Source organism: Lepidochelys kempii, chromosome 1 (genome assembly GCF_965140265.1).
Source record: "Lepidochelys kempii isolate rLepKem1 chromosome 1, rLepKem1.hap2, whole genome shotgun sequence".
NCBI classification, from domain to species: Eukaryota; Metazoa; Chordata; order Testudines; family Cheloniidae; genus Lepidochelys; species Lepidochelys kempii.
This window is the reverse complement of record NC_133256.1, coordinates 192,126,553-192,198,641: the sequence shown is the minus strand read 5'-3', so window position 1 is coordinate 192,198,641 and position 72,089 is coordinate 192,126,553. Positions and strand designations below refer to the sequence as shown.

At 41.8% G+C, this 72,089-nt stretch overlaps 1 protein-coding gene across 1 annotated transcript; it reads left to right on the top strand.

The window, feature by feature from the left end:
• The first annotated feature begins 41,246 nt into the window (after window positions 1-41,246).
• On the top strand, window positions 41,247-60,792 carry LOC140906473 (uncharacterized). The gene is made up of 4 exons (XM_073330528.1): window positions 41,247-41,298; window positions 45,571-45,945; window positions 48,057-48,175; window positions 60,685-60,792. Exons 1-4 carry the CDS (start codon window positions 41,247-41,249, stop codon window positions 60,790-60,792), a joined length of 654 nt encoding a protein of 217 aa, XP_073186629.1.
• The last annotated feature ends 11,297 nt before the right edge of the window (window positions 60,793-72,089 follow it).

Sequence of the window (72,089 nt, the reverse complement as noted above, 5' to 3'; positions counted from 1 at the left end):
ACCCACCATTGGCCTAACTATGCTTCCCTTGAAGCGAATGGAAGTGTTTAGGGGTTGGAGCAAGTGTGACAAATCTGCTGCAGTTCCCCGAATTGGGAGTTAATGTGTTATTCCTCTCACCCTCAGCAGTTCCAGATTTGCAGCTGCTGAGCTATGTATCAGCTTCCTGACATACCAGCTTAATCTGCTCCGCCAGCAAACTCTTTAGCACTCTGCTAGGCCAAACCTTGCCCAGCAGGTAACAATGAGTGAACTCCAATGCCCAAGTTCCTCAGAGACATTTCTCTGCTGTGTCCTGCCCTCTCACTGAACACACTCACACACGTTTTTAAAGGAGCAGCAAACTGAATGAGACAGTACCCAGCTGCTCACCTTAATTGGGTACAAACACACTATTTTAATCAAAGCACTGAATTGATTTAAAGTAAAGTAAGTTTATTAAACAAAAAGTCATAGGTTTTAAGTGATATCAAGTATAAGGAATAAAGATAGAAAGGGTTACAACAAACAAAAGTAAAAATACACAACCAAGACTGAAACCTGATTTAACAACCTAGAGTCTCATGTTTGAAGAAGTGTTTCTCCCCAAGTCTCTTTCCAGCATGGCTGACCAGACTCTCTGGCCAGGACCCTTCACAGAGATCAAAAGGGCTGGGTTTCTTTGTCTCCTTGGGTGAAAGATGCCAAATGGCACTTTTCCCCCTCTGCTTATATCTTCCCCAAGTTCATTGACCCTGATTCAAGAGGCAGGGAGCTTTCCTAGAGGTGCCGTTCCCATCCCCGATCGAGATTGTTAAGTGGTCATCTTTCCCGCTCTCTTTTGTTTACCTTGCTTTTTTCTGTCTTTGGTCACACCTTGCTTACTTTACTTTGGAGACACTCAAGCAGGTGGACCCACATTCCATTGTCTGGAGCAGGCATGGCTTAGGCACTGCTTGCCAAATACTTTTAAAGAACATATTCCCAGCACATAGCTGTAAAGTTCTTTGTGGGTTTACTGTACATACGACACACAAGAATATTAATGATCAGTGAGTTATTGGTTTTCCAGTGATATATTACGTGCCACCTTTTGAGTATATATCACTATAACTGTGTGCCAACTGGCAATGGGGGGCTCTTAGGATCACAACAAGATACTGGAATTAGGACCCCTACATTTTATTCCCACTCTGCCACTGCTTCACTGGGCCTGTTTTTGCTCTCAGTTACTCCCATGCTAATCAGAAGTAACTATCCAAGATAAAAACAGATATGAGAGTACTCCTTTTCTTAGTGCTACCTTAGATAACCAGTATAACCTCTCTAGTCTCTTGATCCAGCTGTAAAATAGATGCAAGTTGTCTGCCTTAGAGGCAGGACGGAGGCTCAGTATTTGTGATTTCATCAAAGAATTTCAAGCCCGGAACCTTAGAAAGTGCTTAACTTCCATTGAAATCGATGGGGATTAGGTTCCTAAATGTCTCCGAGGATCTGGGCCTCAGAGATTTACAAAGTATTTAGTGGAGTGCAGATGTAGCGAACTTTGTGCCAGACATTCTCCTGGTTCACATCAGTGTAAACATACAGGTAAGCTGTTTGACCTCTATTTTGTGGATAATAAGAGTGTTAGGAGAAATAATCATTACTCCAGCTGATATTCTGAGCTACACAGAGAGATTTATCTAATTTCTTTACCAAGCCCAAGAGGGAGCAAAGTATCCTTCTGCAACACAACTACCTTGTGTCAAAGTCTTAAATAAATACTGACTGCTCCTGAGTTTTGTGTTTCAGATCTTGGTGAGCGGCAGGAATAAACTAGAAGGCATAAATAGAAAGAGAAACCCAAGACAGCTTTAATTGCAGAGGTAAACTAAGCAATAATATTCTAACAAGCAAACCCCTGTACATTATTGACACATGATAAAGCTGCAGGAGTCTCGCTCTCTCTTACACACACAGCCAGTTGGCAGGATTTCTTTCTTCTCTCATTTTTAAAGGCAAACTGCACTTGTCTTAGCCATGCCACACTAATGTCTTAAGCAGCTGAATAGCCAATCAATCATTTCAACATGCACCTACAGTATGTTTAAGTTATCCAGGTCCTCAAGGGTATGTCTACACTGCAGCTGGGAGCAAGACTTGTGTCAGCAGGGCTTGAGTTAACATGCTGAAAACAGCAGTGTCTGCGTTGCAGCACAGGGAAGGGGCCTAGGCTAGCCATTCAGGCTCCGAACTATCCACTGGGTGCTGAAACATCCACACAGCTATTTTTAGCATGCTGGATTGAGACCTGCTAACGCAAGGCTGTCAACCTGGCCTAGAAGGCTCATTCTCAGTTACTGCGTAAACATACCCAAAGGGCTTGCTCCAAGATTACCTTTCTGCTTTCCAGAATCATCCCTTGTTTCCTAGAGGACATTGATCACCATTGCAATGCTACAGCAGGAGAACTTGGTTACAAGGAAGGATACCTCTGCATATTGTTTGGTTCACTGAAGTTCTTTTTTCACATTTTATATGCTTTTAAAAAAATCCTTAGCAAGCTTCCCTGCATTGAACAAAACAAATAGTCCTCAGAAGCAGACTCCTGGCTTGCTTCAGTCTTCTGCATGCTGGTATGCTTGAGCAGAGCAGGAAGTTGATGACCACCATGAAGCAACAAAAGTTTGTGTCCTTTCAGGACATTGTAAGACTTTACACATTAACTTTGTTTGGCCACCCAACTGCTCTGGCGGGTAGATAGCAACTGACTACCTATGGAAACATTTGTTTAGCCGACCTGCACCTGAACTTTGCTACCCAGATCTGAACCAACTCTTTGTTTTGGGAAAACAAACCCCAGTTGATAAGCCACCCCTTTTACCTATCCCTCATTCAGTCTGAGGCCCTGTCTACTTTAAGGAAATTCATAGTACAGGTACTCCCCTGTAGCTTCACTGGTCCAAGACCCAATTACAGATAAACGGTAAAAGTCCAAAGTGGGGCTAATGCCAGTTTACTTCACTGTGTCACTAGATTAAGCTGCACAGGCATAAACGCTGCTTTAAAGTGGCACAGCGTATCTAGTAACCGGGCTCATCCTGGATATAGTTCATGTGAATTTCCTTAAAGCAGACAGGGTCTGAGAGGGGCCAAAACTGGAACATGTCATATAATCTGCTCACGGTAAAGATCTGTATCCTTGTGCTGGATGAGATATACTGGTGGCTTCTGGCTGGTGTGAACTCTGGATCCAGAAGAGCCAATAGATGGCCAGATAGCTGAATTTGCTGGGCATTCTGAAGTTGCAGTGGAGTGGTAATTTAGATCGATTGATGTAACCTTGCACTACACCCTGCAGCTAGCATGATGGAGCTGACAATGGACCCGAACCCAAGTGTCAAGTCTGAACCTCTGTAATCTGTGTAATCTGCAACGTGACTACCACAGGACTGAAGGAGTTATATAATGTTTGGACAGAGGCAGATTTATAGTTAGGCTAAATGGAACAATCAGTTTATAAAAGTGAGTAGGCAAGGCTTTGCATGAATTCCCAAATGTAGGAAGTTCAGGAAAAATAGGGCAAGGACCTAATTCATGTTTTGCAAAGCAAGAACCACTCTGGGCGTATCAATTTATAGAAAGTGAAATGTTAGTTTACAGAATTGCAGATGCTGCTTTTTTTCTCCCCTCTACAACCCCCTTCAATCAAAAATAGGAAACAAGAAACGGATATTGCACGTGCATGCTAGAGACTGCATTTTATTTATTCCACTTTGTATTAGCCATCTTTTACATTCTGTGCTTCCAGCAAGACTACAGATACTTTAGCCTTCATCTGCAAAAATACACAAGGAACAAGGAATGCAGCTAGCAATAAGAAATGATTTGGCAGCAGAGTCTACTGATCTTGCACTTAGATGTATTTTATTTAGAGATGGATCTCAGGCATAACCCCAAGACTGAGAAAAATTCAAATACCAGCTTCACAGCTGCATCTCTCTAAATTAAACTGAATCCAAATCCAACCACTCAAAGATCACCACATTTTCACCTAGGATGAAGCAATTATGGCGAGAGAACTGTTCACATACCAAGCCCTGAAACCACCTCACTGTGAAGTAAACAAATTAAGAATACCAGGTATTGAAAGAAATCTATTGGAAGAAAGCTTCGTCTCCCATATATCCTAAACTGTGAAGTTCAGATTTTGATCTAAATTTACTCAAGTTTGGAGTATCTTGACATGGGTTTCAATTACATTTTTAATTTTTGATTGAAGAGTCAAAACAAAAATTTCAAATTGAAATATTTTGGAATTTTGTTCTGCAAAAGGTACTGCTATTTCAGGACAAAATTACAAGGTCAAAATATTGGAATTTCCTGCAGGATAAAAAAAAAAAAAATCAAGTCTTCTCAAACAGCTCTAGTTTTGAACTGGGCCCATCTCTAAATGCAGAGAAGTAAAGAACCAATTTGTTTGAGCTTATTTACAAGCAGTTACTTAAAATTTGCTCTCCTACTGTGAACTTAAATAAAGGGAAATATTCAATAAGGTACACTTCAATTAACTAGATGACAGTATGAAGGCTGCAGCATAGGTATTGATTATGATTATTAGATCTCCTGTACAGAAATAAATGTAAAAAAAAAAAACCAAAAAAACCCCAAACCACAACCCCCTAGTTGTAGAAGTTTGGGAGCACTTGATAGTCTAGTACTCTAGAGAGCCTTACGTTACACATAGCTGATCTTAGCTCAGCTCTTTCTTGATAGATTTATTAGGAAATAGACATTTTTAAACAAGAAATCTTGCTAAAAATGTAATTTTTTCAAGTTTTCCCCTTATGTCCCTTATATCATTTTCCATTACATTATCTTAAATGAGAGTATGAGAAAGATAAATCCACAGTGTAGGTAATGAACAAAGCTAGTTAGTGCTCCCTGATCCTGAGGGCCAGCCTGAACTAGCTCTGGTGAGAGAGAGCAGCTGAGGGGCTGCTCTAATTTATGTCACTGTTGTAAGGTTTCTAGTGTGTGTTGGCATCCTTTCATCTGCAAGAGATGGTGGGAATTGCAGCCTATGATGTAGATGGTTTGCAATGTCTCATGTGACTGAATAGACCAATCCGAGATTTGCATGTTCTTTGGCAGTTATTGCAAATGTATATATCTTGGTTGGGAGCTGCTTGCTGTCTATGGGCTCTTTTCTCCTCAAGCTGTAGGAGCCAGCTCCTGTCATGGACTTTGATACTCTGATGGAGACAATGGTGCCACTTGTTACAAACATTTGCTAAGATTTCCCATTGGTCAGGATCAATTCCAAATTCCTTCATATCTCGCTTGCATGTGTCTTTATAGCAAAGCTTGGGACATCCTGTTGTTCTTGTTCCCTCTGATATTTCCCCATATAGCATGTCCTTGGGTATGCATCTGTCTTCCAACCTACTCAGATGACCCCACCAGCGCAGTCGTCTTTGCTTGAGCAGGGCTGTCACAGTTGGTAAATTTGCCCTTTGAAGAACATCTGTGGTGGTGACTTGCCATTTGGTGTTGAGTAAGTGGCGTAAACAACATAGGTGGAAACTGTTCAACCTTTTCTCCTAATGAGCATAAAGTTGTCCAGGTTTCCCCACCAGACATGAGAGAGCTGAGGACGCAAGCTTGGTACACTAGCATTTTGGTCTTGATAGTAAGCTTTGAGTTGTTCCATGCTCTTTTAGTTAGTCTGCTAAAGGTGGTGGCAGCCTTTCCAATGTGAACATTTAGTTCTTGATCCAGTAAGAGGTTGGTGGTCACCGTAGAACCTAAATAGCTGAACTTTTGGACTACTTCTAGCTGATTTGCATTTAAGGTAATTGAAGGATCTTATGGAACCCCCTGACCTACAACCATTTTCTTGATGCTGATGGTGAGAGCAAATTCCTGACAGATACTTGAAAGGTGGTCCATGAGTTCTTGTAGTAGATCTTCATTGTGGGTTATGAGGGCAGCATCACCAGCAAATAGAAGTTCCCTGATTGGCACCTTTTTGACTTTGGTCTTTGACTTAAGTCAGGACAGGTTGAAGAGTTTCCCATCTGATCTTGTATGGAGATACACTCCATCTTTCATGTCCTTAAATGCACAGTTCAAGAGTACTGAGGAGAATATTCCAAAGAGTGTACAGGTAAGAACACATCCTTGCTTCACTCCACTTTTCATCTCAAAGCTGTCTGAAGTGGACCTGTCAAACTGGACAGTTCCTCTCATGTTGTTGTGGAATGAACATATAAGACTGAACAGGGTTGGTGGACATCCTATCTTTTCTAGTATTGCAAATAGACCTGCTCTGCTGACTGTGTTGAATGCTTTAGTTAGGTCCACAAAGGCGATGTACAATGGGGGTCACTTTTGCATTCTGCACTTTTCTTGGAGTGGGCGCAGAGAAAATATCATGTCTATAGTTGATCTTCCAGCCCTGAACCTGCACTGTGATTCAGGGTAGACACGATTCACCAGCTGTTGTAGGCGCACTAAGATGACTTTTGCAACAGCTTTTCCTGCTACGCTTAGTAGCAAGATACCCCTGTAGTTGTTGCAGTCGCCCTTTTTGCCTTTTTTTTTTTTTATACAGAGTGATGATGTTTGCATCACACATCTCTTGTGGTACCTCACCCTCTTTCCAGCCTTTAAGTAGCAGCTGATGAAGATATGGTAATACGCTGTCTTTCCCACACTTGAGGATTTCTGCTGGGATGCCGTCTTTTCCAGGAGCCTTGCCACTTGATAGCAAATCAATGGCCTTGCTTTGCTCTTCTACAGTGGGCACCACATCTAGCTCTGACATGTCTTGTAGAGTTGGCATTTGGTCCAGTGATTCACTGGTGCTGTTTCTTTTTTGTGCGTATAGCTCTGAATAGTGTTCAACCCAACGAGACAACGGCCTGCTTTTATCTGTAATGATTTCACCGCTGTGCGATTTGAGAGGGGCACCCTTGTTGACAGTGGGACCTAGAGCTTTCTTCAGACCATCAGATGTAACTTTGAGGTTTCCTGTGTCTGAAGCTGTCTGTATCCTGTTCACAGAGCTTGATCCAGTAATGATTTGCAAAGTGTTTGCTTGCTTTCTATATCTCGGTTTTTGCATGTCAAAGTCTCACTTTGGTGCTCTCTGCTGGCTTCTTGTTGTGTTCCAGATAGGTTGTGTTCTTAATATTGAAGAGAGATAATAATTCCGCTTCATTTTCTTCAAACCAGTCCTTTTTTGATGGTCTCTTTCCCACAAATATAGCTAAAGCGATTTCATGGATTGTGGTTCTTAAATCTTCCCAAAATTCCTCTGCCTTCTCTGGTAATGACTTCCCATGTATACTAAGTACAAAAGCCTGCACAAACTCCTGGCATTTCCTCTGGTTTTTGGTGTTAATAGCATTGATTTTGGGCTTGCTCCTAAGTTTTGCTCGATGTAGTTTCTTGGCTGCAATCTTCACTTTGCTAGTAATCAAGGAGTGGTCAGTGTCACAATCAGTGCTGTGGAACATGTGAGTGTTCTGCACTAAGGGTAGGTCTTTCCTCCTGATGATAACAAGGTCTAATTGGTGCCAGTGGCCTGATCGTGGATGTGACCATTACACTTTGTGGTGACCTTTTCCTGTAAAATATGAATTCGTAATGCACATTTGGTTTTGGGCACAGAATTCAAGAAGTCATTGGCCATTCTCATTCATCTTACCAATGCCAAAATGTCCTAGGCAATCTAACTATGAGTTGTTGTCTGCACCGACTCTTGCATTAAAGTCACCCAGGAGGAAAAGTTGCTCAGTTGATGGTATTCTTTTGACGACTTGATGCAAAGAGCTGTAAAATGTATCCTTCTCTTCAGGGCTAGATTTGAGTGTTGGTGCATAGGCACTTATGATGTTCACAGAGCCGATGGCTGTCTGAAGTTTAAGTGAGATGATACGCTCTGACTTCCCAATGGGTGTTTCTAGGAGCTTTACCCACTTGTTTCTCACAGCAAAACCGACACGTGCAGACGATTTTCTTCGCTGCTTTTACCTGGCCAAAAGAAGGTGTAATTGGCCTCTTGGACAGAACCAGCATCTTCAAGTCTTGTTTCCTGAAGTGCTGCAAAGTCAACATTGAGTTTGTACAGCTCACAGTCTATCAAAGCTGACTTCCATACGCTGCTTGTGTATTGTAGGTTGTCATCGTCTGTCAATCCCAGATACATAGTCCTGACATTCCAGCTGCCAAGCCGGAAAGTTCTTGGTTTCTTTTTTTTGCCAGGTGCAAAGTTTCTGTCTGCCATTCAACTTTTGGTCTACCCCCACAGACTCCTTGAGGTGGGCCCTCCTCCACGCCAACCCATAACTGCCACCTTCTGTGTTGTGTCCTTGTTGCCAGCAAGGATGGAGTGTTTTCTCCATGTGATTTGGCTGCAATAGCCTGGGCAGTTGATATGGAGGCTCTGCTTTGCCCATGTGCCCACTGCAGGAGTTGCCAGAGCAGAGGAGATCTTCCATCTGCCTGCCTTTCGGTGCTCCATTCCTACATTGGTTATCAGCCACATCTGAAGGGCCCAATCTGTCCTGTGTGGATGTCGTTGGCAAAAACACTGAGTGAATGTGCTCATCTGCCTTTTGATGGTATTTCCTCCCTCAAGGGTTCCACTACCCTCCTTAGGCACTCATCAGCCCAAAGCTGTTGGCGCTTCCTGAGGTTTCTGGGTTAATTAGCTACGGCCCAGCACTCGGCATTGACCAGTACAGGTTGTACCACTGATGGTCATAGCAGTAGCAGATTTTCAATTCTGACCTGATCAGAATAGGATAGGCCTCCCCTGCCATGTCCCCTCCACCAGAGCTGGGTGGGACAGCTGGTGAATACAGTGCCTTCACAGACTTTACACAAAAAGTTTTTCCTTGCACCAGTGGAATTCCCTTCATACAGATTCAGGCTTCTTTGTATGTGTCACTCCAGCAAGAAGGGTTGGATCTCAGTGTGACGGGCTGGGTCACAGAAACCCCTTTGGGACTACCTCTGAGCCCGTTTTCACTGCCATCTTGGGACTTCGGTGCCTTGCCTTGTTTGAGCCAGGCATGCTTGCCTGCTGCAAACACAGATCCAAGTTTGGACCACGTCCCCCACAAGCTGCAGGCTTAACTGAAAACAGTTTAAGAAGTGCTCCTGTCTCCAGCACTCAGACACCCAACTCCCAATGGGGTCCAAACCCCAAATAAATCTGTTTTACCCTGTATAAAGCTTATACAAGCTAAACTCATAAATTGTTCTCCCTCTATAACACACAGAGAGATATGCACAGCTTCTTGCCCCCACCCTCCAACCAGGTATTAATACATACTCTAGGTTAATTAATAAGTAAAAAGTGATTTTATTAAATACAAAAAGTAGGATTTAAGTGGTTCCAAGTAGTAACAGACAGAACAAAGTAAATTACCAAACAAAATAAAATAAAACATGCCAGTCTACGCCTAATACAGTAGGAAACTAACTGCAGGTAAATCTCACCCTCAGAGATGTTCGAATAAGCTTCTTTGACAGATTAGCCTCCTTCTAGTCTGAGTCCAGCAATCACTCACACCCCTGTAGTTACTGTCCTTTGTTCCAGTTTCTTTCAGGCATCTCTTTGGGGTGGAGAGGCTATGTCTTGAACCATCTGAAGAAAAAAAGGAGGGGTTTTCCCAGGGGCATATATAGTCTCTCACTTAGGGGTGGAAACCCCTCTCCCGCTCTGTGTAGAATCCAGCTACAAAATAGAGTTTTGGAGTCACATGGGCAAGTCACATGTCCATGCATGACTCAGTTTTCTACAGGACCTTCCCAGGAAAGCTCGGATGTGGACTGGCATCTATCAAGGTCCATTGTTAATCAAGTACTTCCAATTACTTGAATTACCCCTTCACACTATGTTGACCAAATCTGCCTTAGGTGCTTTCTACAGCAAACACTTTAAATACAAGCATAGAGCCAACGATCATAATGTCAGATATAAAAATGATACATGCATACAAATATGATAAATACATGCAGAAAAACATAACCATTGCAAAGATATGTTACATGGCATAACTAGCATAAAACATATTCCAGTTATGTCATATTTACATTCATAAGCATATTTCTATAAAGCATTATGGGGTGCAACATCACACTCAGTAGATAATCTGGCCTTCTGTGTTCAGATTTCAAGTTCCAAGTTTAAATGTATTAAAAATAGCATTTTGTCTACCAGTTGTGACCATTTATCTAACCACTGACAGAGAGGGTGAGAAATCACATAGTTATCATATTGCACGAATAATCTCTCGCCTTCATGTCACGTGTTCCAAAAAGGAATTAATTTGAATGCAAGAGCTTTGTCACAGCAACACCAAAGCGTAGAATGTGTTGCATTTTAGTTGAAGAGGAAGAGGCTGATTGCTTAGATCCTTTAGCTATTGGGGTGGGCTTTTGCTATTCTTGGCAGGCATCTGCCTTAGAGGAGTGGGCAGTAGGGACAGGCTTATGGTTAAGGCACAGGTCTGGCAGCCCAGAGATCAGGTTTCTATTTCCAGCTTTGCCACTGATGTACTATGTAGCAACAGGCTTGTAATGGAGCGGAGTCACCCGGTGGCGCCTCCTGCTGCTCGTCAGCAGGAATTAGTGTGTCAGCCTCTGGAGCGCACCTGTCTGGTGATCTGCCTTACCACTGGGCCCAGTCCCTCCCAGGACCCAGTGCCCCCTCCCACAGGGGTGCTGCCCCTTGGCAGTAAACCCCAACAATCCCTGAGGGTCTCCCCTCCCCGGGGAATTCCCACCCACTATCCCCACCTCGCCTCAGTCTTGGCTACTGCCAGTCGTCGCCTAGCCCCGCTCCCCGGGGCAGACTGCAGTGTATCAGCCACTCATCACCAGCAAGGGGGTGGGACCTGCTGCCTCTGTCTTCCCGTGGGCTGCCCCCTTGCAATCCCAGTACCTAATAGACCCTAATCTAGGCCTCACAGCCTGGGGGCTCCCCTGGACCTTTTCCTGAACAGAGAGAGAGAGACTGGCCCCTTTATAGGCCCAGCTGCAGCCTGATTGGGGCGTGGCCCAGCTGCAGCCATTTCCCCAATCAGCCCCGCCTTTCTTGCCCTCAGCCCTGGGCTTTTAAGCCCCACAGGGCAGAAGCGGGTAACCACCCCACTACAAGGCTGGTCGCAATCAATACCTCAGAACAGGAACAATAGCAGCCTCTCCAGGGTGTTGTAGTGCTTAATTCATTATTATTGATAAAGCACTCTGTGATCCACATATGGAAAAGTGCAAGAGTATTAATCCTTATATCAAACCTCTAGCTAGAACAGGGTATTAGGAATCTGGGCTCTTGGGATATGTTTGTATCTCAACCACAGACTGTGGGACCTTGGGTGGATTAATTAACCTGCATGGTTTAGTTTCCACACATGTAAAATGTGTAAATACTTCTCACAGGTCTTTATTAAGTTTAATTATTGTGAATAATTTGATGCTTTGATGTCCTCAGATGAGAAATACGATATACTTTTGTCATGCTAAAACATTTAATGGTCAGAGACACCTCTATTATAGATCGCTTAATATGAGAAAAAGTCAGGCCTCTATTCCTCACTAACTGCCAAAAATCGCTATTTAAAGAGCTTTGAAGTTTGAGATATCTGAAAAATGTTCTCCAGCATCCTGGCAATTAAAGAGAAAAGTGACATGGATAAGCTAAAAAGACCTGAAGAAGAGCTCTGTGCAAGCTCGTCTCTCTCACCAACAGATGTTGGTCTGATAAAAGATCCTGCCTCACTCACCTTTTCAAGTTAAGAAGAGCTGGTTCCAAATCATGGTCCAACAGTTGTTGGGTCAACAGGTGCAAATCACATAGCTTCTTTCCTTCAGTATCCTTATCAGTAAAAGGGGCTACACTTCTGCAGATTTTTGAGATCAAAGAGGGAAAATTATGGTTTATTCCTGTTTTATTTTTGTTGAAGTCTTGTGACTAGATCCACTGGAAACCTAAGCCAAAACAAACCCCAGATAGGAAGAGTTAAATTAAATATTGGTTTTTACTGTCAGATCTCCAGCTTCATTGAATGTCCTAGAGCTTCTCTACACACCCATTTAGTTCACAGCAAGCTGGGGTGTGACTCCACCTGGCACTAGGCTGCCTTGTCCACCTGGATCCTGCTGACGTACAGTAACAGATCCTTAGTGCACTTTGATCAACTCCTGTTCCAAAGTGGGGTAGACCTAAAGTGCAGTAAGGAACCATCCATATGGACACTCAGTGCACAGCAAGCTAGTGTGTGTGGGGGGGTGGTTACACCCCAGCTTGCCTCAAATGAAATGTTATGTAGACAAGCCCTTATAAAATTTCTTATGAGCTTGATACTCTAAGATGCTGAGTGCTCTGGCATTTGTTCAACAAAGTGCTGAAGTGCATGCTTAGCTATCTTACTGGATAAGGGCCAACATGCTCAGCACTGTAGAGGACAGAACCCTCTATTAATGGCTAGTAACATGTGCTTACAGAAATTATGATGTGAAGCTGGACAGCACAGCATGGGGAGGAGGTGACCAGCCCTCTGCGGAGAAAGAAGTGGTTCAGGACTATTTAGAAAAGCTGGACGAGCAGAAGTCCAGGGGGCCGGATGCACTGCATCTGAGAGTGCTAAAGGAGTTGGCAGATGTGATTGCAGAGCCATTGGCCATTATCTTTGAAAACTCATGGCGATCGGGGGAAGTCCCGGACAACTGGAAAAAAGCTAATGTAGTGCCCATCTTTAAAAAAGGGAAGAAGGAGGATCCTGGGAACTACAGGCCAGTCAGCCTCACCTCAGTCACTGGAAAAATCCTGGAGCAGGTCCTCAAGGAATCAATTCTGAAGCACTTAGAGGAAAGTGATCAGGAACAGTCAGCATGGATTCACCAAGGGCAAGTCATGCCTGACTAATCTAATTGCCTTCTATGATGAGATAACTGGCTCTGTGGATGAGGGGAAAGCGGAGGACTTTAGCAAAGCTTTTGACATGGTCTCCCACAGTATTCTTGCCAGCAAATTAAAGAAGTATGGGCTGGAGGAATGGACTTTAAGGTGCATAGAAAGTTGGCTAGATTGTCGGGCTCAACGGGTAGTGATCAATGGCTCCATGCCTAGTTGGCAGCCGGTATCAAGTGGAGTGCCCCAAGGGTCGGTCCTCGGGCCGGTTTTGTTCAATATCTTCATTAATGATCTGGAGGATGGTGTGGATTGCACCCTCAGCAAGTTTGCAGATGACACTAAACTAGGAGGAGAGGTAGACACGCTGGAGGGTAGGGATAGGATACAGAGGGCTCTAGACAAATTAAAGGATTGGGCCAAAAGAAATCTGATGAGGTTCAACAAGGACAAGTGCAGAGTCCTGCACTTAGGACGGAAGAATCCCATGCACCGCTACAGACTAGGGACCGAATGGCTCAGCAGCAGTTCTGCAGAAAAGGACCTAGGGGTTACAATGGACGAAAAGCTGAACATGAGTCAACAGTGTGCTGTTGTTGCCAAGAAGGCCAATGGCATTTTAGGATGTATAAGTAGGGGCATTGCCAGCAGATCGAGGGACGTGATCGTTCCACTCTATTTGACATTGGTGAGGCCTCATCTGGAGTACTGTGTCCAGTTTTGGGCCCCACACTACAAGAAGGATTTTTTAAAAATTGGAAAGAGTCCAGCAGAGGGCAACAAAAATGATTAGGGGACTGGAACACATGACTTATGAGGAGAGGCTGAGAGAACTGGGATTGTTTAGTCTGCGGCAGAGAAGAATGAGGGGGGATTTGATAGCTGCTTTCAACTACCTGAAAGGGGGTTCCAAAGAGGATGGATCTAGACTGTTCTCAGTGGTAGCGGATGACAGAATGAGGAGTAATATTCTTAGGTAAGTTGCAGTGGGGGAGGTTTAGGTTGGATATTAGGAAAAACCTTTTCACTAGGAGGGTGGTGAAACACTGGAATTCGTTACCTACGGAGGTGGTGGAATCTCTTTCCTTAGATATTTTTAAGGTCAGGCTTGACAAAGCCCTGGCTGGGATGATTTAGTTGGGGATTGGTCCTGCTTTGAGCAGGGGGTTGGACTAGATGACCTCCTGAGGTCCCTTCCAACCCTGATATTCTATGATTCTATGAATTAAAAGGCATAGATGAAAACTGTGCAAGCAAGTTCTTTCTACGCATTTGGATTGGGGCCATGGTGACCCTAACAAATTAGGAAATACTAGATTTTGCTGCTTCATTTGCATAAACATAAATATAAATCATCTTATACTTGGGCAACAATGCCCTAAAGTTGAGTTTAGTAAAAATGAATCCCAATGAGACTAAGTCTTTGGCTTATTGAAGTAGTGTCACAGGGCTATGTGTCCTGTTATTAAATTACAAAGATCTGAGAAACAGCAGCTGAAGATCAGAAACCATACCCAGGTGTTCCATTTGGCAATCCAAAGCACCATAGCTAGGGCATGGTCCAGAAACAGTTTTGCTTTCCAGTGCTTATCATTATGTGTTACTTCTAGCAGCTGCAAAGGAAACATGAGCTCCAACTGTAGCGGTAGAAAGAGCAAAATGCTTTTATCGGATACTTAGAGTTTAAGTGTTAGATCCCTGTCAATGCAGCAGTTCACTCGTAACTATGTTTGGAAGGATTAGATTATCACTAAATGTTGATAGACAGATTTCACCATACATGCACAAACCAATGAAAACATATTTCCATCAGTGATAAGAGAAAATTTACAGATGGGCAAATTAAGAAAAATGCTGCTTGTGAACTTAGAGCTTTATTTAAGTCTATTTTCTTTGTATACTTTGATATATGATGTTGACATGTGTTTTAATAGTTAAAGCTTTAACTTTTTGAATCCCCGTTTACTGTCATTAAATAATTGTCTGATCCCTCCCCCTTATAATTTCCTGCAACTATAAACATTTAAATAGATACAAACAGAAAAAAATGCTTAAAAATAAGCATTGATTTTATCAAAATTATGACTAAAAAAATAAAAATCGAATTGTCCCAAGCCTAGTCATAGCAAGATTAGTAATCACTGACAGACACCTAAGGCTTGGTTTTCCTTTTGGAGTAGACCACTATAAATCAGAAAATCAATGGAGTTATAATGGTGGAGAGCTGGTGTTTGTTTTCAATTGTCTTCTGCATTAACAAGATTATCATTTTTATGTAGGAAGAATCTCTCACCACTTCATCTATTAAATAGGACAGGTACAGTTTCTTTTCTACATTTATTTCCACATAGATTATGCTCAATCCCTTAAGCTTTTTTTATTTGTATTGATGCCTCAACACTTCAGGAGAAGGAGACCTTATACGTCATCAGATTTTCAATATACAGGCACAATCCTGCATTGGATTATGATGTGATTATTACATTAATGCCTAACGGTTCCAAACAAGAGCCGAGGCCCATTGTGCCATACTTTATATATAGTAAGATGCCTTGGCTACACTGGTGGCGGCGTGTACTGTATGTATAGCCACACCCCAGAGTGAAAAGCGGGCTTCATCCAGGCTGCAGTGTGTTAGATACGCAGGACAGTAAAGACTCCGGCAGGGGGGGAGTGGAAGACTTTCCCTGCTGTGGGGAAAGGCTCCAGCAGTGGGACACTTCAGTGCTACACAGAGCAGTGTGGAAGACCGAGGCACTGCTTGGGCATGTAGAGAAATGTGTAGAATACATACCCTAAGGTTCTCATGTGTCTTTGACTAGCTCTACACTTATGGTGGCATACACAGCACATATAGACTAGTGCTAGGGGTGTGTGGAGTGTATTTACTGTATATGCCACCGTAAGTGTAGAGCTAGTCAAAGACACATGAGAACCTTAGGGTATGTATTCTACACATTTCTCTACATGCCCAAGCTGTGCTTCTCGGTCTACATTGATATATAGATACCTATACCTAGGGAGGTGGTAGAATCTCCTTCCTTAGAGGTTTTTAAGGTCAGGCTTGACAAAGCCCTGGCTGGGATGATTTAATTGGGGATTAGTCCTGCTTTGAGCAGGGGGTTGGACTAGATGACCTCCTGAGGTCCCTTCCAACCCTGATATTCTATGATTCTATGACCGGTGCTAGGGGTGTGTGGAGTTTATGTACTGTACATGCCACCATAATTGTAGGCATACTCAGAGACAGTGGGCAAAAATAGGTATCCCCATTTTATGAATGGGGAGCGGAGGTACTGAGCAATTAAGCAGTTTGTGCAACATAATACAGGAAGTCCATGACAACTAGAGCGGGGTGAAATTTTTCATCAAAAACTTTTTTCAGAGAAAAATGCAGATTTGGTGACATTGAAATATTTCACAAATTCATGTCAGTTTTGCCAAAGTGTTTATGGCAGGGAAAAACAAACAAATGGGGGAATTCTAATAGTTGATATGAAACATTTCAACATTTTCTAAATGAACATGTCACTGTGTTTTGATTTGAAATAACTGTTTAGAAATTCCTTCAGGTTTAGTTAAACATTAAGCACTCATCGTCAAAATGTTTAGTTTAACTCAAATAAAAAATCTCTGATATTTTGGAATTGACAAAGATTTAAAAATCTGTTATTCACACAGTGATAGTGACACTCAGGATTTGAACCCAGATCTCCTGAGTCTGTTCAATTCCTTCATCATAAGATCTCCCTTCATCTCTATTGTCTTTTTGTATGAACTGCAACAAAACTGGGAGGAGAGGTAGACACGCTGGAGGGTAGGGATAGGATACAGAGGGCTCTAGACAAATTAAAGGATTGGGCCAAAAGAAATCTGATGAGGTTCAACAAGGACAAGTGCAGAGTCCTGCACTTAGGACGGAAGAATCCCATGCACCGCTACAGACTAGGGACCGAATGGCTCAGCAGCAGTTCTGCAGAAAAGGACCTAGGGGTTACAATGGACGAAAAGCTGAACATGAGTCAACAGTGTGCTGTTGTTGCCAAGAAGGCCAATGGCATTTTAGGATGTATAAGTAGGGGCATTGCCAGCAGATCGAGGGACGTGATCGTTCCACTCTATTTGACATTGTTGAGGCCTCATCTGGAGTACTGTGTCCAGTTTTGGGCCCCACACTACAAGAAGGATTTTTTTAAAAATTGGAAAGAGTCCAGCAGAGGGCAACAAAAATGATTAGGGGACTGGAACACATGACTTATGAGGAGAGGCTGAGAGAACTGGGATTGTTTAGTCTGCGGCAGAGAAGAATGAGGGGGGATTTGATAGCTGCTTTCAACTACCTGAAAGGGGGTTCCAAAGAGGATGGATCTAGACTGTTCTCAGTGGTAGCGGATGACAGAATGAGGAGTAATATTCTTAGGTAAGTTGCAGTGGGGGAGGTTTAGGTTGGATATTAGGAAAAACCTTTTCACTAGGAGGGTGGTGAAACACTGGAATGCGTTATCTAGGGAGGTGGTGAAATCTCCTTCCTTAGAAGTTTTTAAGGTGAGGCTTGACAAAGCCCTGGCTGGGATGATTTAATTGGGGATTGGTCCTGCTTTAAGCAGGGGGTTGGACTAGATGACCTCCTGAGGTCCCTTCCAACCCTGATATTCTATGATTCTAAAAGAAATCTCAAGAAATTAATTTTATATTTAGCACAGGGCTTGGAGAGTAAGTTAGGCATGGCACCACACAGAGAGACGATAAGCAATATCGAACTACCCAATTCAATGAGCACTGTCAGTCCTGTGTGCTGCATGACGTAAGAGTCTTGTGGAAAAACATAGTATATGATCATGTAAAGACAGATTATTATAATTCATAAGAGTGGGGGCAAATTAAGATTGCACAGGCAACCTAAAGTCTACCATTTTTTAAGTTTTGAGTGCTTGACTTTGCAACAGTAATGTTGCACTACACTATATATGGTGTTTTTTAATACAGGCTCCTTGATTTCAGTGGGCTTTGGATCAGACTTCACATTAGCACTATTTGTCGATCATCAGATTCATTAGTGGGACTGCCTCGCCCAGGAGATAGATTATGGGTAATAATGTCTTTCCCCTCTACTAGTGGTAGCGAATTCTCAATTCTATTCAACCTATTAGGCATGGGAACCCATCACCATCTGAGGGCGGTTTGATAGCCTGGTCCATTAAGTTGGCAGGCATCCAGATCACAAAAGCCACCAGAGTTGCTGTTATTTTGTAACATTCTGGGCAATTTTGCGGGGGGTGGGAGGGACAGGACAGAGAAGCCAACTCCTACCCCCCTCCCAAATAAAAACCCCATAATGGGTCATGAAGACTGAATTATGTTCTTGTCCCTACAGGCAATGCCTGCGGAGGATCAGAGTTATATTCCATTGATCCATTCAGAGGGGAGAAACTTGAACTGCTACTGATTGTGACATCCCTATTTTACAGAGAGAAAATTTCTAACTCATGAATTAGGTCCAATGTTCATCACCAGCACTAAATGCTAATTAAGTGAAAAGAGTCTTTTCAAGCAATCAGAATATTTCCTACCAGAATAGCCACGTGGATCACAGCACAGGAGCCAAATCCCATTTTAAAGATAAATCACTGCTTATTATTGACAAAATTTAGACTAAAAATATTAATTTAGCTCACTGGGCATTTTACAAAGTGACAGAACTGGCCAAAGTCAGCACTGGAATAAACCGTTTTGTCAGGGCTAAATTTAGCTTCATGTTTTATGGCAATTTCTCCACCTGATCAATGAGTACTTTGTCCTTCATCATTCATCCCTTTGAATCCCACCAGCATGTATCCTACTTGGTTTGTATTTTGGTTTTTTTTCCCTTTGAGACAGGTTTTTAAATCTAGGAAGCATTGCTTGAAGTTCTACAAATAACCAAGTATAGTAGAGCTCATCCAGTTTGGAAATTCAGCTTGAATACTGTAGTTACTTCACTAACACATGCTTCGAGGTGTAAGAGCAAAGCAGTAAACAATAAACCACAGATGCTGAACTAACTGCTAAGGCGGACTAAAAACCACAAGACTGGGGTTTCAGTTTAACTCCACGTTTGCCAGACATGATCAGAGACCCTCTATGGTACACAGGACCAAAAAAAGATTAAAAATACACTGCTACCCCATGGGAAATTTTCAAACATTTCTCACACACAATTCTGTCAACACATTTTAGGAGATTCTCTTTTTATTACCAGGATATTAGCCTGACTTTTTCTCTTGTTTTATTGTCTCCAACTCCATATTCGACACATGAGGCCCTGATCCTTTCCGCAGCTACCAAGAGTGACAATGCAGGCAGACCATGAGTAGGAGCTCACCATCTACTACAATTATGAAGAGTCAGAAAATATAAGAGCAATAGCATTGGAACAATGTGTATAGTGGGGGTGCTGAGAGCCATTGAACCAAACTGTAAACCCTGTATGTGATGGAAACCACTTCAAGCCAGGGCAAGCTGCTGCACCTCCAGCACCCCTAGTTCCAGCACCTTCCATTATGGAAGCACTCCAGATTCCAACATGCATTATTATAAATGCAGCACCATAGGGGTTCGTCGAGCCAGAAACCTGTCACAATTTGCCTATAAATGGCAAAGAGTTTACAGTCCAAGCCAGACAACATAGAAAAAGATAACGAAAGGCAGGGAAATGCTGCAGGAGGACAATGCTTATATACAACCATACAATAACAAAGGCTCATGTTATATGGCTCAGGAAGTATTTCTGCAGCTAGTTGGTTTCTCTCACCGTGCCTTTTATTTTTAAAGTGAGTTTACTTTGTGACCAGAGTGAAGGCTGTTTCAGAACAGCAGCTTCATGGCTCAGATGTGCGCCATTTTAGCTTTTGGTTTGGTCAGTTTAGATTTAGCAGCATGGAAAAGCTGAACATTCAGCTTCCCAGGGAGATTTTTAGGAAGGGGCAGGGCTGACCTTACCATGAGGTGAACTGATGCGGCCGCCTCAGGTGCCAGACTGTGGTGGGGCGCCACTAGGACCCAGAGTTTCAAAGTTTTGGCCCAAGTGAGGGGGTATGGGGGTGTCATTTGAGCTCCCTGCCTCAGGTGCCAAAATGTTGTGGGCCAGCCCTAGGAAGGGGCCCCACACTGAGGCAATTTTTGGTACAATTTTCCATGCTGAGGACTGGAGTAAAACTTAACTGTGGCCCAGGGCTTTGTGTGGGCATGGGCCCCTCTGATCTGGGGTGAATTTCATAGCGAGTAGCTATTCAACATATCTTTATATTAATGCACATCTATCTCCCCTGCTACATAGCTACTGGCTAAGCAACTTTGTGTACTGTTTTGAGCTGGACCCAGATAAGTTAGAGCTCCGGAGTCATAGAGTCATAGATTAAGTCCAGAAGGGACCACCAGAGTATGTAGGTGTGGATTAGGACTACTAGAACATTTATTGTACAATAAACCGGAGAGACTCATCTCATTTGTTGCTTCAGCACTTAATTGGCATGACAGGTATACAAGGGTGGCCAGAGCATAAAGGATGGAATTCAAGAATCTGTCAGAGGGACCATAGATCAGCAGCGCAGAGTGTGGTTAAAGAGACAAACACCCTCACCACCAATAATGCACTCCAGTAACCATTTCCAGGTGAAAATTACAGACAGAACCAGTCTATAAATGTTTACTTTCACACCCTGACTCAGATTCTGAAAGCTATGGTCCTCAGTTTCCTCATCTGTAAAGTGGGGATATTGATACTTGCCTCCAGTTGTAAAACACTTTGAGATCTACTGATGAAGAGCACTGCATAAGAACTAGGCATTATTATTTTAAGAGAAAAAGTATGGCAAAGAAAGAGTCAGGTTACATTTGTACATCACATTGTCTCCAATTCCATGGACATACATATCGTACCAGCTTTGGGTACTTTATTTTCAAGTGCCAAGCCCTCTAGTCTAGGGTAATTCCATACATCTGAATTTTAATTAGAGGAAGTTACTTTCAAGAAATAACAAATCTCTAAAATAATAAAGTTTGGTTAATTAAAACCCTGCACATATGATCCTCCTCCTCTTATTCAAGTTAATTTATCAATGTTATTTCTTTTGGAACATCCAGTGTTCTCTATCACAGTCTTTAAAATAGCTCCATTAACAAGTGAAATCTGTTAGACTGTGGAATAGCCTTGAAAGAAGTGGAAGAATCCCCATCCCTTGTGTCATATAAAGTTAAATAGAACATAGTACTCGGGTATGTACCATACAACACAATGCTATATTGACAGAACGATGGAGAAAATTACCTAATAGGTGTTTACCAACTCTGGTAGGATTTATGAACCAACAGAACAAAATTTATGGTTTTGTCATACATTAGTTCCACACTTATCATTTACCTTCCTGTTTACTGATTAACTGTTCTTAACATATTTTGTCTGGTAGTTCAAAAATGGTTAAGACAAAGTTTGAATTCTGGTTTCCAGTTTTGTGCCCACAACCAAGTAGGAGTTCAATTCTGTGGGCACAAAACAAAAAGTCTGATTTGCAGGTGCAACTAGCTAAATCAATGTCTAAAGGAAATACTTAGTCTCCATGAAATTGCAAGATGGTTTTATAACTGTTTTGCTCTTACAGTAATTGCAGAAACAGGCTTGTCTCATTTCTGTTTTTTGTAGGTGTTCATTACAGTCCTTTCCCCCAATAAGAACACGGTCTAGTTTTAAGTTTCCTGTTGTGGTTAACACATTCCACCCCTCCAAAGAGCCCAGCATGAATGATTGTAAATCTTATTTGTGTTATTGTATTTCTAGCAGAGTCAAAGAGGGGAAAAAAAGTCAGTTTTATTTAAGTCATAGTTTAAAGTGAGCCTTCAATTTGAACTTGGAACAGAAAAGCAATGCATTCTCCTGTCATAGCTGGTTTATTTTACTTTCTCCTAATTAAGGCTTGGAAGAGTTTAACTGTCCAGTGTGAAGGTATGGTCATAATATATTAGATACATTTCTTTAGCTACTAATACTGTTCTAATTTTGGAGGGGACGTTTAGTTTATTTCATCATCACTATGTTGGTCTTAAATAAGGCTGAAATCCTGGTCCCATTAAAGTCAATGGGCACGTCGGTGTGGATTTCAGTGAAGCCAGGATTTCATGTCCAGTGTTTTTCTCCTATAGAAATGTATAGTCATGAAACTAAAAGTATTTCATTAAAATCAAAAGGCAGATTTTCAGGATCCTTTGTGCTATAAAATGACAGACAGACAATCTCTTTTAAACTTAATTTTATAGTCACTTATATTAGGCATAAGTTCTTGGTTGTGGCCAAGTGGTAATATTACAGACTGGCTTGGATACATTTGCTGATGACAGACTTCACCTTTGTTTCAAAATAATGCCAAAACTCAATGACATTTCTAAAAAGGAGGCATAGTAATGTTCTGTTATTGTGAATTTTTAAAAAAAAAAAACAACTTTGTTGCAGTCACAATATTTGGCAAACATTAAATGGAGCAATCCTTTTATTGGCTTTTTACGGTGGGGAAAAATTAGCACAGAGGATGCGTGATTTGCCTCAGATCACACAGCAAGGCTCTGGCAGAACTAGAAATAAAGCCCCAAATCTCCTCATTCAGAGATGTACGTTTGGACTGCCCTTCTCTTTCACTAACACAGAAAAGGTGGTTTATTTGGGAATACTTTCTCCATAAAAGAGGATGTGATGAGAGCAACTGTATGTTTACAGTAGCATAGCAACGAAGAATCAGGGAGGTCTGTGGGTTTTGCCACTGAAATATCCATTTACATTCAATTAGCCGTTTTTAGGAGGGTGAGGAATGAAATGTTTGAGACCTCCTAGTCAGAACTTTATTTTGTATACATTGATTTAGAATGTTTCTCCTGTGCTTTGCTATGAAAAAAAAATTAAGTCCACAATAGCAAACAAGATTCAAACAAAGAAATGTAAATCTTTGCTTTGTAATCTCTTTATCATTGCAATATTTGAGTGTAAGAATTAACTAATTTTAGATTGCATTGTTCTATTATGTACATATACCCTGTTCTGTCCGTTAAGAATAACGCATGAATACAAGGTCTAGGAAGAATGGTTATTATGAACAGCACTGTATTAGTAACAGAGAGACAAGGTGGGTGAGGTAAGATCTTTTATTGAACCAACTTTTGTTGGTGACAGAGACAAGCTTTCAAGCTCCACAGAGCTCTTCTTTGGGTCTGGGAAAGGTACTCAGAGCATCACAGATAAATAAAAGGTGGAACAGAGCGTTTAGTGGAAGTAGTTGACACATACTCTAAGGGACCATTCACACCCCTGTAGTCATAGGACAAAAAAAGAAGGGTTGGTGGGTTACAATAAGCCATAAATCCAGTGTGTTTATGAAGACCATGATTTTTAGTGTCTAGCAAAGTTATGAATTTAAACTCCCAGGCTCATCTACTGAAGGCAGTATGCAGGTTTTCTTTGAGGATGGGGATTGAGAAGTCAGATATGGAGCGATTGTTTTGTGTAAAGCATCTGCATGCAGGCGACATGGTGTTTTCTTCTTCTATCACATTTCTGTGTGAAGTCATTCAAGAAACCAGACAATCACTATGTTCAATCATGGTTTTTACTGGGGCATTTAGAGTGCACTAGATGAGGTACATCACATGTTGTGATAGGCATGGCATGGATCTTGCAAGGTGTGTTGTGGGGGATATTGATCAGCATAGCAGGGGAGATACATCTGCAGATTTTGTATCAGTGGTTCTGGCAGGGTCTGGTGCTGCTTTGAGCTGGCTCCTGGTCTCTGGGGAGCGTGTTGCTGCTGCTGAGTTGGCAAGGTTGACGGTGTTCTGAGGCCAGAAGAGGGGGTTTAGGAAAGATTTCTTTCAGGATGTGGTCCCTATCGAGTATGGGTTGTAACTATTTGATGATACCCTGTATAGGTGCCAGTGTGGGGTGGCAGGTGACAACTAGGGGTGTTCAGTCAGAGTGTTTTTTTCCTGTATTGATACAGGTGTGCTGGGGGTATTTGGGTGTCCTGTTCCATGATGTGATCTACTTCTTGGGGGGGAACATCCTTGTTTGGTGAAGGTGATTTTAAGTGTTAAGAAATGGATCCCGGACTTTCTCCTTGTGTGGTATCTGAGGACCTGGCTGTAGATAACAGATTTCTTGGAGTGTTTGGGGAGGTTACTGGATCTGTGAAAGTAGGTGTGGTGATCTGTGGGTATCTCATATATAGTTGTCTGAAGGGTTCTATTATTGAAGCTGATTCTGGTGTGGGAGTATACTAGAGAGAGTTTGATGGATGGATGCTGATGGTTGAAGATGTGGTGGAAATCTATATGGGAGTTTAGGTGGTCCGTTCCAAGGATGAAAATATCCATGTATATCATTGGTTTTGTGGTGCATTGGTCCAGAAATTCTTCCTCAAGATGGCCCTTGAAGAGGTTGGCATATTAGATAGCCATCCATTACCCATAGCTGTTACCAGTACTTCAGTGTCAACCATGGGAACTGGCATGGATAAACCCAATATATAAACATATGAAGTTTCTAAATCAGAAAGCAAGAATGAATAACCAATCTTCCAATTATTATTTTGTAGAGCCAAAATGTTTAGTTCGTGGCTACTCACCTTAGGCTAATTCCTGAGCACCTGGCCCTTATCCTGCAAAGCATTTAAGCACATTCTTAACTTTAAGCATATAAGTAGCCTTTTCAGCTCAGTGGGGCTGAATATGTGTTTAATTTTAAACATGTACTTAAGTGCTTCGTGGGGTCGGGCTGGTGTGCTCAGCACCTTGCAGAATTAAATCTTGTGTGTTAATTCATACAAAGTCTGATTCTACAGACCTTCCATTGAAGTTTATGGTAATTTTAAGTATCTAGGGACACTAGAGGCCAAGCCTTTGAAGTATAAATGTTTTTCTATGGAAATTGCATCAACAAGTTAAAAATGATACATTCTAAGAGAAGCTGTTTAAAATTCTAGGAGGTACATTTAAAAAACCGCTCTAAAATTTAAAGAAAGGATTCCAGCCAAAAAAATAGTTTTGACCAGTAGCTAAAGTTGTCCTTTTCACTTGATTTTCTACTGTATTTTTTGCTGATCTTTGGAGAGCCAACATAACCAGATATCTTCCTGTACTGGACAGATTAGACAACCAATAGCAGTCTTTGGGAAGAGCACCCATCTGGAAGCTTACAGCTGTGACAGACTGTCAGGGTTCCTTCCCCACTCTGAACTCTAGGGTACAGATGTGCGGACCCGCATGAAAGACCCCCAAGCTTATTTCTACGAGCTTAGGTTAAAACTTCCCCAAGGCACAAATACTTTGCCCTTGGAGGGTACGCTGCCACCACCAAGTGATTTAACAAGGAATCAGGGAAAGGACCATTTGGAATTCCTATTCCCCCAAAATATCCCCCCACCCAAGCCCTTATACCCCCTTTCCTGGGGAGGCTTGAGAATAATATCCTAACCAATTGGTTACAAAGTGATCACAGACCCAAACCCTTGGTCTTAGGACAATAGAAAAATCAGTCAGGTTCTTAAAAGAAGGATTTTATTTAAAAAAAAAAAAGGTAAAAATCACCTCTGTAAAATCAGGATGGAAAATAACTTTACAGGGTAACAAAAGATTCAAAAACAGAGCAGAACTTCCTCTAGGCTTAGTTTCAAAGTTACAAAAAACAATAATAAAGCTCCCTCCAGCAAAGGAAAAATTCACAAGCAAAACAAAAGATAACATAACATGTCTTGCCTGGCTTTTACTTACAATGTTTGTAATATGAGAGACTTTTAAGATGGTTTATAGGAGAAGGAGTTTTCAGACCTGATGCTTCCCAAGAGAACACGCACAACAAAGCCTTCCCCCCACCCAAGATTTGAAAGTATCTTCTTCCCCCATTGGTTCTTTTGGTCAGGTGCCAACCAGGTTATTTGAGCTTCTTAACCCCTTACAGGTAAGGAGGAATTCTAGGCTACCCTTAGGTGTATGGTTATGACACAGACTTATAAAGGCACCATCACTGTGATAGTTGGGTGCAACTGACGTAGCTGAAACTGGGTCATTGTGAATCCAGAAAGAAATACACCATCCTTCCCAGCAGCTTTAAAAACAAAGGAGATGAACCTGGCCAGTCAGCTACTGTCCATCCTTCTTAGGGCTAGTTAAAATTATTGCTTTGATAGTTAAGTGCCACTAAGACCCTAGGACTTCAGAGTTCGGTCAGTTGAAAAAGCCTGGGCCACAAGATGGACTTGACACTATAGAGGTGGCCAAGCTTGTGCTTCAGAGTATTTTCACTAGGCACATGGCCCCACTACAAAGAATACCCTGCCTGGAGCTCCACCTAGGCTGGGTCTTCCAAGGCTGCGGTCTAGGGTGCTAGGAGATGAAGACACTGTCTTGAAGGCCCTTCTGAGTTTCCAGACATGCAGAAGGGCATAATTACCTGCCTCACATGTGTGCTGAAAAGAGCAAAGAAAAATAATTGACAGATTCCATCCCAACCTCAATGGCTCATCTATTACACTGCAGGGGGAAAATCCTGGTGTTGGACAAGCTAATCCAACAAGTCTTTCCCCTATCTGCTGCTTTTGTGACTTAGTGCTGTAGCTTCTCTCCAACAATGACAATGCTTGATATAATTCATAGGTTGGTGTGAAACCCCACAACGAACCTGGTTTTGATTTCACAATTTTACTTCAGTGGAGTGCTATTTATTGCATTTATTGCACTGGAGTTACCCCCATTTAAACTAGTGTTACTGGAAGTTGAATTGGGCCCAGTGCATCTAATCATGAGGTTCTTACAGTCCTTGTTCACTCAGCCTTATCCAGCAGCAACTTACACCTCACATGAGTCAGAGACTCCACGGCCAGAAGGGATCATTCGGATCCTCTAGTCTGACCTTCCATACAACACAGGCCAGAGAATTTCCCCAAAATAATCGCTAGATTTTATATAAAGAAATCCAAACTTGATTAAAAAATTGTCTGTGATGAAGCATCCACCATGACCCTTGATAAATTGTGCCAGTGGTTAATTACTTGCACCATTAAGAATTTACACGTTATTTCAAGTCAGAATTTGTCTAGCTTCAACTTCCAGTCATTGGATGTTACACCTTTCTCTGCTAGACTGAAAAATCCATTTAGTAAATATTTGTTCCCCACTTAGGTATTTATAGACTGTAATCAAGTTACCGCTTAACCTTGGTCTTTGTTAAGATAAATAGATGAAGCTCCTTGACTATCACTGTAAGGGCAGTTATCAAATCCTTTAATCATTCTAGTGGCTCTTCTCTGAACCCTCTGCCATATATCATCATCACACTGTGTAACAACGTGCTAGATTAGGACCATTGCAAACTCTCTGGGGCAGGGACTGTACCTTTTAGGTTTGGACAGGAAATAGCATATTGTGGGTGCTATAATAAGCAGTACCTAGTGAGGAACTCTGCAGTCTGACACAGTAATGGCCATTACTGCTATACTAGCTGCCCAGGAGTTTGAACCCAGTGATTTTCTGGTTACCCCAGGAACAGTCTTTGGTAGATGTTACTTTGGCCTGGATTATCCTGCCAAATTCCACGTGTCAATGTCTCCCCTAGCACAATCCTCCCTGCTTCTCTAAACCTCACAGGGACTTCTCCATGGGAAGTGGGTGGGAGACTGGACAGATTGGGCACAAGAGTGAGTGAGTGAGTGTGTGTGTACCTGGGGGAATGCACATCAATTCCCCAACTTCCACCACAAACAACATCCCTAATGTGAAAGCTGGATCATTAGCTGGTGATGCCTAAGGAAATAAAAAATAATGAACAGGCTCAAGATTACAAGGCCCTGCCAAATTAGACACTACCCAAAACATAACAGATTGAGCACTAGGCTAGAGCCACTAAGGCCCAGATCCTGAAAGATATTCAGGCACCTAACTCATGTGGATTTCAATAGGAATTAAGCACCTAAACACCTTTGAGGATCTGGGCTAACTGACTAGCATTGCCAAAAAATTAAAATCTTTTATTCTTCGATGGCAAGCAGAGAACCTGTTTTAATTCCAGTGAAAGATCAGGCCTAGTTTTCTGGCTACGCTACATATTCCCTCAGGTTCAGTTACAATTGGAAATCAACCTAAAAATAATGAAATTAAGAGATGACAGGAGTTTTCCATGGAAAGGGTTAATCTGTCCTTTTACCCACCATCCTTACAGAGGATCCGCTTTACACAGTATGCGGGATGATCCTTCGAATCCATGCCATTTTGCTCAACTGACAACAAATGGCTGTATTCTCTGAGGGAGAGCTTTGCCCTTAAAATACACAGGCATGGCCTTGTTCACCAGCAGGCTACATGCCAACCGGAGATACAGGCTAGGGTTTTCAGAAGTGCCCAGCATTGGCTCAACTGTTTTTCCATTGAAATGAATGGGAGGATTTAGGGGTTGAAGCATGGTACTTGACTCAGGAGTCCTTTCCCAGCTCTGCCATTGGCTTACTGGACAGATTGGGCTCAAGAGGAGGGGTGGAGCTGGGCGAATGCACATCAGTTCCCTCACCACCCCTGCAGAGATTAGCCCAGGTTATGTATTTTCCCCAGAATCTCTTTTCTGTGTATGTTCTATACCCTATCCCCACCCCCGGGTAGCTGTGGCCAGCATTAACCTCCCTGAACTGCACTGTTAGTGAGCCAGAGGGGACCCCATTGGGGAAGGGGGGCACAGTTGATGCAGAGGCACAGTCTCTCTGTGCTAATGGCCCTGGCCTTCCAAGGAACCCAGGGGATATATTGGGTTTGGGGCAAATTTCTCCTCTCAACAAAACAATGTGGGCAGGGCAATTTCTGCAAGGTGGAACTTCACCTGAGTTTCTTCTCCTTGAGCCTCTGCTTATTGATTTTCCACACAAGGAGCTGATCTGAGCTTATAGCAAGAATTTTCCTTGAGAACAAGGAACTCATATACATAACGAACTTAACTTAACATGGGAACGATCACACCCCTCCTTTGATCATTTGCAATGGAGTTTCAACTAAACCCTTTTCTTGCTTTAACTATTCCAAAGACTGTGTCAATATTTCAAACCAAACCTTGCTACGGTTGAGCTGCAGAGTTGGTCTGCATACATCTGGTGAATTCCCCAACCCCACGAGTGTAACAACATGCTCAGACTGATACTGCTCTAAGTATGGTTGGCCTTTCACTTCAGCTTTAATTTTTTTTGTTATATTTCCAGACATTCAAAAGGTGAGAACTAGAAAAAAAACCCCACATGGTGAACCAGCTGAAGACATTTGGGGGTGGGGGTGGAGTGGGGTGGGAAGAGGAGAAAAACCACCAATGGTTCAGATGAGTTCAGTATGCCACAACAGGTTGTGCATATCTTGGCTCTAAGTGGTTTTTTCATCCACCTCAAAAGTGCCCCGAGAACTAAATAATGCAGACAGTGTGTTTTAAAAAAGGTGACAGTTTGGAGCATCCATTATAATTAGTTATGACAACTAGAGCAGTTTTCTGGTCTAAAACACAGTTTGAGACTTAACAGTTCACCTGTTAATTTCCAATTTGTATGGTGCAAGACAACCCTCAACACACTCACCTGGCATACCGTGTTCAGTTCTGGTCACTCAATTTGAAGATTTTACAGAAGCAAAACCGAGTCTATAGACAGACAAGCTAGAGGTGCGGAAAGACTTCTAGGAGAAGAAAGGAATGAGATTGTGATTATTTAATTTTAGCGAGAAGATTAATATTAAGCAATATTATTAAAAGGCAACGAGTTTAAAATGTATAGAAATAAACTGTACACAGTGCCAAATTTAACTGTACAAGTCACTAACGAAGGCACTTATCAAAGCAATCCAAGTAACCATGCAGATTTTAGAGCACTCAGAACAACAGAGATTTGAACAGACAGCTAGACTAAACCTTAACTATAGTAGAGCTGGCAATCCGTTGTATTATGACCTCCATCACCATAGTATCTATGCACCTCACCATCTTTAACATACTTAGGCCACGTCTACACTAGTGAGCTTGCAGCAGCACAGCTGTACCGATGCAGCTACACCACTGTAAAATCTCTCGTGTAGCCGCTCTATGCCGGCAGGAGAGAGCTCTCCTGTCAACATAATAAAACCACCTCAACAAGCAGAGGCAGAGGGAGAAATGATCCCACCGGCATAGTGCTGTGCACATTACCACTTATGCCAGTGAAACTTATGTCGCTCAGGGGTTTGTTTTCTTCACATCCCTGAGCGACATACATTTTGCCGGCATAAGTGAGAGTGTAGACATGGCCTTAATCTCATAAAACCTGTGAGGTTGGGAAGTGCTATTATCCCCTTTTTAGAGAGGGGGAGCTGAAGCACAGAGAGGCTAAGGGACTTACCCACAGTCACATAGGGAATTTGGTGTAGAGCAGGGATTTGAACTCATGTCTCTCAAGGCCTAGGGTAGTACCCTAACCCCTGGCTCATCCTCTTCCACTGGACCACCCAGCAGGGTTATAGAGACCAAACATTACCAAGTATGAAGAATATAAACCCTCATGCTTCACCCATAAGGCAACCCCTAAGTGCTGGAGTTAGGAAGAAACTTACCCAATGGTAGTCAGCAACATAGTGTCCTTACCAAGGTTTCCTAAACCTTTTTCTGTAGCATATGGTACTGACCACTGTTAGAGACAGAATATTGGCCTAGATAAATCACTGGCATATTAGGAGATCTTGCAGATTTTGTTCCTGAGTTTATGTGATAAATTATTCACAATAAATTATGACCACATTCTGAAAATTGATCCCTCTTCCTCAAGAAACCATTGCCAAAGTGGATATACTTTATCACCAGGATGAATGTGCATGATGATGGGTGGACATTTACAAAAAAAGTCTTGCTCGTGAAAATTAAAGCCTCATAAAAGTTAAGCATGAACACCTGAGCTAAAAAGTAGGCAGTACTGTGAAGCTAAGCAAGTGACCTTGACCTGTAATGAAATAGGAGTTCGCTGAGTAGGTGTTTGAGACAGGTATTTTTAATCTGAACAGGCTTCTGTTTTCCTTGAGTAGGCATAGCAAAGAACAAATGGACACGAAGACCAGGTCTACAGTCAAAAGTGACATCAACCCACGTACCTCGCTCAGGGGTGTAGATTGTTCACTTCCCTGAGCGACATATTAAAGCCGACCTGACCCCCACTGTAGACAGCACTAGGTTGATGGCGTAGTTAGTTTAGACTGATGAAAATTCTTCCAACAGGAGGAGACACCCTTCCACCACTGCAGTGAGTGGCTACACCTCAGACACTACAGCAGCACAGCCACCGTAGCTTGCCATGCCACCGTAGCTTGCCATGCCACCGTAGCCATGCCATGCCACCGTAGCTTCAAAACGTAGACTAGCCCTAAGTGTTTGTTGTTACTCTAAAACCACATCATCAGTTTACCACATTACTTGTTGTTGGTGTCTATTGCTCTTAAACATAGAAGATGAAAAGATCAGATGCAAGCTTGAACATATTCAGCAATGCGTTATACAACGTAATCCTTGATAAGCCATGCGTTACACAGCTTCCACTATTGACCCAATGTCTTGGTGTTATGGTGGGGCTGGAGGTCTGTACTATGCCCTCAGCAGGATTTAGACACCAGGGCCAACATTTTACAGCTTTGCTGCCAATAGGAAACTAAGCCCATTCTTGGGCATCTATATAATAGCAGCTTGATTTCTAGAAGAGCTGAGTATCTGCAACTCCCACTGAAGTCAATGGGGGAACTAAGCAAATAATGGAGTTGGCAGGTGGTTGGGAGACCTTGCTGGAAAATTATGGCCATCTAAAACAGAGAACCAATGACATAACCAATGGAAACTTCAGTGTTTCATTTAAGATGGCAGTGGTGAGTTCTTTACACCTGCTCTGGCCCCTTCACACTGGGTGAAAGGGTCACAGCAGCATAAAGAAGCCCTGAAAGCCCCGGTTCTGGGCAGAATAGGATTCCCTTGGTTCAGGCACTGTGGCAGATGGCAGTAAGTCTGCCTCCCAAAAACTATTCCTCCCATTGCAAGCCCTGGTGTAGAGGCCATGCTGGGAGTAGGGCCACAAAACACAGTGCTGAGGCCCCAGGAGGCTGCCCCAACTTGGAGGGGCCCGGCACAGGACTGTCACATTATGCCTCAGGCCTCTCCAGTAGTCCAGAATCATGAGGGTACAAAGATAGCTTCAAGGTACCTTGGCCCCCCCTTCCCCTGAGCTGCAAGTTCTATGCTGTGACTTTTAGAACTGCAACACGTAATCTGGATGCAAACTTGTGAAGAAAAACTGTCTGCAGATTTAGATTCTGTTGCTATCTGCAAGCTGACTGGCTGGCTAAAAAAAAAATCTGATCTATATTTCCTATTCATACATACATCCATCTATGTCTAGCACTACTGAGATTATTTGTCAACATGTACAAATTTATTGACCATTCATTTGTGCTTTATTCTAACATCAGGCAGACAATTTATCTTAGGCTCTGTCAATTTAATTGATTGTGGCTTGATCTTACACCACCACAGGAAACAAAAAAGCAAAAACTCCCCAGCACCCACCTCTTGCCTTTCCCCCCCCCACCCCCAAGCACCTTGTTCAAGAGTCCCATTCTACCAGATTAAGACCTGCAGCAGCCAATTCCCACTGCATTTTACTGAGCAATTCTGTAATACCAGGAACCAGAGAGCGTAGTCAAGTCCTGCTCTGACCACTAGCTACCAAGTTCCTATAGTACTGTACAGCGAAATCTGGAATGCTAGCTCAACCTCAAAGCATGAGTGGAGCTACCTATCCAGACCTAATGGTTTTGGACTTTTGTAGTAGCTGACACTACAGTCAACAACTCTCTGTATTCGCAAAAAGAAAAGGAGTACTTGTGGCACCTTAGAGACTAACCAATTTATCTGAGCATAAGCTTTCGTGAGCTACAGCTCACTTCATCGGATGCATGCAGTGGAAAATACAGTGGGGAGATTTATATACACAGAAAACATGAAACAATGGGTGTTACCATACACACTGTAACAAGAGCGATCACTTAAGGTGAGCTGTTACCAGCAGGAGAGCGGTTGGGGGGGGGGGGGGGGAGATACCTTTTGAAGTGATAATCAAGGTGGGCCATTTCCAGCAGTTGACAAGAACGTCTGAGGAACAGTTGGCGGGTGGGGGGGGGGGTGAAATAAACATGGGAAAATAATTTTTCTTTGTATAATGACACATCCACTCCCAGTCTTTAGTCAAGCCTAAATTAATTGTATCCAGTTTGCAAATTATTTTCAATTTAGCAGTCTCTCGTTGAAGTCTGTTTTTGAAGATTTTTGTTGAAGAATTGCAACTTTTAGGTCTGTAAGCAAGTGACCAGAGAGATTGAAGTGTTCTCCAACTGGTTTTTGAATGTTATAAGTCTTGACATCTGATTTGTGTCCATTTATTTTTTTACATAGAGACTGTCCAGTTTGGCCAATGTACATGGCAGAGGGGCATTGCTGGCACATGATGGCATATATCACATTGGTAGATGCGCAGGTGAACGAGCCTCTGATAGTGTGGCTGATGTGATTAGGCCCTATGATGGTGTCCCCTGAATGGATATGTGGACACAGTTGGCAATGGGCTTTGTTGCAAGGATAGATTCCTGGGTTAGTGGTTCTGTTGTGTGGTTGCTGGTGAGTATTTGCTTCAGGTTGGGGGGCTGTCTGTAAGCAAGGACTGGCCTGTCTCCCAAGATCTGTGAGAGTGATGGGTCGTCCTTCAGGATAGGTTGTAGATCCTTGATGATGCGCTGGAGAGGTTTAGGTGATGGCTAGTGGTGTTCTGTTATTTTCTTTGTTGGGCCTGTCCTGTAGTAGGTGACTTCTGGGTACTCTTCTGGCTCTGTCAATCTGGTAATAGCTCACCTTAAGTGATCACTCTTGTTACAGTGTGTATGGTAACACCCATTGTTTCATGTTCTCTACGTATATAAATCTTCCCACTGTATTTTCCACTGAATGCATCCGATGAAGTGAGCTGTAGCTCACGAAAGCTTATGCTCAAATAAATTTGTTAGTCTCTAAGGTGCCACAAGTACTCCTTTTCCTTTTGTAAATACAGACTAACACGGCTGCTACTCTGAAAACTCTCTGTATTGTAGACTGTGGAACACCTGTCTCTTCTTCCAAGAAGTTCTCCGTCATGCTGCAGGCATCAGCCAGAAGGGGATGCTCCCAATTCAGAGCAGCCTGTATCCTTTAGCTGGGAAGAGGAATGATGTGGAATGTATTAGGCTGGAATCAAACATGTTTAATTTGTTCCCACCCTTTGTTGTGGTCTTTCTAACTAATGGACTAATAATATGGCAAGGAAATCTTATTCGGTTTGTGCAATGTATTTCTGCTTTATCTGCACTTCATAACCAACAATATTAAAGGATAGCCCTAGGAACTATAACAGCCTCTATATGTAGTATAAAACTTGGCAGCTTTTGTTCAAGGGGTTTGTGCAAAGCTTCTCTTGCTTTTTTGCTCGGAGTTTGTACCTTCCTGAGTTTCAGTTTTGAATGAACTCAAAATCTCAAAGAAATTCAGCTAGTACTGCTAGGTTTCACCCAGTCTTGTGTCAAAATAATGCAAAACCCACCAAATTTCACATTGGTACCAAGCCATGTAGCCCTGTTTGGCACCTAAAATATGACCCAGTTTTACTGAAAATGTTTGTGAACTTGACCAAAGGTTCAAGTTTGCAATAAAATCTGAGACCAGATAACTCTTGCCTAGCTTACAGTATCATGACAAGAGAATTGCACAGCTTTAGTGTCACCAAACTATTGCCTAGGGTCAGGATGAACTGACTGTCCCAGTTTCAGGGTCACTGCACCTATATCTCCGCTTCATGGTCCACTCCAGGAGTGCCCAGTCAGGTCTCAGGCTCCAGCTATCGTCTCTGGGCAGGGACCAGTGTCCCACTCCCTTTTGAGTGGGGATGTCAAGGCTACATGGCTTCCTCACTGTGATGTTCTTAGCAAGCCATCTGCCTAACAGCCACTGCCTGAGCATTCCTTTCTCTCTCAGGGCTATGAACAGTTGCAAGTTACCACACAGCTTTCTTGGCAGAAAACATTTATCCTTCGGGTAAAAGCCTCACAGATCTGGTCACGCAGACAGAAATCAGAAGACCAGAAGTCTGAAGTGCAGGCAATGCAATGTTTATTAGGGTTAGTTCCAAGCAAACATAACCATAGCTCTACATGCCGGCAGAGTCTGTTTCCCAGTGTCCCCGTTCCCAGCTCTGATGCTGCAGAGCCTTGCCTGTGACCCCATTCCCCATCCCCACCCACTCCTCCGCAGGCACTGCAGGTATATTTGGGCATGTTCCTAGTCACACCCCTTACAACTTATGGTCATGTTCTGTTTTGGAGGGTTGTAAGTCTGAGGTCTTTGTCCCACCTCTTTTGTATCCTATGGGAGGGGTAAGGAGTGAGGTTGTATTCTGGCCAAGGCCAGGCCTCTCTTTGGCTTTTAGTGTCTTATACCGCCCTCCCTCTGTGCCCCGCCAGCAAGCCCCTTGCCCTTCCTAACTGGCAGCCTACCAGTGTATGCTTATCTATTACACTCCCACCATACCCTTTAACACTTAACTGTTCTTATCTGTTCCCATTATACTAACAAACATCTGTCCAGGCAGAAGCAACACACACAGTATCTTTGTCCCTTGTTTACACATATTAGCATCAGATATAAAAGTATCAAAAAGTCAAACCCAAAATTCTATCCCAGGCTAACACACAGGCCTATATACTAACATCTGAGCCTGTGTAAACTCAGCCTCTTATATCAAAAGCCTTTCTTTGTCTCTTGATTTCTGAAAAACTCAGTTTGACTAGCATATGCAAGCCACCACAAGAGGTGGTACCTCTCAGGAGTTGTTTATAATCTGAGCAACTCACCTAAAATCACCCCCCACCACCCCCGCATGCACACACACTATTTTGAGCTCCTGTAGGAGTTGTGGTTACCTGCCCCCATGGAGTAGAACACAAACATACCAAAATCGTTCACAGATTTAATACAGCGATCACCTCAGATATTGTATGAGATTGCAATTATCGGTCACAACAAACCACCACAGAAAAGGGAGTGGTGGACAGGAAGCCAGGGAGAATGTAGCAGTATTTATAAAGGGGAGCATCATCAATATTTGGTTTGTCATTATCTAGTCATAAAAAGTCTTTAGTCCCATTTCCCCATAAACACTCCTACCTCCCACACAAGTCCAGAGCTTCCTAAAGAGGCAGGCAGAGCTCTGTTGATGCCCAACTCTCTCAACTCTGAGTACTCTTCTCCCCAAGATGATTCTCCTGCTTCTCCTTTCAAGAGTTGTTTCCCCTCCCCCACATTCCTTCCACCTCCCAAGACTTTTTGAGTAGTGTCTTTTCCCTCTAGAAAGAGTTGGGTCTGGGTTACATAGGCCCCAGGCCCTACCCACCAGCCTCTGGGAGGATTGGATAATTGGAGCCAGTTGCAGGGGGATTTTTAATCCTCCCGCACGTGACAGTTTTCTCTGGAAATTTGTACCTCTTGCATTTCTGTTGTGAATTAACCCAAAAATTGCAAAGAAATTCAACTGATATGGCTAGGTTTTATCCCATTTTGGGTCACAACAATGCAAAATCAACAGAATTCCACACTGGTACCACCAGAAGCCACATAGCCTTAATTTATCCTCCTTAGCATATCTGACAATGGTTTTGTCTACTGTAATGCCAGACAGGGCTATCTGGCACCACAGGCAAAGCCCACATGGGTCCCCCCATGTCTTGACCCCCCCACACTATGGCCCCATCCTTCCATAATGTGGCAGCTATTTCAGAGATAGGACAAATGGGGCAGTTATTGTTTCAGGCCACACGCAGACTCAGATAACTGTCAGTTCACTCCATTCACATTTTCAGTTCACATTTTCCAAGCTTCTCTTTGCATCCATGTGGGCCAGAAACTTCTTAAAATGAAAGCCAATATCCTGATCTTGTTATGCAACTCCAGGAGATAGGCACTGAAAGCCAGTGCCTAGGACCCCATGCCTTGATACAGCCCTGGCACCCAGGCAATTTCTATTTACCACAAACAGCCCAAATAAAATCTTCATTTCTGAGCCACTAATTCAATTCCATTAGCGCAGCTAGGCAAGAGTCACAGACTTTAATCCAGATTTCATGCAGTTCTTGAGCTTTTAATTCATGCCTGAAAGTTGATTCTGAAAAACAAGCCAATGAAACATAAAGGAAATAGGAATTAGAACCTTCTGCAGCACTTTGCTCTAGTCATCCATTATGAAGTAATTAACAGACATTCTACAATAAGGAGAGCACCAACCAGCAACAATTGACAGATAAATCACAGGCCATTAAAGTGCTCTTCAAAATTTTATAAATAAGTGAGAGGAAGTGAGAAGTGAATTATGAGATTTGTAATTAAATATTGTAAAATAAACTAATTTATGACTCACTAAAGCTTCCATCTTAAACATCAGTGGTTATAGAATCATAGAAATGTAGGGCTGGAAGGCCATCAAGGCCAACCCCCTGCACTGAGGCAGGACCAAATAAACCTAGACCATCCCTGACAGGTGTTTGTCTAACCCATTGCTAAAAATCTCCAGTGATGGGGATTCCATAACCTCCTTTGGAAGCCTATTCCAATGCCTAACTATCCTTGTAGTTAGAAAGCTTTTCTTAATATCTAACCTAATAAACCTCTGCTGAAAATTAAACCAGTTACTTCTCATCCTATCATCAGTGGACATGAAGAAAAAATTATCACTGTTCTCTTTCCCCTTAACATATCAAGTCCCACCTTCAGTCTTCTTTTCCTCAAGCCTAAACATGCCCAGCTTGTTTAACCTTTCCTCATAGGTCAGTGTGACAGAGTGCACCTATTGAATTCTGGGAGGTGAGCCTGCACTGTGATCATTCAGATGTTGATTAGTTCCCCTTGAGAAAGCTGATGTGGGTAATTAGACAATTAGGCTGGCCAGATGGATGGAATAAGGAGCAGTTTCTGGGGGAAGAAGGCTGGAGTGGAGCCATGTCGCATGCCAGTCAGGTTTTCTAAACCATTTATCATATTTGTTACTCTCCTCTGGACTTTCTCCAATTTGCCTACATATATGATCCCAGTGTATATACAATCCTGGGGTAAATGAACTAGCCCAATAATATTGGCAACATCAAGAAAGGAGTGAGAAAGGAGACCTTATTTTTCCTTTAGAAGATATATCCCCCTGGTCTTGATTTGAGAGTTTCCTTTTAAACCTTAAGGTAGGTCTGCACAGCAGCTGGGAGGTGTAATTCCCAGCTCAGGTAGACATACATGAGCTAGCTCTGCTTGAGCTAGCACCTAAAAATAACAGTGTGGCCAGAATGGCATGAACAGTGGCTTGGGCTAGCTGCCTGAGTATGTACTCAGGGGCCAGGTGGGATTGTACTCAGACAGGTAACCTGAGCCACTGCCTATGTTGCCAAGGCTCAGGCGAAAACTAGCGTACTTACATCTACCCAAGCTGGGAATGGCACCTCCCAGCTGCTATGTTGCTGCTCCCTTAGTCAACATGCTTGGATGCTACATTTCATAAATTAGCTGAAATATGCCTCCTACCCTCTCTCTCTCTTTCCCCATTAACATTATTGGGGTTTGAGTCTTTTCCTGCATGAAAGGAATAACTGATATTGTAGGTTAGTTTACACTTGTAAGCAAAGGGAGTTACACCTATTATGCAGGAGGACAATCGAGCCCTTGGATTTCACATTCTCTTAGCTGCTTTCTGTAAGTACAGGAAATGGAGGTTATGATACCTGCTCCTTGTTAATGACAGCCACAGTTAAATCCAGTTTTTATCCACGGTAGTGGATACTTCGCTAAGGTTGCAAACAGTTTCTATTCCAAATCCAGTCACCACTCCATTTGCATGTACACCTAAGTCTGCAGCAACATTCATGTTTTGGGGGCTCCATGCTTGATCTCTGCCTTAAGGTTTGTTCAATTTTTTCCCCAAACACTTCCAGAGTCCTTTCAGCTGTTTTTCACTAAAAGTGGGCAAGGGCAAAATTTTCCCTATTATACATATAAATAAATGCATGCACACACTGGAGACCAGCAGGGGGCCAGAATAACACAGTTGCCTAAAGCCTGAGTGGATAACAGAACAATCTGCTTCCATTGACCCCCAAGCCCACTAACCTCCCTCCCCCTATCCACCCACACACCCCCAAAACAAAACCAGAACACAGTTGCAGAGAATGGATTCTCCAAGAAAATCTGAAAATTTCAAGCTACCTCACTAAGAAGAATGCTTCTGGCTCACAGTGTGAAGAAACCACTCAGACTCCAAGTGAACACATTTCTGCCTCGTTTGGCTGCTATGCCAGAGTTGAAGAAAATCAGAATGACCTCTTTGCTGGCCATTTCGGGGGGTGGGAGGGGGAATCTCTGAGTCCAACGCTATGAGAGATGATCGGACGACCAAGCTTTTCACAGTAAAGGAAGTAGCTGATTTGAGAGAGTCACAGTGCTAGAGGCTGGTCCAAGAGAAACAAGTGAGGGAACCAGAGCTGCACGACACTGATAGAGCAGAGAGAGAGATGCAATTTAAATGGAATGATATAGAAAAACAGATCAAGATGGAACATCATCAGAATTAAGGGACTGACAACACACTGAGGGAGGTAACCCGATCTGGCATGTAAAAACTTTAATTGTGGGGTTGTTACATCTGACCTCTCTGGAAGAGGAAAAGTGGAGAGAGCAAACACAGTGCTGCTCCAACGACCTGGGCCTCATAATAAATCCAGAGACCTAACTGAAATTTCATGATTATCAACAGAAAAAAAAATTATGAAGAAAAGCCAGAGTGCATTCAGTACTCATACTCAAAAGACAACAAGCTGCAAATTTTTCATGACCTCTTTTGCCCTAACTTTTAAAAAGAGGAGAAGAGCTGGGGGGAATTACAACAGCACTCAGGAGGGCAGATTTCCACTGCAGATGGGGATTCCCATTTGAACCCTCATTCAGCTTCCAAAATCATATTATACAATAAGAAACTAAACAGGGAAAAACACACTCCAGTCACTTGGGATCTCAGACGTACAAGACAACTCTCCAGGAGGTAGTAACTACAGATAAACTGCTGAAAAACTCCTGGCAAATGGTTAAAAACCAGGAAAAAGACTACAAAAGACTCTAGAGACCATACTGGCATTGGCAGACGTTCAGACACCTGAATAGTAATCCAAAGACTAATCAGAAAGGACTTCTTGGGAGTCACCAGAAACAAACAGCTGAACAGTAACTATGTTAATGTTATAAAGATAATAATATGATGTTCACTTTAATTGGGGGTGAAGAGTAATAGGTGTGTTCTGTATTTTAAATATAGACATAAATAAGGACAAGAGCAAAGTGGGGTGGGATTTCAAAGTTGGAGGAGATTAGAGAAAATAGAGAGGGGGACGGAAGGAACCTTTAGAGGGTCTGTGTAAACCCGTCCCATAACTCAAATGATCAGATGGTAATCTATCCCTAAAGCTGAGGATCAAGGTGGAGTAGGTACCTCCTTTGGATTGCAAGAGAAGTAGTCCAAGTGCTTTCGGGGAAATTACAGGGGTTCAGGGGTCAGCAAATCAGTCATTTGGAGACTGTTTTACATGTTATGTTGGTATTTCATTTGTGGTTTTAGAGTAAAGGGAACGGAGTAGAGGGAAGGTAACTAGGGAGGCAGGGAGGAATTAATACAAGAAATAGACATGGAAGCTCACAAACATAAACCACGCCATATTCCAGCACACAGTAGTAAATGCAGCATAATTAGAATCAAGAAACATTGGCAACACAAGTGTTCATGTAATCAAACAGCTAAAGAATTGTAATAATTTAAGGTTTAAGCTAAACTAGTTACTGTCAATGTCTCTTCCTTTTAAAGTAACATCTTTGAAAGTCTAAGAGCTAAATAATGTAATTAAAAAGGAACAAAAACCCCGGTGGAACTTAAAAACCCACTCTCAGATTATTCTACTTCAAGAAATTCATTTTCAGGAGGCAAAAATAATAGGCATGAAAGGCAGCTGATTTCAACAGACATATTTTACTTTAGCAAATATTATGCCCAATCCTCTTTCCTTCAGCTGAACATGTACCTTTTCAGATTAAACATCAATTTGTGGATAAAAAGGGACTATTTATATTGCTGGGTTATTAACAACAGTGGGATCAGTTTAAAACCCGATAAAACTTTGGGAAAGGGGAAATTATACTTGCAGGAAACTTCAGATGCATCCTAGAACGATGGTGGTTGTGGCGGGGGGGAGACCACACCCCATGTTGGATAGGGAAACAGGTACAGTACTGACTTCCTGGTGCCAACTATTCACTCTTTCAGATTGCTGGTGAGAATTATGCCAAGGGGAAAGAGATTACTCATGTTATTTACACCCTTCCAATCTCTAAATCCTTAATGAATCTGACAAGATCTGCAGAAACTGGCAACATTACAAGATCATGCACCAGTGGAAGTAATATTTGATAGCTGGGTTGGGCCCCAAAGATCACTATACTGGAAAATGAACTGCTTGCTTCTCCAAGGAAAGATCAGGCTGCAGCAATGAAAGACATTGTTCAATACTTCAAATTAAACAATATGGACAATATAAAAACATGCCTTCTCTGGGAGTCAGGAAAAGCTGTATTTAGGGGTTAGCTGATAAGCAGAGCCTCTCAATTGAAAAAAAGAGCTCTAGAAAAAAATAGAAGTTAGAACAGGAGATAAAAAGGTTACAAGACATTCACAAAGCACAAGTGCAGAAAAACAAACAATTAACTAATATTAGGGGGAAGTTGAATATGTTGATGCCAGAGAAAAAGCCCTTGGAGATACAAAACAGATGTTTTATGAAAAAAGGAAATAAAAGTGATAGGTTATTGGCTTCAAGAACAACATATATTATTCCCCCCAATTAAAAGCAATCGGCAAAAGATTGTTACAGCCTAAATGAAATATGTGCTACTTTTTCTGTTTAATAATAAACTCTCTATACCGCAGATACTCCAAGCTCTGAAGTTATTAAAAATATCTGGAAGTTGCAGGCTCTCCAAAGAAAAGCCAAATTGATAAAGAAACTTTATCTAAAGAAATAACAGAAGAAATCCTAGAGGTAGTAGCAAGTATGAAAAGTGGTAAACTCCAGTATCTGATGGCTTTCAAACTGAACTTTATAAGCTATGTAGGGAGGTGTTGGTGGGTGCTTTGAGAGGTATCTTCAATGCAATTCTGTTAGGGGAGGAACTTCTACAACTTGTGAAAGAAAGTTATCGTGGTTGTTCTCTCTAAAGATGAAAAAGACCTTACCTTATGCAGTTCCTATATGCCCATCTCTCTGTTGAATTGTGACAAAGACTTTAGCAAAAATACTAGCCAGCCAACTGCAGTGTATGCTCTCAGTTTGTATAAATCCGGATCTAACTGGATTCATTAAGGATAGACAAACATCGGACAATATCTCGGGAGTGCTTGGAATCATCCATAATGCCAGAGAAAGTCTTTGATAGAGTAGAGTGGAACTTTCCATTTCAAGTCCTGTCCCATATGGACTTCTGCCCCAATTTCCTTTAATGGATAACTGTTCTTTACACCAGCCCAAAAACAGCTATGCAAGTTAATGAGGTTAAATCTCCCCTGTTTGAATTACACAGAGGGACTAAGCAGGGGTGTCCACTCTCTCCTTTACTTTTTTGCACTGGCCATGGAGTCTTTTGCACAGAGGACAAGGAATAATGGATCCATCACAGGAATAAAACTTGCAGGAACACATCAGAAAATAGCATTATATGCAGATGTAATATTTTTATCTAAACCAAATATTTCCCTAAAATTAGTGTCTAATGAAATCTAAGATTTTAGTAAAGCATCCAGATTTAAAGTAAATTATACCAAATCTGAAATGCTAGCTATAAGTTTGCCAGCCTCTCTTAAGAGTCAATCTTCCAGAAAATAAGTAGGCAACCAATTCTATAAGAGATGTGAGATTTAAATCTCAAAGAACGTGGAAGAGCGCTATGATTTAAATGTCAAACCACTCTGCGGAATACTTACAGTTAGGCACTTTTGCTGAATAGCTGGCCAAGTTATTTAGCAATCAAAACTAATTTTAACTAAACCACTCTCCCCTGGTACCAGTACTTCAAGTCAGGCACTGTTTCTCTCAACTTTCTAGAAAATCTGTTTTATGGAGAAAGCTAACTTTAATAGAAGTGATGGTGTCTGGTCAATTAGGAAACAAAAACAAAACCAAACAAACCACTAGTTTATATCAATCTTTACAGACAGATTTTTTTTTTTTTAAAAAAAAGGGAAAAAAAGTGTTCCTATATGACACTTTGTGAAAAGTACGTAGATAGAAAAATTACCCCAGAGAAATAGGGTTTGATCTGGAAAAGAGGACCAGCAACCTCAGTCTGAAGCACAATAAAAGAAAATTTCTTTAAGATACTATTTCAGTGGTACCTCACACCAACCAGGTTAAAAAAAAAGAGAGAGACTGAATGGGGATAAATGTTGGCAAAATTGTGGTTGAAGAAAAGATTGTGTGCTTAGGAGGTAGATAAGTCCAGTCAGAGTGTATTGGGATGCAATCCGTAAGCAAATGGTTGGAAATTTATCACCAAAATGATCCTTTGGTAAACCTCCCGCGGCTTCCTAGTGGAAATGGTCACACAAAAGGAAATGAAGAATTATTCTCTTATCTGTTAGAAGCTGCTTGGTAACTGGTAGTGTCTCAATAGAAAAATAAAAATAGCTCAACCATTGAGCAATGGTTCAAAAAATATAAGTTGTGGTTATGAAAAAAATTAACACACCAATTACCTATGCAGCAAAAAGGCAGACAGATATTTGGTTACCTTGTATTCAGTCCTCAAAGTACATTAATCTAACCTCCACCCCAGCATACCTGCCCATTTTTTTTTAAATGTTAAAATTTGATAGACACACCTGATCTGTTAAATATAGAGATTAGTAGAGAGAGATATTTCACTAAATCTAATGAAATTACTAGAAAACAACATGGGTGTTGGAATGATGCTCATTCTGTAATATGGCAACACCCTGTTAAATAGAAAGATCTGATGATTAGATTCCTGTATAATATCTCTTTAAACAAAAGATAACAGTTCTAAGGATTGTTTTGTTTCTCGTATTTACATGGCAAGGATTTGTAAACTTGTTAAAACTTCCTCAATAAATAAGAAAAAAAAATGATGCACTTTAGGTAGTTGTGGCGATAGCATGTGAAAAAGCTGAATCCAAACTGAACTTTTGAAAAAAAAAATGAGTAATTTAGCCGCACAAGTCCCATTGACTTTCAGTGGAATTTGCTACTAAATCACTTACCCCTTTTTGAAAAGCCAACCTTGTTAAGCTTTGGAAACTCAAGTTATGGACATTTGAATATCTATGTAGGTACATACACATTAATGCTGCTACATGTTAAGTTGGGCATGAAGCTAACTCAACTTTGAGGAAACAAGTAGGCCCCTAAATTGTTTTGAATCACAGCAGCTTCCCTAGTATTTTAGGAACTCTACGGTCTGAAAGAAGGCATCAATCCTCTTCTCTCCACAAAAGTGCTCCCTTGGCTCATGGTTGTCCAACCTGATCCAATATTTCAACTTTCTAACCAGAAAATATCCAGCATCTAACAATCCAATTGTTACATCAGTGATATGCATATGTAAAGTGTGTCTCCATAGTATTAGTGCCGAGCTCTACAGGATTGCTCACAATGAACAATATTGCCCAATCATCATTAATAGGGAAGACAGTGGGGTCTTGTAGATAGAGCACCAGACTAGGACTGAGGAGACATAGGTTCTATTCCCAGCTCTTCTGCTGGATGATCTTGGACAAGTCAGTCACTTCACCTCCCTGTCTTATATTTCACCATCTGTAAAATGGGGATAAGAACACTGAGTTCCTCTGTAACATGCTTTGAGATCTCTAGATGGAAAGCAAGATATAAGAGCCAGGTATTATTACTTGTGTGTGTGTAAGCACTTCTCAGCTTTGGGGTTGCAGAAACAGACTGTTAGATGAAGTACAGCAATTGGGCACTGCTGTGCGGCTTTCTCACAACATGGATGTTCCCACCTCCTTAACAAGACAATTTTTTAAATGATGAAAAACTTACTTGAGGAAACCTGAACAAAATTTTTATATATTTAGAAAAAACAACAACAACACTGTGTGAATTAGGAACTAAAATTCCAGACCCCTCTCTCCAGAACAAGAGCTACACTAATCTCTAATTACCCTTTTACATCGTCTCCCTTTTTGATGAGGGATTTCTTAAAGCAAGCAAACATTGAGAAAGCAGTGCTCCTGCTGTGATATAATCAGGAATACTCATGTAACAGCCCCATGAGAGAACACACAGCCTTCTAATTAAGGCTATTTTTAATCTATCAAACAGCCAGATTAGTGCCTAATTACATTTGGAGGCAGATTAATTTTCAAGCAAGTGTGAAAATTTAGGACTAATTTGGAAGCAGTAGCTGAAGATCTGCGAGATAAGAAAGGAACATGGACTAATAGATTATTTGTGCTTTTATTTTACAGCCTATATCACAGTAAAGCAATATCCCGCCATAGCCTCTATTAAATATGGCACATCTGCACTTCTTGATTGTATATTTGACTTCCAGTTTCTATCAGAGGCTGAAATTGAAGTCAACTGGAATATTCAACTGCCGCTTTTTAATGATTCCGTGAAGAAAATAACTATGTCTTCAAAGATGTTGCCTTTAAACCAAAGTGCTTCGTTGTCAAGGGATGATGGAAAGTACAAGCTCACAGGCAATCTTCTAAAAGGTGTAGTCTTCTTAGAAGTGAAGAATCTTCAACCACGGGACGTTGGTCTGTACACCTGCAAGGTGGCACGCCTGATACCACCTCCGTATCTAGAAGGAAGTAGCAATGGAACTTACATCTGTGGTAGGATTTTGCTAAGCCTCATTTTGAAACTTTTCCTTGATCTTCAGCTAAATTGTGTTAGTCTTAAAGGTACAAGACCATACTTCAGTCACTATTAACATACCAGTATTGCCAACGGACACCAGGCTGTTATGTTCTACAGAGAGAAACTGTAGCATGAGAAACCATTTTATGATATTTGTTGGCAAATGGTGACTTCTTAAATAGCAACTACTGTCCCTACTTAAGTTTAAATGTAATGAGCAGTCTTTATCCTTAAATGCAGGCATTTTTTCCCCATAGTCTGGAAAAACAACCCCCCCACACACTTTAATACTAATGCAAAATGCTGCATCAACAGCTCTGGAGACTGAAATTCTAGGTTTATTCACAGAACTAGTATACTGTACCAGGGACATCACCAATTCACAAGTTTCCCCACTCTACCACGCATTACTGCTGTTTTGGTACAGTACTGCCCTCTAGTGACTAGCCTGCAGAATATAAGAACCTTACTGCTACTAAAGGACCTAGCACAAATTGAGTGCTATGTAAATATCACATCCTCAGTATTCCAGTTAAAAAGTTTCTCCTTTGGCCTAAGTCACGAAATTTGCATTTTGGAAACAACCCCATTTTCAAATGCCACACCTATGTGCTGTAGCAGATAACTGATGCTTTCAGACAAAGTCATAGGTTTATTTATACCATCTAGGGCTGAATGGTGTATTTATAAATGGTTATTCATTTCAGTAAAATATGGATTATATACTTGTCATAAATATAAAGGGAAGGGTAAACCCCTTTGAAATCCCTCCTGGCCAGGGGAAAACTCCTCTCACCTGTAAAGGGTTAAGAAGCTTAAGGTAACCTCGCTGGCACCTGACCAAAATGACCAATGAGGAGACAAGATACTTTCAAAAGCTAGGAGGAGGGAGAGAAACAAAGGGTCTGTGTGTCTGTCTATATTCTGTCTTTGCCGGGGATAGACCAGGAATGGAGTCTTAGAACTTTTAGTAAGTAATCTAGCTAGGTATGTGTTAGATTATGATTTCTTTAAATGGCTGAGAAAAGAATTGTGCTGAATAGAATAACTATTTCTGTCTGTGTATCTTTTTTGTAACTTAAGGTTTTGCCTAGAGAGATTCTCTATGTTTTGAATCTAATTACCCTGTAAGGTATCTACTATCCTGATTTTACAGAGGTGATTTCTTTACTTCTATTTACTCCTATTTCTATTAAAAGTCTTCTTGTACGAAAACTGAATGCTTTTTCATTGTTCTCAGATCCAAGGGTTTGGGTCTGTGGTCACCTATGCAAACTGGTGAGGCTTTCTATCCAACATTTCCCAGGAAAGGGGGGGTGCAAGTGTTGGGAGGATTGTTCATTGTTCTTAAGATCCAAGGGTCTGGGTCTGTAGTCACCTAGGCAAATTGGTGAGGCTTTTTACCAAACCTTGTCCAGGAAGTGGGGTGCAAGGTTTTGGGAAGTATTTTTGGGGGGGCAGAGAAAGATGTTTCCAAACAGCTCTTCCCCAGTAACCAGTATTTGTTTGGTGGTGGTAGCAGCCAATCCAAGGACAAAGGGTGGAATATTTTGTACCTTGGGGAAGTTTTGACCTAAGCTGGTAAAGATAAGCTTAGGAAGTTTTTCATGCAGGTCCCCACATCTGTACCCTAGAGTTCAGAGTGGGGGAGGAACCTTGACAATACTATAGAACCACAAGATGCTCTTAAAGTTACACTATCAAAACCCACAATCTATGAACTATTGGCTTTGTGTCAGACATTAAATATTAAAATAATGTTCATGGTTTTTAAGATTAAAACTACAGTCCCAATGCAGTCACATATTTGCAGCTGGTTTCTAGTTTCTAGACCCTGTTTTTAGACAGGGAAACATTTTTGTATACTAACTTGCAAATGGCTTGACATTTTGTTTTCCAAAAGCCCTTTTGGAGTCCCTGTGTTTTGACTCTGCAAAAACAACAAAACATTTCTCTTAAAGTGTGTGTTGGGTTTTTGGTTTTTTTTTTAAAGCCTACATTTTTATGAAAAGCTCAATGAAACCTGAGTGGAGAGTATTTGCTTCAGAACCAGGTTTTATTATAAATTGTAATATTTTATGCTTAGGAATAGAAGATACATTGCAAGATTCCTGCAAGCCATCAGAAACTAAATTTGTCATATGCTTGGGGACCCTGGCAGCCTGTACATTTGTGATCATCATGACTACCATAATTTATGTACAGGTAAGCACACCATTTAATGAGTAGATTTCTCAGAGTGACACAGCAGCATTTTGTTTACAGTGAGGTCGTGTTTGTACTCCGTTTTGACAGGACTACAAAACGATAACTGACTTGTCCAAGGTCATGGAGTGTAGCCATCAGGAAGGAGTATCTATTCGGACATGTCTAATGCACTCACCATTCAGGTATCTAGGTGTGCAGACAGGACCAGAGAATGGGCAATTCTTCACGTGAATCTTTCCCTTTTGAGATTTTAAAGAACTCTATTAGTTTACCAAAGACAATTTCATTCTTGAAAGCCTGCACTAAAATTGTGCAACATGTTCACAGCAAGCCACTGATTTTGGATTAAGAAAAGGAGTACTTGTGGCACCTTAGAGACTAACCAATTTATTTGAGCATAAGCTTTCGTGAGCTACAGCTCACTTCATCGGATGCTCATGCTGTAGCTCACGAAAGCTTATGCTCAAATAAATTGGTTAGTCTCTCAGATGCCACAAGTACTCCTTTTCTTTTTGTGAATACAGACTAACATGGCTGTTACTCTGAAACCTGATTTTGGATTAGCTTTCCAAAGATCTAGAGACCAAGTTATCATTTCAAGTCAAACTACCCTGCAGCACACTGGGGCTTTTCATGGTTTGGGCCCAAAACCAAGGTGAAATGCAGGGATTTGGGGTATACAAACCTGAACTCAAAGTAAACGCAACAGGAGAAAAACCTGCAATACAGCAGGGAACTAAATATGAAGCTCCACCTAGCTATCTTATTTGGCCCCCATTCCTGCAGTATTGAGGCTCTCACAATGTATTTATCCTCACAACGCCTCTGTGAGGTAGGGAAGTACTATTATCCCCATTGTACAGGTGGGGAATGGAGTCACAGAGAGGCTAAAGTCACTCCATGAGAGGTGTGACTGCAGCCTCTGTAGCCATACCAGAGCTAGTTTTAATCCAGCTAGCTTGGATACCAATAGCAGTGAAGCTGTGGCGGTGTGGACTAAAGCAGTGGTTCTCAAAGCCAGTTCGCCGCTTGTGCAGGGAAAGCCCCTAGCACGCTGGACCGGTTTGTTTACCTGCCGCGTCCGCAGGTTGGGCCGATCCCAGCTCCCACTGACCGCAGTTGGCCGCTCCAGGCCAATAGGGCTCACGCCGCTCCCCGCAGCCCCCATTGGCCTGGAGCGGCAAACTGCGGCCAGTGGGAGCCAGGATCGGCCCAACCTGCGGACGCGGCAGGTAAACAAACCGGTCCGGTGTGCCAGGGGCTTTCCCTGCCCAAGCGGCAGACTGGCTTTGAGAATCACTGGACTAAAGCACAGGCTAGTCGCCACTGCCAGAGTACACAGCCAGGGTCCTGGGTGGGCTAGTACAGCTCATGCTGTAGACCATGCCACCACAGTTTCACTGCTCTTGGACTTGAACTAGCTCGCTTAAAGCTAGCTCAGGTATGTCTACATGTGCTGCAATCACTCCTCCAGCTGCAGCGTAGGGATACCCTTAGTGATTTGACCAAGGTCTCACAAGAAGTCTGGGGCATAAGAACAGAAACAAATAACATACTACTACAACAAAAACTTCTCCTATGGAGTATAGCAAATAGGCTGAAGTAGGAAATAGAAATTCCACAAGAAAATTTTCTTGTCAAAAAACCAGATCCAAGCATCTCCAGTAAATTGCAATAACCTTCCAAACTTTGGAGGGTTTATTTGAACTGCAACATCAGACTGTGTTTCCCATTAGGAATTAGAAGCTGAAAGCCTTGTAGTTCCAGGTCCTTTTTCTTCTTTAGATCAGTCTATTGCCCTCATTGCGTTATTTCAGTCTGATTGTTCTTTGTTTATATCTTAAAGCATTTTAGGAGATTACTTTTTCTTTGAAGTTTATTACTTTGCCACCAGTAATTCCCAAAGTTACCAGATATGATTAGAAAAAAACCCCACCCTGCACCTACAACCATTTGGGAGAGTAAATGTTTACTTAGTAACATTTTTAGTCTTTTGTACCAGATTACACTGGAAATATTTTCCCCGTTCATTGTGTCTACTGAGTTGCATATCAGCTTGAAAAGTTGTAATTACTGAAACAAAAAGATCTAGATGAAGAAAGGGGAAGAGGCTGCAGCTTTGATGATCATCCCAGAAATCAAAGTTCTGGTGTAAACTGCACAGGGACTAACAACAAACTCAGATCTGAATTACGTAGACAGTGTAGTCGTCCACTCTTCTGAACTCTAGCTAGAAATTAAAAATTAAGTTTCTCTCCTCTGGCAAGATAGCAACAACTGCAGGTAGTTCTGCTCTTTCCCCATCAGAGAAAATTAGTGTGTGTAAAGCAATTTTAAAGCCTCCAATCAAAGGCACTTTTGGTCAAGGACTGTCTCTTCACCTGTGTTTGGAAAGTGCCTAGCACATTATGACTGCTACTGCAATCCAAGTAATGGTTGCACTTTATATTAAGGGTAAATTTAATAAATAGTTTATAAAGCTTTAATGATAGATGTATAAGCATGTTACAGGCAAAAGTGTCTCATGCTTCTAGTCATCTAGAACACATTAAATGCTTCTAGAGGATGTTATGGATTATTATAAGCACCAGAAACACTGGACTTTTAATAAATAGCTAATCAATCAGCCCTTTGCTTACATATACAGATGTACTCCTAATAGTATTATCTATTATCATTTAGATCACACTGAGAACAAGCTCCTATAGACAGATTCAGCCTTGGAACCCATTCTTCCCTGACCCACCCCTTTTCGATATCAATATCAGGCAGTCTCTTTGTGCAAGCCTTCAGAAAGGCATGCTGGCAGGAATACTGTCATACAGCTTGTGTTTTACATTAGACACTGGGTATTTGGGTTTCATTTCAGCTGCTTTTGGGTACAGAACATGATTTACAAATCTGTGTAGCCTTAAATTGGCTTTGTTGTTGAGTAGGAGCGAAGTAGATCCTCTCTATATTACATTATGAAGGAGAAACTTACCAGTTTAATTGCAGGACTCCTTCAATCCCTAAGTCTCATAAAACCCAGCCATCTTACTCCACTCCTCACAGATTTAAGAATCATTGCCATAATGAAGTCTTATTACTAAATTTTTTTACATGCACTAAGTACATGAGAAATAAGTGACATTAAAATATACATGTCAAACAAGACGAACCAAGTACAGTCTGTGGTGCAGAATTCTCATTCACTACCTAAAGCACAGAATTTACTCACTCAGAGGAACTTCAGGACAGTGAGACTCAAGACTTCTATAATATGCTTTTATTTATATTTTCTGCTAGTGTTTTATATTTCATTCTGAGATGCATAGACTTATAGGCTTTAAGGCCAGAAGGGGCCATCGTGATTATCTACTCTGACTTCCTGCACATTACAGGCCACAGACTCTCACTCACCCACTCCTGTAATAGACCCATAACCTCTGGCTGAGTTAATGAAGTTCTCAAATCATGATCTGGAGACTTCAAGTTGTAGAGAATCCACCATTTACACTAGTTTAAGCCTACAAGTGACCCATGACCCAGGCTGCAGAGGAAGGTGAAAACCCCACAGGGTCTCTGCCAATCTGACCTGAGGAGTGGGGGATTCCTTTCTGATCCTAAATATGGCGATCAGTTAGACCACGAGCTTGTGGGCAAGTCCCACCAGCCAGACACCTGGGCAATAATTCTCTGTAGAAACACAGAGCCCTCCCCATCTAGTGTCCCATCACCAGCCATTGGCAATATTCAGTGCTAGCAGTAAAAGATCAGCTACATGCCATTGTAGGCAGTCCCATCATACCATCCCCTCCATAAGCCAATTAGTTTCTTTGCCCTCACTGCTCCCCTTGGAAGGCTGTTTCAGAAATTCACTTCTCTGATTGTTAGAAACCTTCATGTAATTTCAAGCCTAAACTTGTCGATGGCCAGTTTATAGCTGTTTGTTCTTGTATCCACGCGGTTACTTTACCAGGGAAGGAGTGGAGTTATTTAAGTTTGTATCCCTCTGATGTATTTATAGAGAGCAATCATATCTCTCCTCAGCCTTCTTTTAGTTAGGCTAAACAAGCCAAACCCTGAGTCTCCTCTCAGAAGGTAGGTTTTGCATTCCTTGGATCATGTTAATAGCTGTTCTCTGCATCTGTTCCAATTTGAATTCATCTGTCTTAAATATGGGAGACCAGAATTGCAGACAGTATTCCAGATGCAGTCTCACCAGTGCCTCATATAAGGGCACTAACACTTCTGTCTCTACTGGAAATACCTTGCTGATGCATCCTAGGACATCACATTGGCGACTCAGTCATCCTGTGATCAATCAATACACCCAGGTCTTTCTCCTCCTCAGTCTCTGCTGACTGATAAGTCACCAATTTATAGCAAAATAGACTTAGGCTTGTCTCTAAGTGCATGACCTTGCACTTTGCATTATTAAATTTCATCCCAATTCTATTACTCCAGTTTTCAAAGTCATCCAGATCATCTTGTGGGATATTCCGGTCCACCTCCATATTGGCAATACCTCCCAACTTTGTGTCATCCACAGATTTTATTAGCACACTCCCACTTTTTATGCCAGGGTCATTAATAAGAATGTTAAATAAAATTGGTCTCAAGACCAGTCTGTGAAGATCTCCACTAGTAATATCCCTCCAGCCTGACAGTTCACTTTTCAGTATGATCCATTGTAGTCTCCCCTTTAATCAGTTCCTTAACCACCTTTCAATTCTCATATTAATCCCCATCTTCTCCAATTTAACTAATAATTTTCCATGTGGAACTGTATGAAGTGCCTTACTGAAATCCAGGTAGATTAGATTTACTGCACATCCTTCGCCTAAAAAAACCAAACCAAACAAACAAAAACCCCCCAGCTTCTCAAACAAGATCAGGCAAGATCTCATGATCTACCTTTTGTAAAACCATATTGTATTTTATCCCAATTAACATTTACCTCTATGTCCTTAACTATTTTCTCTTTCAAAATTTGTTCCAAGACCTTGCATACTGTCAAGGTTCCTTCCCCACTCTGAACTCTAGGATACATGAAAACCCCCTAAGCTTATTTTTACCAGCTTAGGTTAAAACTTCCCCAAGGTACAAACTATTTTACCTTTTGCCCTTGGACTTTTTTGCTGCCACAACTAAGCCTCTAACAAATATATATAACAGGGAAAGACCCCGCTTGGAAATGTTTTTCCCCCCAAAATCCTTCCAAACTCTACACCCCCTTTCCTGGGGAAGGCTTGATAAAAATCCTCACCAATTTGCATAGGTGAACACAGACCCAAACCCTTGGATCTCAAGAACAATGAAAAAAGCAATCAGGTTCTTAAAAGAAGAATTTTAAGAGAAGAAAAAGTAAAAGAATCATCTCTGTAAAATCAGGATGGTAAATACCTTACAGGGTAATCAGATTCAAAACCTAGAGAATCCCTCTAGGCAAAACCTTAAGTTACAAAAAGACACAAAAACAGGAATATACATTCCATTCAGCACAGCTTATTTTCTCAGCCATTTAAACAAAACAGAATCTAACGCATATCTAGCTAGATTTACTAAGTTTTAAGACTCCATTCCTTTCTGTTCCCGGCAAAAGCATCACACAGACAGAGAGAGCCTTTGTTTCTCCACCCCTCCAGCTTTGAAAATATCTTGTCTCCTCATTGGTCATTTTGGTCAGGTGCCAGCGAGGTTATCTTAGCTTCTTAACCCTTTACAGGTGAAAGGGTTTTTCCTCTGGTCAGGAGGCATTTTAAAGGTGTTTACCCTTCCCTTTATATTTATGACACATACAATTGAGGTCAAACTTACAGGCCTGGATCACTTCCCCCACCTGCCCTTTCTAAAAATAACAACATTAGCAATTCTCCATTCATAGGGTACGACCCCTGAGCTTACAGATTCATTAAAAATCCTTGCTATTGGGCTTGCAATTTCGTGTGCCACTTCCTTGAATATTCTTGGATGGAGATTATCTGGGCCCCCGATTTAGACACATTAAGGCAAATCTGAGTTCCATCTTGAATGTGATAATTTCTACTTCCATATCTTTGTTCCCATTAAACACCCTGCCACTACCCCTCAGCTCTTCATTTGCCTTATTAAAAACTGAGGTAAAGTATTTGTTTAGGTGTTGGGCAACGTCTAGATTATCTTTAATTTCCACCCCATTTTCAGTGTTTAGCATCCCACTTCTTTCCTTGTTTTCTTTTTATCTATATGGCTATAGGACCTCCTACTATTGGTTTTACTTTCGTATGCAAGGTCCAACTCTGCTTGGCTTTTGGCAGTTCTCACTTTGTCCCTACACTTTTTGACCTCCAAGAGGTAGCTTTTCTTGCTGAGCCAGCCCATCTTCCATTCCTCACATTTCATTCTGCTTTCTCTTAATACAACAGTGTGAGATACTGTTCAGCTTGGTCTGCCACCCTTCCCTATGCGTTTTTCCCCATGCTTGGGATGGAGGCTTCAGATACTTTAAGTCAAAGTTTCAGAAACTAATTCCAAGCCTCCGCCACATTCAGATCCTTGAGTTCTTCAGTCCAGTCCACTTCCCTAGCTCATGATCACTCAAACCAAGGTTGCTCCTGTGACCAGTTGTTCTAGGAGGTCCTCGCTACTCACCAATACCAAATCTAAAATGGCATCACCTTTTGTTGGTTCATTGATTGAGTGAAGAAATCTGTTGGCTATCACACCCAGGAAAACCTGGGCCCTACCATTATTAGTAGCGCTTGTCCTCCAATCTATAGCTGTGAAATTAAAAAGTCTTCTATAATCGCACAATTCTGAGTACTAGTTTTTTCATTACAAACATTAAAGACGTCTCTATCCACATCTGAATCGGATTCTGGCGGTCTGTAGAATACCCCAAGCAGTACCCACAGGGAACCTCTAGTAGCTTTCTTCCCCAAAGTGATTTTGACCCAGACTCTTTTATCCATCTATCACTCCCCGCCCTTTTGTTGTATTCATCTCACTTTGTTAACAATTGTGATTAAAATCAAGATAGAGGATGTATGTGGATGGATGCTTGGTGTAGATAATAACTGAAGGATCAGGGAGGTGCCAGCCTAAGAATCCAGTGTCCACCGGCTGAAGAAGGTGTCAAGTGGAAATAACCAGAGGACCCCCGGAGGGCAGACTGGAATCCACCCAACAGCCTCAAGAATGGGAGAACCAAAGAACAAGCACGGAGCCATCAGGAATGTGCCATCTGCTGATAGCTTCATCATGCTGTTGCTGAATCAATTCCCACAGACTGGCATAGGAAGAAATTCCTATAAAAATTGACTCTAGAAAGTGGGAACTTTGGGGTCTGATTCTGCAAACCAACTTCCAGGAGCATCAGATGAGCGTCTGACAAGGCCCTGCTCCCTCCTCATGTCCAGGCCATCTGGCCAGTGGATAGGCATGAGCAACTCTAAGGCTGGTAACTATGATAACAACCTTGCAGAACCTGTGTGTGTGTGTGTGTGAGAATGTGTGAATAAATATGAAATTGAATGGAATGTTATAGCTATAACTAACTACTTACTATGAGTCTTTCTGTATTCACAATAAATGTGGCATTTTGCCTTTTCCCCTTTAATAAGATCCTGCTGGTTTTTATTTTATTGGTATAATGCATTGCTGTATCTTTTCTTACTTGATTTTCCTCCCACTCAATGATAGAATCAGGTGTGGAGATTACTGAGTGCCTCCCGGGTGTCTCCCCCAAAATTCCCGTTTTAAAGCTCTTTTAATCAATTATGTCAACCTCCACTCCAGACGCCTATTTCCCTCCCTATGCAGATGGAGTCCATTCCATACAAACAGTCCCCTCCCCATGAATGCCTCCCAATGTCAAACATCCCAAATCCCTCCTTATAGCACCACTGCCTGAGCCATATGTTGATCATCAGACCTTCATTCTCCTCCTCTAGGGATGGGTAGAATCCCACTGAGGATCACCTGAGCCTCCATTTCCTTAAGTGTCTTCCCCAGCCTGACAGTCTCCCTTGATACGTTCTAGTCAGAATCTAGCATTATCATTTGTCCCACATGAAGGACAATCAGTGGATTCTTTCCTGCTCCTATTAGGGTCCTCTTCAGCCTCAGGTCCATATCCCTATCTTAGCTTATGGCAGACATCACGCCCTTCTGCTCTCTGGATCAGCTCTAGGGACAGGCCTGTCGTTCCTAGTAGGGAGTCACCAATAACTTAGACTTACCTTTTCTCAGTGATGGTGTGATTCTCCAACCTTCCTTCTGTTCTTTCTGGCTTCAAGTCATCTTGTTTTTTAATTCTCCCTTTCAATCTTCCAAGAGTTATTCTGAATCCTCCTGGGGCTCTGAACTCTGCATATCTCCATTGGCTCTTCCTCTCTTACAGGACTAACTGTTCTCTTTTTCCTGGCCCTTCCACCTTCAGTTACTGCCTGCTGGTCCTCTTCTTCATTTTCCAACTCAGCAAAGCTATTCCTGAGCTCTATTTCTCCTTCACTAGCTGGTCTTTTCCTCTGCTTGGTTCTCATCATATGCTTCCACTAGCCACTTTCCTCACCCAGCAATCTCCCCTCAGAGTTCTTCTGTCCAGCTTGCATCTGCCAGTCTTGACTTTTCCCTTCAGCGCTTCTCACCTTCCCTCATCTGCTTGAATCCCCTTCAAAATTCAACCATACTTTCCACCTGTGTCTCCAAGCCTCGGATCTTTTCTTCCATCAGCTCTATCAGGTGGTACTCCATACAAAGCTCTTTTCAGGTACCCACTCCAGGATCATGTACAACAACCCACAGCTTCTACATCCAGTCATCTTCATTGCTTCTTCCATTCCTTGGGTCACTACCACTGACGACTATCATGGCCTTCCTGCCTAACCTCCTGTCAAGGAAAACAAAAACCAAAAACTCCACATATGCCCCTCCCCAAACTCCCTGTACAAATACTCCCATTTACAGTTCTGTTTGCTGGCTCTTGTGCTGCTGGCTACTGTTTGGCTGCCTTTATAGGACCCATAATCAGGGAAAACCCATCCCTATCAGGATTCTGCTTCTCTGACAGCACATTGCCCCATGCCACCCTTTACAAACTGAAGAGGAAACACACACCCACAGCCTAAGGAACATTAATATCCAGTGTGAAACCCAACTACAGACAGACATTTTTGATAAATGGAGTACCAAGTTCCACTTGAAACATTATTACCTAATAGATCAATTTTAAGTCAGAAGTACAGATGTTTTTATGGCCTCTCCATTCAGAATAATGGGTCTCTAGTCACAGAGGCTTCATAATTTGAATAGAGGGCATCTTTTAGATTGACCATATGATTTATAAATCTTGCATCATGAGTTGAGAATCATTATGTAAATCAGAAATGTTTCTTGACGTGAAAAGTGCTGTTGCTTTGATGAATGAAATCTGTATGTTCTTTGGAGAAATGATTTAAATTCATAATCCCAGCACATACTTTCATGGGAATAACATTATGCTAATGAAGCCTATTATCGATTTGTAATCCTACCTAATTAAATTTGAGCAATGGCTTGTCGCGTAAAGACATACGTAGTTTAATTTCCTGTGTGACTCACTGTCATGCCATGGCCTATAAAGGATCACACACAGTCTATGTCAACATGTAAACAAGAAAAACTCCCACCTGACAATTGCCCCTGATTGTGAAAGATCATGTGTCTTCTATTTTAAGCTCAAAGTAACACTTGGTATTATCTGATGGTTTATTTTTGTCAGACTATTGACATCAGAGATGTTGAGTCTTGCATGGGGTGCTATGGGGCCCGATCAGCTTCATAAGGGGTTGAAGAAATGAATCAGATATTATTACAAATGGCTACTTTTCCTTTTGTCTTTCACCTAGTGTAAGGTATTTTAAAGACCTGCAGTGCATTTTCCCTGGCAGATGGAAAGATATGAAGAAAATAACTAGCATTGATGGGGGAGGGTGGGTGGAGAGAAATCCTATGTTGTGTGTGACTGGTGAAGTTATAACTAACTACAGTAGAATCCACATTAAATCCTCACTACTTACCCCTCCTCTTCTGAGTTGCTAGTCTCTCCTGCACTGTTGCTTCTGAATTATCTGATAACACAACCATTTCAAATGACCCAAGCAGTGTCAATGATTAGTATCATACTGTGTTATTGTTTTATTTGATTTATTTTGGTGTCTATAGTTGTGTCTGTGTTTTGAAGCAGCAGCAGCTTCTCCATAATTAAAGTTTCATCTAGCTTCCATTTTATAGGCCTCTTTTAGCACTCTGAGAACTTTGGCTTGAAATGTGTTCTTGACCTGAAAATTGCCATATTGATCCTGAAAACAGAGAAGGAATTTGCAAAATTTGAAGAAAATTCAACTGTATTTGAAAAAAGAAAAGGAGAACTTGTGGCACCTTAGAGACTAACAAATTTATTTGAGCATAAGCTTTCGTGAGCTACAGCTCACTTCATCAGATGCATTCAGTGGAAAATACAGTGGGGAGATTTATATACACAGAGAACATGAAACAATGGGTGTTACCATACACACTGTAACGAGAGTGATCAGGTAAGGTGAGCGATTACCAGCAGGAGAGTGGGGAGAAAAAAACCTTTTGTAGCGATAATCAAGGTGGGCCATTTCCAGCAGTTGACAAGAACGTGTGAGGAACAGCTGGGGGGGAGCACGTGGGGGGAGGAATAAACATGGGGAAATAGTTTTACTTTGTGTAATGACCCATCCACTCCCAGTCTTTAGTCAAGCCTAAGTTAATTGTATCCAGTTTGCAAATTAATTCCAATTCAGCAGTCTCTCAATTCAGTCTGTTTTGAAGTTTTTTTTTGTTGAAGAATTGCGACTTTTAGGTCTGTAATCGAGTGACCAAAGAGATTGAAGTGTTCTCCAACTGGTTTTTGAATGTTATAATTCTTGACGTCTGATTCGTGTCCATTTATTCTTTTACGTAGAGACTGTCCAGTTTGGCCAATGTACATGGCCGAGGGGCATTGCTGGCACATGATAGCATATATCACATTGGTAGATGTGCAGGTGAATGAGCCTCTGATAGTGTGGCTGATGTGATTAGGCCCTATGATGGTGTCCCCTGAATGGATATGTGGACACAGTTGGCAATGGGCTTTGTTGCAAGGATAGATTCCCGGGTTAGTGGTTCTGTTGTGTGGTTGCTGGTGAGTATTTGCTTCAGGTTGGGGGGCTGTCTGTAAGCAAGGACTGGCCTGTCTCCCAAGATCTGTGAGAGTGAAGGGTCATCCTTCAGGATAGGTTGTAGATCCTTGATGCGCTGGAGAGGTTTTAGTTGGGGGCTGAAGGTGATGGCTAGTGGTGTTCTGTTATTTTCTTTGTTGGGCCTGTCCTGTAGTAGGTAACTTCTGGGTACTCTTCTGACTCTGTCAATCTGTTTCTTCACTTCAGCAGGTGGGTATTGTAGTTGTAAGAACACTTGATGGAGATCTTGTAGGTGTTTGTCTCTGTCTGAAGGGTTGGAGCAAATGCGGTTGTATCGTAGAGCTTGGCTGTAGACAATGGATCATGTGGTGTGGTCTGGATGAAGGCTGGAGGCATGTAGGTAGGCATAGCGGTCAGTAGATTTCCGGTATAGGGTGGTGTTTATGTGACCATCGTTTATTAGCACTGCAGTGTCCAGGAAGTGGATCTCTTGTGTGGACTGGTCCAGGCTGAGGTTGATGGTGGGATGGAAATTGTTGAAATCATGGTGGAATTCCTCAAGGGCTTTTTTTCCATGGGTCCAGATTATGAAGATGTCATCAATGTAGCGCAAGTAGAGTAGGGGCATTAGGGGACGAGAGCTGAGGAAGCGTTGTTTTAAGTCAGCCATAAAAGTGTTGGCATACTGTGTGGCCATAGCAGTGCCGCTAATGTGAAGGTATACACATTGTCCCCAAATGTGAAATAGTTATGGGTGAGGACAAAGTCACAAAGTTCAGCCACCAGGTTTGCTGTGACATTATTGGGCGTACTGTTCCTGATGGCTTGTGGTCCATCTTTGTGTGGAATGTTGGTGTAGAGGGCTTCTACATCCATAGTGGCTAGGATGCTACTCTGAAAACTGTATTTGAGTTACAAATTATTAAGAGTGGCTTTGATTTGAAGTTTTAGCTATTGTCTAATGTTTCTCTCTTCCTCAAAAATTGCATTTTATTGTTCCTTCACACTTTCACACAGGTAAGTCTCCATGAAAGCTTGTTCACAGGCTATATCTGAAGAACTTAGATTACTTTTAAGCAAAGCAGTGTGGCTGAGGACAATTTTGACATTAGGGTGGGCAGGATTGTCAATGGGGGATTTTTGCCGTGGACTTGAGTGGGAGTAGAATTAGGTGAAATGGATTTGTTCCAGGAAGCTTATTATCTTTACCACTAGAGGTGATAAAGCAACACTGACAAATTAAGAAGTCAGAATAGAAGTCAACTCTTATGTGTATAAGATGTGCCTGTGCATCTTTAACAGATTACGCACTAACTGTTTACGTAATACATCTTAATGCTTTCTTTTCAGGTTAGAAGAAAATCTACCTGCACAAGTTCTCCTTCACTGCCAAGCAGAGACTCTATGGTATACGTGGATATGAATTTTGCAAAACAAAGCACTAACAGCGAAGAGTGAAAACGATGGAGCTAGAAATATTGGAAAGTGGCTATCCCAGCCTTGGTTGAAATAAAAAAAAAAACTCTAGAATGATTGGATTTTTAAATCATAAAGCATGATGGGTGTAGAGCACTATAATGCTATTCTTAAGTATAGTTTGGCAGGATTTTGGTTTGTTTTTAAACATTGTAGAACCAGAATTTGTTATTGTAGCATGTAGTTCAGGCCCTTAGTCAGCAAAGTATTTAAGCATTCACCTGAGGTTAAGCAAGTGCTTACATCCCATGGAGCTCAATGATTAGCTATTGTTAGCTGCACATTATCTTAATTATTTTTTATGGTTTCTCTTACCACTTGTGTGTTGTATTTTAGCCTTTACAAGAAGCCAATCTTTTTGTGGCTGTCCAAATAGGGGTTGCAGCAACTTAACAGTTCTTTTGGTTTGTTTTTAAAAGCAATCTTGATAAACCCCTGCATTATGAAGAATTCTGACTAACTAGTGAACACAGTAAAGGAGCCCATCCATCTTGATGGAAGAGCAAGGCCCTAACCAGCTGCATGTCTTAGTGGTTCTGAGTCAGTTTTCACAGCAGTAGAATTTTTTAAGTCATGTTCTGGCCAAGTTCTAGTTGGGTTGTTTGTTTTCAGCATGCCTACAATCCCTTGCACTTTCAACTAGATAGATACAATATTCTTCTTAGCTTCCAATGTTGCTCAGTGTTGCTTTGAGCTGTGAAACCATTACTGCTTGCAAAGATACCTGCATTTCAGAGGTGGGAGTAATAATGACTGTATGTGGGGGTGAAAATAATTCAATCAGGAAAGTTTCTACTCTTAAATGGAAGGGTCATTAGAAAATCATGAAATCCCATTTTTTCCCCCTTCACATTAGGAGAACACATAGGATCGCTGAGCATTAGAAATGAAAGCCAGTTCCTACAGTACATCCCTATCACTGTCATATTAACCAGAGATAGCAAATGTAACTAGGAAGTAGAACATTTGGATTAACTAAATTCATAGGCACAGGAAGTAGGGGTGCAGCAGCACCCCCAGGTTTTAAGCAGGGCCACTGGCCCTGTGCCCAGGGCTCCACTCCCTGGCTCAGGGGCTGGTTCTGCACCCAGGGCCTTGATCTCAGCCCTCTGCCTCCCTGGCCCTGTGCCTGGGGCTCAAGTCTGGGCTAGCGAGCCTGCACTCCGATCCCCAACCCAGCACCCAGGGCTCTGCTCCTGGGGCCCCAGCCACTGTCCTGGCTCTGCACGTGGAGACCCAGCTGCCGGCCCCTGCCCAGAGCTCTGCTCTTGGCCCCACCCCCACCTGTGGCCATAGCCTTGGGCCCCTTACCCCTGTTCGGGTCCCCCTCTCCCAGACACAGCCCTGCTCCCAGCCTCAGCTTGGGGTGGCCGGGGGGCAGTGTGGGCAGCCATAAGGGGGGTTGGCTTTCAGCACTCCCAATATTAAAAGTGTTTCAGCACCACTCACTAAATCCATTCTATTTCATATTCCGTGTGCACACTAAATTGTCTGTAAAAGTTTTAGTTATCGTCCCCTACTGAATACAATTTGTATTTTTAAAACAGTGTCAACAGAAAGAAAAACATGCACAAAACTTAAAAAAAAATAAAACTCAGTCTCTGAAGAACAGAAGGTATCAAGAGGAGACATGTTGGAGCCATATGAAATATGGTTCATCTGGTTGAGAGATGAGGTGGGAAGAGCTCTACAAGAGGACAGTTCATCTCTTCTCCTACTTGGTGGTACTCAACTACCTGTCCCTCCCTGGAAAGGCTTGAAGTAAGGAAATTGTCTTGAAATAAGAAGAGCAAGAGGAGACTTGAGCCACATGAATCCTTTAAATACACATATTTAAAGAGTTCACACAGCTGTCCAAAGTGGAGCCGAGTGGGAAACGATTAAAAAAATTCCATCCTAATCAGGACCAAAAGTGAAAAAACTAAGTTTTCATGAACGAATAATCCAAAAAAAAAAAAAAAGTCAACCAAAACATGTCAGTAATTTCGGTTGACTTTTTGTAGAAAAAAACCCCACTAAAATTTGAAACAAAACCTTTTTGCACAAAACTCAAAAACTTATTTCCAAAGTGTCAAAATAAGACACTTAATTTTGAAACTTATTTTTTTAAATCAGGAGATTCATTAAAACAGACCCTTTCTAGTAAACACTCTTTTGTTTGAAAATGCTGATTTGTCAAAACAAAGACATTTAATCTGAAAACTCCCAATCAGTTCCAGTTCAAACTACCTAATGGCCATGATTCAAACCTACTAGAGGACACATACAGAACACACATCTGGACCAAAGTTTCCCTTCCAAGAGAATCATTAGAAAAATGAAGGGGCCTGTCCTGCTTAATTAAACAGAACAAAAAAAATTTGCTATAGAGCAGTTTTCCCCCGCAAAGAGTAAGGGATGAGAATCAGGTGAATCAACCGTTCCTTTCATTCTTAAATCACACCCAGAATGTCCAAGCACTTGCCAGAAAGGGCCTGGTCAGTGATTGGATAGATCATCTGCTCTTTAGCCCAGGGTTTACCCAGGCCTGTCTTCATTATAGCCATAATTTTCTTTAATGACACTTTTATTTATTTCTTCAAATCCAAAGTGCTTGTTAGTGAGGTGGTGGAATCTCCTTCCTTAGAAGTTTAAGGTCAGGCTTGACAAAGCCCTGGCTGGAATGATTTAGTTGGGGATTGGTCCTGCTTTGAGCAGGGGGTTGGACTAGATGACCTCCTGAGGTCCCTTCCAACCCTGATATTCTATGATTCTATGTTAAAGGTTTCAGACTGATAGCCTTTCACTTGGCTAGGTGAAACAAAGAGCAGCAGTACAAGGCTCTGCTTAGGGCTCTGCAAATGTCACTCATCGCTGCCTGTCAAGATCACATAAGGGTAAGCAGCACTTGGTTCTTCATGCCCACTCTTATAGAGCAATACTTTGGTCATTATCCAAATGCTACTGCTAAGAACAATGATACTGCTGTGGTAGGGCAATTACTGAAGTGTTTTTAAGAGCATTTAGTGCTTAGGTTGTCTGTGCTAACTGCAAATGAGGCGGCCATTAGTGGTTGGGTTTGTTTGTGTGGGAGGAAGCATACCTGATCCAGTAGACTTGATCTCAGTCGAATTCCATTTTTCATAGGAACCTAACAGCCCTCAAAAAAGAGGACAATGTTCATTCACTCTCAGCCTAAGCCATGTGAGGTGAAAGACTATTTGTATCCCACTACCAATCCCCCTGAGCCATCCAGGCCCTCTACAATATTTCTTTTAATCTGGTTACCACAAGCCAATAACCTTTCCGGATAGACGCTACCAGTACCTTCTCTAATACTTCACCTACATGCAGTCAGGCAGTTCCTTAAATCTTTTATTCTAGCCCTGTGTAACTAGCATGAGAATCACTTGCTTTTCTCAGCATTATCGCAGTTGTCTTCTTCCTGCCTCTCCTAGTTTAAACAGATTTCTCTCTTCTCCAAGGGTTAATTCACTTGTGCTATTCTCTCACTACTGCCTTTTCTTAAAAGAAGCAAGAGTAAGATTTGAAAGGCCCCAGTAAGCTTATGCATAAGTATTAATTGGGATTCTGTTCCCATGGAGACAGATATCAAGATGCTCAGGAGGAGACAAAATTACCAGGACAATATATCCCCAGCCACATGCTGCTTTTAGTATCTAAAGGATAGTTCAGCCATGTTACGTGGAAGAAAGTTAGCTGGACAACTAATTTGTACAGAAAAGTGTTAAACAGAGACATCAGTCTCACTTATTGCTAACGGCTCCAAAATGCATTATAAAAATGGGAGGTCAAATTAAGATTAAAGAGCAACAGATTTGTAGAGGTTACTATAAATCTCATCAACTAAGAGAATAATAGAGCTTTAAATTGACTTAGCAGGAGGTTAGGCACATGAGGTTAAGAATTAGGTCATCAAGGATTCTATGATGTTGCTAATAAGGGACTGATATCAATGAAGGTGAATAACCTTTGCTCATATCCTTTGCATTTATCTTCTTAACTATTATCTTAATCCTCACTATGTAGCACAAAGCCCAGCATTGCAAATCCTCGCTCAGCTTTTGGAATATTATTTTCACCAAATGAAAATCTTTAAAGCAGTTGTCTGTCATACTCAGTGGTAACAGTGCTTCATTCTCCAACACCCACGGCTTTCCCCATCAGCCAATTAGCTGTTCCAATTACATTCTTCATCAGCAGAAACCCCTTCGTGCTGTATAGAGAGTTTACCATGTAACAAACTTCAAGAAAGGCAACAGGGCTAGCAGAGTCGGATTACACTGGATTACATTGCTGGCTCTGCCACCGATTCCCTGCATGATCCGGGTAGAGTCACTTAACGTCTCTGGAAAATGAGAACAATGATATTTATGCCATTGTAGCTACTGGGGTGTTGTGAACTTTTACTTGTGTACAATGCTTAGAGATCATGGCATGGAACAAGAGTGTTTATTACCTAAAGAACCGACTTTCATCCTTGCTTGTTTTTCCCAACTCCTTGTTCACTTCAGGTCCTCTTATCTGCATCTCATCTTTTTTAAATTCCTCTGTCCTTAAAATTTTGACCATTCAATTGTATTTATTTTTACTCCCTCTATTACTGTCCCCTCCTCCATCTCTTTCCAATTTTCCATTATCTTCACTTACTGTTTTCCTTGCCATCTTACCTTCAGGATGCTCTTTCCTCTTCAGTCCTTTATCCTGCATTCCCCCCCCCCCTTCCCATAGCCATTCTCCAGAAAATAAGCTTATGTCTATAAAAAAAAGGAGGGAAGGTATTTTATTTTCCTTCTCCCCAGGCTGTCTTGCTAAAAAATAGCTTGTTTTTAGTACAGTACCAACTAGAGGTCCCAAGTGACACGGGGAGGGGTAATATTTCCCCATTCAAAGGAATTTAGGCACCTAATTGGAATAGTTGCTTAAGTAGCTCTGAGCTTGTGGGCCGAAGTGACTTGCCTATGGTCACACAGGAAGTGTGTGGCAAAGCCCAGAATTGATCACTAACCTCAGTCCCATTCTGGTGTCTTAACCACAAATGATCCTACCAAAAATGTTAAAAGGTTAGCGCACAGCAACCATAGCACTGCGGATGATCTGCTCTTGACCCTAATGAAGTTTCTGGTTGTTTCACCTTATGTCCGCTGCACATCTCAGTACAAACTTGGCCAGGGTTGTGCTCTGAGCACAAGCAGAGCAGCTGCTACCCGTGTAAGAAAATTGGTTTCTACATGGTTGTATATTTAAAAACAGAAAGAATAGCTTTTTTTGCAACTATTTTTGTTACTCTTGAACTCCTGATTCTTAAATAAGCACAAGAAAGTTAGCTTGGAAGATTATGCATGGAAATAGTACTAATAGTGACAACGTAATGTACTTCAGCAGAGAGGAATTGGAAGATGTGCAGTTACAAATGATCTTTCCCTTCTTTTATCAGACACAGGAAGCAGGTGGTTTCCATCTCAATGATGGAGAGGCAACAGGCTGCTGCACAGGTTGTAGGGGATCAGCAAAAGAAATGGAGAGGACAGCATTATACGAACCACTCAGTGCCATTCAGAGTGCAGATTTGTCCTCTGCAGCAACAGCAGGAAGCAGACTGTAATGCAGAGCAGATTGCTTCTGATTGGGTGGTTGAGATGAAGCTGACTTCTGAGTGGTTGAACCATGTTCCCACATAGAAAACTTGCACTTGGGAACACCAGAGAGCAGACACCAGAGTTTGCCCCCCACCCCCTGCTCCCAGTTTGTAGCAAGGAGAAGACTGCCAAATGCCAATCCAGCTATTGGAGCCCATGAATTCTCTTAGATTAATCGGTGCAAGAATTCAGGCTCCAAAAAAAATTTAGGAGGAGACAACAGCAGGTTAGTGATCAGCAGCAATCCAGGGTTTTTTTGTTTGTTTGTTTTGGGGTGGGTTAAAGGAGGCACGCTTTACTTTGAAGGCATGCTTTTCTTCATTCACAGCTGTTCAAAAAGGTAAGGGAAATGGGAGGGGGGAGAAGAGGAGAAATCAGGAAAACTAAAATCATCACAACCAGGAAATCATGCATTGCCTCACCATTAGTGTAACATCCAAGCATTCCCACTAAGGTATGTTCCCCAGGTCTCTTCTATGAGCTAACAAAAATTATTCATTTCAAGTACAATTGATTCATAAAGAAGTCACAAAGTTCCCAAATTTAAAACAGAAACGTAAAATCAGATGTTCAGATACAGCCAGTCATCACAATCATGAGTCATCAGTTGCATAAAAAGTATTTGGGGTCCTGCTTTCATGAAACGCTAGCCGTCATCTATAGTTCAACAGTTCACCACTCAATAGTTCCATCCTCTTCCAAAAAAAGAAAAAAAAACCCACACAAGAGTACAGAGCAGCTCACTAATCTACCATTTACCGCACTACCTATTTTGAAAGTGGAATCTAGGCTGCAAGACCACCTCAGGATATAAAGGAGAGCAACCTAGGCAACAGCAAGATAAATATAGTTATGCTTTCACTTCTGCACCACACCTTTAAAAATTATGACATCATTGTTTAGAGAAACCTCATTGTGGGTCACTCCTCTCAGAGTTAAAAATTCCTGAACAGAAAATTTCCAGTTAGGTAAGATTTTTTTATACATGAATGAGAAAACGCGATAAAATATAGTGATGAAAGAGTGTGAAGAACCTAAAGATCATTTTATAGCTGAAATATATTTTATGCAATCATTAAAAGAGCACTGTACCTTTCTTACCTACAGGATTTCTTGGCAGTTTTTCAGTTGGTTTCTCTTGACAGGTCATCGTTCTTCCATGTTAGAAAACAAAACATATATAACCAAGTTAAGTAGCATGGGGATACAGTCAAATGGCAGGAATACTGATTTTAAGTCAGCAGCAAACCACAACCCAGAAGCCCTCTACTTTCTTGAAATGAGAACACAACCTCTTTCTCAAGCTGAGAGAAAAACTCCATTAGTGTTTTGTGGGTGGAGCCTGAAAGAGAACTTTAGGCAACCCTATCTTTAGAGAAAAATGTCTGACTTCCCAGCATTTGATGTATCATTACAGGCATTGCTCTGCTCGCAACACACCTGAGGATAAAGTATAAAAGACCAGTTTGAAAAAGTATGGAAGTGTCACATTAAACATTCACCTCAGAGCTACTTGTAAGGGTAGCTTAGTGTATGAGTATTTCTAGGAAAATCCTTCCATTTCCTTTGGAGCAACAGGAGGCTGGGTCTTAAATCTTTAGATTATAAGAACTTGCATGTGAATTTTTACAGTAAGATATTTAGGCCCCAATCCTAATATTTATGAGCATTGTTGACTTTACAAGTAATCCCACTGAACTCAGGGCTCATTCTGAACCAGGTCTGTGATTATGGAACCCTCTACCACTGGAGAGCAGCCTGAAATCATGGGACAACTCCTGTGTTTAAAATTAAACATATGCATAAGTTTGGAGGATCAAGGCCCTAGTTTCTAAACCTCAACTCTGGAGATAAACAGTTTGCTGTCTTGCAAAGTCATGAAGCAGGTGGGCTTCCCATTCCTCTTTCCCCCTCCCCCAATTTTAATATGCCCATCACTGCAGTAGAAAGGTACCAAATGCAATGAATTAGCAAGAAAGAGTTATCACGGGCAAATGATGAACCATCTTTCTTCCTTCTTGGCTACTTGTTAATCATTAAGAGGTGTCTTGTACTGTGCTGTCAAGGAAGCGAGACACAAACTCAGCCGGATTTCCGGTGCTAGGGAGCTTCACAGCCACAGCTCTTCTACTCCAGAAGCCCCGTCTCTGACTCTCAAGATTTTTCACTGGGCTCCATCAACTCTCCCGTTCTTGTTGCTCGGAGTATTTGCAGGGTGGTGCGGAAGAACAGCTGTTCCCTGACACATACAGGGTCTCTACCAATGAGGCTTTTGAAGACAGACACCACACCAGCACTACATATAGGCTGTCCAAACATAATTTTTTTTTGGTTTGCCATACAAACTACACTTTGCCTTTCCTGAGCACGTGACCTAGTATGGGAGAGTTTTCTCTCACTGTGTCCTCTGGACTTGACTTTCTTTTTGGCTAAAACGAGTAAACAAGCATTATCGCTTTGTCACTGGATCAAAAGCAGCCACCGCCAAGCACCTGCAAACGAGAGGAAATAAATTGCCTGTAGAAAATGATAGTAATGTCTCAATCTTGTATCTGAAATGTCATCTTTAAACACGCAAGGGAGCATTGTTCTCAACTGGTATTTTCTTGCAAAGCTAAGAATTCTTGCAGGTTTTGTTTACATTTGGGACAGGCTGAGGTGAGGCAGAACACAGTAGTCAGGAAACAGATAAAGATCCATTCATTTCAAAGTCATCTTTTCAAATCTGTTATGTTTCTCCATATGCAGAGGGCAAGCATTCTGACTGGAAGACTTAATTCAGGCAAGCATTCTGACCGGAAGACTTAATTCAGACAAAGTATTTGTTTGCCTTTTATGTATGGAGAAACAGAACAGATTTATAAAGATTAAAAATGTGTGATTTGAAAATATTTCTTGTAACCATCAGCACTAAATTGAAGGACAAAAATGATGGTCCCTCTATTTAGGAGAGTTCACAGAGACTTAAAGGTGCGATATACAGAGTCCTAAAGTACATAGCATCATCCCAAATGTATAGTGCCTGAAGTTCAGCAATTGCTGTGAAATGAATCTTAGTCCAGTTTCCAATTACTTAAATGTGCGCTTCACAAACATACCACTACTATTGGCATTCTTGTTACCTGTTGTAGAGTGTGAAAGGACTGAAAGAATGCAAATAATGAAATACTCATCCACTCCCCTTAGGGGTGCTGTATTATTTTTGATTGAATATATGAGCCTAGTGTCTCAAAAATGTTAACATGACCCTATCACTGTCCAACATTAAACAGTTTTAAACAAGTTTTGGGTTTGGTATACAGAAACCTCAGGTTGCTTAGTACTATGGCAAACATGATTAAAGATCTTGTTGACCTTTTATTAAAAATAAAAGAGAAGGAGAAACAGTTAAGCGTTTGAAATTTAAAGTATTAAGTAAAGCTTTCATTTTAACATTCCTTTTTCCCTTTAGCTGTAAGGAGTCTTTATAAGGGTGAAAAAGATCTTATTTGACAGGCTTTTAGATAGTATTAAAAGTAATAACTATCCTCTCTTTGAGGAAAAAGAAAAAAATGTTAGTTGAGAGGAGCTGGAGCTGCTATTGTTAAAGACAAAAGGGAAGAGAAAAGAAGAGCAAAGACAAAAATGCAGCTTCTGTCTTTGCTGCTGAGTTATATGCTAGAAAAGACACAGGTACAGCACACGGTCTTATCAGCCACTCTGAGACCTAGAAAACTTGTACCAGCATCAGGCTAATTAGGACATTGCTTTTTGGTCACAGGCTAAAGCTGTGTTGCAAAATATGCAGCCTAGGCCAGCTAAGCCAGAGTCTTCTTAGACAGAAGGCAAAAGGAGAGGATAGAAGAGAGAAGAAATAAGGTGGGGAAGAAAAAGGATACACAGGGGAAAAGGAGATGAAAGTCTCACATCGAAGGTGGGTTTGAAATTTAGCCAGAGCTGGTGATGTCATCTGGGTCCCCATCTTTGGCCTGGTTTGGACATCTTTCAGGCTCAGGACAGTGAAGTACAGTGGTATCATTATGGAAATGGTAAGGATGGCAGCCATGATGATGATGCTCATTTCTTCCTGTTCTTTCACCTTTCAGTCAGCCAGCATCTGTGTCTACCAATTTTCTTCAATTGAGGACCCCAACAGGGAAGTGATAAGTGGACTAGCTCATCCCCTCATCATTTTGTTCATCAAATAGGATGAATTTCCAATACCAAGTTTGATCCATTGATTTCCAGTCCCATACTTGTCCTATTTTCTGGGCATGATCTTAACACAGCCTTTGACGCCTTTTTGTTTAGGCAATTCAGCCTGTCTCTCTTTTGCACCTTTTCTCATCATGAGTTATTGTTGTAGGTTAGTGACTTAACTTTTCTCCAGTCTCTCAGAGTTAGACTAACCGTTGGGGTAAGTCTAGTAGGCCTCAAGTACAGGGGATCCCTCTGTGTCAACTTGAGGTATACTCAAAACTTCAATTTCATCTTGAAATCAAATATGGTCTTGTTTAAGACTGTTCTTCTGTTGGTGGCCTCAGGTCTGTTTATCACTCCACTACGTGGTGCTGGTGCACAGAGGAAGAGAGAGAGGGAGCTTTGTGGTCAGACTTCTTGCTTTGTGCTGCAGTAAAATAGGAAGCAAGTGAAGCAACGTTCATTTATAACACTGCAACATTAACAGACATGACAGACTACAGCCTAGATTGTGTTCTAGGAGTGGGAAATTCACCCCCAAAGGATTCAGAGTAGCAGCCGTGTTAGTCTGTATTCGCAAAAAGAAAAGGAGTACTTGTGGCACCTTAGAGACTAACCAATTTATTTGAGCATGAGCTTTCGTGAGCTACAGCTCACTTCGTCGGATGCATACCGTGGAAACTGCAGCAGACTTTATATATACACAGAGATCATGAAACAATACCTCCTCCCACCCCACTGTCCTGCTGGTAATAGCTTATCTAAAGTGATCATCAAGTTGGGCCATTTCCTGCACAAATCCAGGTTCTCTCACCCCCTCACCCCCCTCCAAAAAACACACAAACAAACTCACTCTCCTGCTGGTAATAGCTCATCCAAAGTGACCATTCTCCCTACAATGTGCATGGTAATCAAGGTGGGCCAGGTCCAGCACAAATCCAGGCTCTCACCCCCCCCCCCTTTTCCTGGGGACACACACACACACACACAAACTCACTCTCCTGCTGGCAATAGCTCATCCAAACTGACCACTCTCCAAGTTTAAATCCAAGTTTAACCAGAACATCTGGGGGGGGGGGTAGGAAAAAACAAGGGGAAATAGGCTACCTTGCATAATGACTTAGCCACTCCCAGTCTCTATTTAAGCCTAAATTAACAGTATCCAATTTGCAAATGAATTCCAATTCAGCAGTTTCTCGCTGGAGTCTGGATTTGAAGTTTTTTTTCTTTTAAGATAGCGACCTTCATGTCTGTGATTGCGTGACCAGAGAGATTGAAGTGTTCTCCGACTGGTTTATGAATGTTGTAATTCTTGACATCTGATTTGTGTCCATTTATTCTTTTACGTAGAGACTGTCCAGTTTGACCAATGTACATGGCAGAGGGGCATTGCTGGCACATGATGGCATATATCACATTGGTAGATGTGCAGGTGAACGAGCCTCTGATAGTGTGGCTGAT

Bases quoted from the DNA above. Each gene is read 5' to 3' on its own strand.
- LOC140906473 (XM_073330528.1), top strand. From the start codon at position 41,247: ATGGTGGTTGTGGCGGGGGGGAGACCACACCCCATGTTGGATAGGGAA. The intron at 45,946-48,056 runs GTAGGATTTTGC...TTTTATGCTTAG, and splicing joins CAATGGAACTTACATCTGTG to GAATAGAAGATACATTGCAA. The intron at 48,176-60,684 runs GTAAGCACACCA...CTTTCTTTTCAG, and splicing joins CTACCATAATTTATGTACAG to GTTAGAAGAAAATCTACCTG.